Source organism: Megascapheus bottae, chromosome 13 (assembly GCF_031878675.1).
Source record: "Megascapheus bottae isolate mThoBot1 chromosome 13, mThoBot2.hap1, whole genome shotgun sequence".
Classification (NCBI taxonomy): Eukaryota; Metazoa; Chordata; class Mammalia; order Rodentia; family Geomyidae; genus Megascapheus; species Megascapheus bottae.
In genome coordinates this window covers 7,487,489-7,559,577 of record NC_143521.1, presented here as the reverse complement: position 1 = coordinate 7,559,577, position 72,089 = coordinate 7,487,489, and the positions used below count along the sequence as shown (strand labels likewise).

Here is a 72,089-nt window from a genome sequence, read left to right as displayed (position 1 = left end):
ATGGAATGTTTTTATTGTTCCCTCAGTTTTGAATGAGAGTTTAGCAGGTTACAGTATTCTTGATTGGTAGTTATTTATCTTAAGGGCATGACATATATCCTTCTAATCTCTTCTTGCTTGCATGGTCTCTGCTGAGAAATCTGTAGTTATTCTGAATGGTTTCCTTTGTAGGTGATTGTTCTCTTCTCCCTGGCTGCCTTTAGGGTCCTTTCTTTGGTCTCTATTGATCCTGTTCGGATTATAATGTAGCAGTGGGATGTTCTTTTCTGGTCAGGTCCTTTCAACATTCTTATCCCCCCCCCAACTCACTCCTCCCATATCTCTCTTGATTTTTTAGGGTGTATATTGAATTTTTTGCCATTTAACAAAGCTACTTATGTATACAACACATCTTTTGTTAATTTTGATTTCCTTTTGAGTTGATAATTTTTTATTTTTTCCTTTATTATAATGGTGATGAGACAGGGAGATTATAATTGCCAAATTAAGGTAATAAGTATAGTTATTTTTGGTCAGTCTTGGGGCTTGAAGTCTGGGCCTGAGCACTGTCCCTGAGCTTTTCAGCTCAAGGCTAGGGCTCTACCCATTGAGCCACATCACCACTTCTGGTTTTCTGGTGGTTAGTTGCAGATAAGAGTCTCATAGAGACTTTTGTGCCTAGGTTGGCCTTGAACTGCAGTCCTCATACATCAGCCTTCTGAGTAGCTAGGATTAGAGGTGTGAGTCACCAGCACCTGGCTGACCAGCTGAGTACATTTCTTTTTAAACACTGTTTCCCTCTCTCTCATTTTCTCCTGTTTACCCCTCCTTTTCCTTCCCACCCAAGTTGTATAGTTCATTTACAACATAGTGTCAAGTTAATATCATTGGTGCACTAGTTCCTCTTTTGTCCTGCTGTTTCATCTACTGAGGAGCATCTGGGTTAGTTCTATATCTTAGCTATGATACATAATGCTGCAATGAACATGGCTGTGCTGGTAGCGTTAGTATGGCCTTGTGTGTGATCGTTTGGGTAAATCCTCAGAAGTAGCATTGCTGGGTCATAGGGGTCATAGTCTTTTGAGGAACCACCATACCGCTTCCAGAGTGGTTGAACAAGTTTGTTCTACTACCAACAGCATAATAGATTCTCTTTTGGCCACATCTGCCAGCATCTGTTGTTATTAATTTTTCTTGAAAATGGCTGTTCTAACTCGTGTAGAGTGAAATGCCAATGTTCTGATTTTCATTTCTTTTATGGCCAGCAATGTTGAGCATTTCTTCATGTATCTATTTGCCATTCTTCTTTCCTCTTCAGAAAAGCTCTCTCTTTAAGTCTTTAGGCCATTTCTTAATGGAGTGGATGTTTCTTTGGGGATTTGTTTTGGGGGGATGTAAGTTTTTGTGCTCTAAGTATATATGAGGCCCTTGTCTGTTGTATGCTTAGTGAAGATCTTCTCCCCATCAGGGGGCTTTTTATTTATCTTGCTAGCTATATCCTTTGCATTGCAGAAGCTCTGCAGTCTAATGTAATTCCCATTTATCCAACTTTTCTTTGACTTATACAGCACATCTTGATCTGTCATTCCTTCAACGTTGTCATCATTCTTTGACCTACTGGGCCAATAGAGAGACACATCCTACCAAAATGTCATCTGTCTAGTCAACTGTGACTTTTTACAATTAAAAATCAACAGAATTGAAAGCATCTTCATAAATAATAGGAAATTCTGGTTGCCAGTTGATCCATTTGTATAGCAGTCAGTGGCACCAGGCCAGACTCTGTCTCCCAACGCCCAACATCATTATGAAGAATATAGAACAGCTTATTTTAACAAAACTTTAAAGGATTTGAATGTCTATGAAATCAGGACTCTGATTTAAAGCCACAAAATTATTGTTTATGCTCCAAATAAATATTTGACTACAATGATTATTTTATTTGATCCTCATTGTTGTACTAATTATTACTTAGTTTTTAGTTGTAATCAAAATGGAATTGTAATCAAATGGATAAAATTAGTAGACATTCAAGTGAAATATTTATCTTCATATAGAGAACATTTTACTCCTCAAAATTCATCTTATAAGGTTGTTATGTTTCTTGAGTGCCCTTAACAGCTGCTTATAGTTTAGTACTGGTGGCTCATACCTATAATCCTAATTACTTATGATGCTGAGGTTGAAGGATAAAGGTTCGAAGCCAATCCAAGCCAGAAAGTCCATGAAACTCTTATCTTCAATTAACCATCAAAAGCCAGGAAGCAGAGCTGTGGCTCAATGGCAGAGCACCAACCATGAGCAAAAAAAACAAGTAAGAGCACAAGGCCCTGAGTTCAATTCCCAACTCCAGCATAGACACACAAAAGAAGCAGTTTCTATGAGACTCTTTAGGAAAGGTTCAAGTAACAAAATTTGGAAGTGAGCAAGAGATTTTTTAGTAAAACAAAGAAGACACAAAACCCAGTGATCACCAACAATGAAGAGAGTTTCAGATCACTGTGAAACAGAATGACCAAGGGAAACAGAAGAGCAAACATACTAGCAGCAGATATTAGTGGATTCCCACAGTCTATGTTCTGTGACCCTCTCTCCATGAACATGGAACTGGACAGCTGATACACAGCTTCTGTACTTCCTGAACTCATTTAAATTCTGAAAGACTTTAAATAATAAGAATAATCATCTGGAGAGATCCCATAGCCTACAATAAATAGCAATAATACTCTTTCCTAAGTGTAGGCCCTGTCTTCTGTATGGTCTGTGTCTCCCCCAGTGAAGGAAGCAGTGAGTACCTATAGGAAGCCTGTGTCATTGTAGCTTAGAAAGGAAATGTTGACTATAGCAAAGGCCACCCACAGATGACGTCACAAACATTTCTCCTGATTGGGAGGCCATGGTGAGGCTGTGGGACCAGTCTTTTACCTGGTAGAATGCTCAACTGCACCCTTGCCTCTTCCCATGAGAAACCAGCAGCAACTTCTCAGTTGTGAGGATCAAAAATGTTTTCAGACTTTGCTCGTTGCCAAATCATTCTACATGAAAACAGAAATCGTTGGATGATATTGGTAAGCCATCTTTAACACTTTAGTTCATGCTCAACCCACAAAACTACCCATACATGAGTTGATGTATCTGTGCTTTTGGAAACTGCAACTAGACAGAATTAAGAAATAAGTTTGAATGCTTTTATAGAGACCACATGGGTATTTTACACAGACTGGAGACCATTTAATATCAATTAGGATTTATGACAAGATCAGGTAAAGCAACCTACATGAAATAATTTTATCAATGGTTAAAAAACAAAAGAAAATTGGGAGCTGAATCTTTTTTTCCCTCCTTGGTCAAAAGGTGAACTGTCCTTCCTTTTTTTCTCCTCAGTAAAATAAAGACATAGCTTGAAAACACACCTGCCCATTTGGCTCAATAATTAAGTCTTGTCTGGCTGTCCTGTAAAAATAGGTATTCTGTCTGACCACGAAAATAGCACTTCCCTAAAAAAAGCCAAAAGTCTCAGAGTTGCAAAAGATGTTTACTTTCGCAGAAAAGCCTTTTCCTGGAGAGTTTATTTTAGGATTGAGTAGGTGTTGAAAGCAAGGTAAGCAGGTATATAAGGCTCAGAGACAAGCCTGTGAGAACACACTTCCTGCTGGGAGAGCCTGGTGAGAGCCACAACTTCCTGAGAATATACAAATATACTATACACTGCTGTCCTGTGCAAAAGTTATGCTCACACTGAAATTATAATCATGAACATAGCTATTGACCAATCTATAGAATACTTTATATTCAGTAATAATATCAGTGATATTATTGCTCTTCAATTAATTATACATGACAGGCACTGGTGACAAGAAACATGCACAAAAACATCTCTACTCTTGTGGAAAATTTTTTCAGATAAGTTATAGGTATAATTTTTCATATAAGAAAATACATTTTAAGTAAGATTTAGATAGATACAGATATGTATAGATATATATATAGATATGTGTATAGATATATGTATATAGATATAGATAGGTAGGTAGAGATAGGTCAAGTGATGTTTGCAAATGAATAAATTGGACATGTTGAATTGAAACCTTTTGTATGACTATGTAAATCATTTAGGATAACAAAGTTTTTAAATGAAGCAATTAATACTAAACAGGACAATACTGGAACTTTTTCTGTAATGGGCCACCTACAAAATATTTTAGACTTTGTGAGCCTTATTGCTTGGCAACTCTGCCACTTTTGAGTCAGAGCAGCTATATTGAAGACATTTTAATTTTTTATTCAATATTAGGGTTTGAACTTCCTTGCTTACAGCTAGTGCTCGACAGCTTGAGTCAAATCTCCAGCTTGGCTTTTTGCTAGCCTGGGACTGTTAGTCCCAGATTAAGAGGATGGGATCCTCCTGATTAGCCTTCTTAATAGATAGAATTTCAGGGAAGAGGGCCAGAAACATGACCTAGTGGCAGAGTGTTTGCCTAGCATGGGTTCGGTTCCTGGGTATCACATAAACAGAAAAAGCCAGAAGCGGTACTGTGGCTCAAGTGGTAGAGTGCTAGCCTTGATAAAGCCCAAAGACAGTGCCCAGGCCCAGTTCAAGCCCCAGTACGGGCAAAAAGAAAAAAAGAATTTCATGAAAGAGCTACCACCACAAGCATGAAAGCATTCTTTAAAAAAAAAATGAGTGTGCCAGTAAAACTCTCTTTACAAAAGTAGGTGTTTCAAAGCCAAATTTTATAGCTCCTGACAGAAAGTAAAAGGAAGCAGGAGTTCAAGTAAATCATCATTTTTTTGTGTGTGTGTACCAGTCCTAGGACTTGAACTCAGGGCCTGGCCACATTCTCTGGACTTCTTTTGCTCAAGACTAGTGTTGTACCTCTTGCACCAATGGTTCTACTTCTGGCTTGTTTGGTGGCAATAAGAGTCTCGTGGACTTTTCTGAGCACAGTGGCTTTGAAACACAGTCCTCAGATCTCAGCCTCCTGAGTAGTTCAGATTACAAGCACGGACCACTAGTGCCTGGCTGTAAATTACCTCTTTTAAATAGGACTATGAAGATGAACCTCACTGAGAAAACTATAATAAAAAACCAGAAGGAGGTCAATGACATAGAGGAAGCACATTCTATGTAGAGAAGCAATGAGTGAAACGGTGCTGTGGTATATATCTGATGTGTTTTGAAGCAAGAGAAGGAGCCTGGACTGTCTGAGACAGAAGGGAGTGAGTAATTCTACTTAAAACCATTCCCAGCTGATGTTTCCCTTTCACTTTCCACTTTCTTCCTTTGTACTCTCTTAGGGAACAAATTGTAATGCTACTATACTCAGTAAGCACTCAGAAGTGGGTGAAGTCATCCGTATGTTTTGTTCTAACTCCATTAAGGCCTGTGTTTAAACTTAACTTCCATGAACATAGATGACAAATGAGAACAAGAATGCCTAACCACACTGCTGCCCCCTAGTGGTTGTTTCCAACACATTCTAACCTTCTGCAGAGCTCCTAGCAGGAAGGGTATGGTCAGAAGGTAATTCTGTCCTGTGCATAAGGCATCTCAATGAAATCTGTTGAACAGTAGGGCTTCTAGGAATGGCAACAGAGAAAGCACTAGGGTTATTCTGAGTAAGATATTATGAAATAATATTTGAAATATTATGAAATACCTTAATACAGTTAATGCACATGAAAAAAGGAAAGGAATGAAAGTTAAATAAGCAGCTTCTGATTGGAGGGGAGAGGGTGTCAACTAGAAGGGAAAGGGGTGAATTAAAAGGGGAAATAGGGGGCTGGGAGTTTGGCCTAGTGGTTAAAGTGCTTGCCTAGCATGCACAAAGACCCGGGTTCGATTCCTTGGTACCACATACATACAAAAAAGCCGGAAGTGGTGCTGAGGCTCAAGTGGTAGAGCTCTAGCCTTGAGAAAGTCCAAGGACAGTGCTCAGGACCTGAGCTCAAGCCCAGGACTGGCAAAATAAATAAATAAAAGGGTAAATAGGGTAAATATAATCAACATAGTTTGAATATATATGAAAAATTAGAACAATAAAACCAGCTACTGATGGCTCATGCCTGTAATCCTATCTACTCAGAAGGTTGATGAGATCTGAGGATTAGTTTGAAACCAGTCTAGGAAGACAAGTCTGTGAGACTCTTCTCTAAGAAACCACCAAAACTCCAGAAGTGGTGATGTAGCTCAAGTAATAGAGCTCTAGCCTTGCATTAAAAAATCTAAGGGGCAGTGCTCAGGCCCTGAGTTCAGGCCCTAGTACTGGCACAAAACATTACAATAATAATAATAATAATAATTATTATTATTATTATTGAATTTAGTTAAAAAATAAAAGTCAGTGGAAGCAAAGTTCTAGCACACAAAGTAATCAATAGTCAAACTCTGTTTTAAAAGGAGAGTATTTAGTGAAATTATAGATATCAACCTCATGTTGATATAATACTAGGTTTTAGACAGCTATTTCTTAAGTCACCCTCCATACAGTTGGCAAGTTAGCACTCACTATAAATAATTCAAACAAGGGGATGATGAACTGTTTTCTTAGGGTTCTGGATTAATGCAATGGTAATATAATGATGCAGATACAGAGGGACAGAGATGTCATCTCCTTCAGGCTCTTCTCCAAACACCTGTGCATAGCAATGGCTGAGGGCCATTCTCTGTACACACAGAAACCATTTTCACTCTTGGACAGCCAACAGAGGAGTAGGATGACTTCATGACCTTTGTTGGTGCTGGAGGGGATGAATCTTTCATCCACTCATCTGTGATAGATGACCTGCAGCGTTCATACTCCCCTCTTGTGGCCACTTTCAAGCACATTGGCCTGCAGAGAGGAGAAGAGGAAGGCACATGAGAAGCCAAGGGCCTAAAGTCAAGTAGCCTGGGAACCATTTATTCTGCAACTCCAGAACTTTTTTTTTTTTTTTTTTTGCCAGTCCTGGGCTTGAGCTCAGGGCCTGAGCACTGTCCTTGGACTTTCTCAAGGCTAGAGCTCTACCACTTGAGCATCACCACCACTTCCGGCTTTTTTTCCCTATGTATGTGGTACTGAGGAATCGAACCCGGGTCTTCATGCATGCTAGGCAAGCACTCTACCACTAGGCCAAACTCCCAGCCAACTCCAGAACTTTTTAATACAAAAAAGAATGGTAAAAAAAATGATTGGTGAGATTGGTGGAAGATGGCGGCAGAGGAGAAAGGCAGAAAACCGGCGCAAGAAGACCGTGTGAAGCAGCACTAGCTGCTCAGAGCCGCCACGTAGCCAAAGCCTCCCTCTGGCACCTGAGCAGACAGCGCTTCTCAGCAGCGCAGAGCTGCCGGCTCCAGACAGAGCCACACAGAGCCTGTGCGAGCCCAGAGCCATCACCAGCCATGCACGGACCTACCAGATTCACGGAACCAGAGTACCTCCATGGAGAAGTTTCCACTTCTGCTCCCTCCCAGAACGGCATTGGGAAGGAATCCCCTCCCCCATAGCCGAGAGCAGTGCCATCTTGACTGCTGGCAAAGACCCTGCCAAACCAACTGGAGCCTGAGAAGTGGTGCTGGCAGCGCCATTCTTCAAAAGGGCGAAGGTGTTGGGAGCCAGAGTGGAATCAAACTGTACCTTGATTTGCATCAGACAATGGCTTTATTGTCTTATTGTTTTCTGGCCTTATTCTGTTTAAATGACCTGAGATTTACCATATGAATGTAACAGCTGGAAGTTCCCTGGTTTCAAGAAGGGATATAAGCCTGGAGTTGAGAATAAAGGGGGCTGCAGTTTTTACCTGGGCTGCAGACCTCCTGAACCCGATGTGTTTGTCTCTCTTCTATTTTTTCCAGTCCCTGCCCCCTATTTCAGGAACCCCAATTTGCTGCCGGTAGGCCCCAGCAAGTGGCGCCCGAACAGGGACCCTGAAAATCTGGGACAAAGGTGGAGGACCCCGCTGTGGTGAGTGACGCATCGTAGGACTATTAGGAGAGGATTTTAAGAGAGTGAGAGAGCGGGAGGCTGTATTGTTGGGAGTAAAAATTATGGGTCAAGTTAATGGCCGCAGGCTATATGTACCGGTCCTAAGAGGCATACTTGAAGCCCACGGAACATGGGTGGGACAAGGGCAGCTTGAGAGCTTCCTACAGTTTGTCAAGGAGGCATGGCCCGTGGTTTCCAGAGGAGGGATCCCTAAATTTAGAAACCTGGCTGAGGATAGGGAAAGGAATTCAAGATTATTCTAGTGTATATGGCCCTGAAAAGACCCCAGCAGAGGCTATTACTTTATGGAATTTAGTAGATGAATGCTTAGATCTTCAAAATGAGAATGTTGAACTTAATCTTGAATTAAAGAACCCTTCTGAGAAACCTGAGGCTGAGCCGTATGCTGCAGCCCGAGAGAATCTAAGTGAGATTTTGAGAAGGGAACAGCCAGCAGATATCGAGTATAAGAGTTCAGGTTTGGATAACAGGAAGGAAAGGTATGATGATTACCGGCTGGCTACGGTGGAGAAGAAGTTAGAAGAAATCCTCCATCTACTATCTAAGACGGGATAGTGCAGAGATCCCCCCCAGAAGTAGGAAATAGATATGAACCCCCGGCCACAATCTCGGTGGAATCTAATCCTTACCCCCTATTGCCACCGACTCCAGCTGCAGCCTTGCAGCCCCAACCCCCTCCTCAACTTTTATGCATGTCTAAAGGTCCTAGCAACAAGTGCCTCCTAACAGGCACTACAACCAGGCACAGTGCATCCCAACTAAACTTAGCTCAGGCTGCTAAAAGGAGGGAAGATATTTCAGGGCCTCGATGCTTCCCCATTTTAGTTGATCATGATGAACAAGTGTACCATCGACTTGTTCCTTTTAAACTATTATGGGACTTAAAGAGTGCCTGTTCCCAATATTGACCAACTGCCCCTTTTACTCAAGTAGCATTGGAGGCCACGTGTGCTGACATTTTATGCCCAAATGACTGGAAGCAGCTTGCCAGAGCATGCCTTAGTGGGGGAGAGTACTTATTATGGGAAACAGAGTTCACTGCACAGTGTCGAGCTAAAATTGAAGCAAATAGGGCTGAGAACCTGCCTTACAGTCTTGATCAGTTGCTAGGAGAGGGAACCTATAAAAACACTAAAGATCAATTGGGCTATGCAATGGAAGCCTATATACAAATAAATGCAGCAGCAAAAGAGGCTTGGAAAAAATTACCAAATTCTAACCGTACTAAAAATCTAGTTGAAATTAGACAGGGACCTGATGAACCTTATCAAGAATTTTTGTCTCGATTGATGGAGACTGCAGACCTCCTAGTACAAGATGAGAATGCAAGGAAGATTATAGCTAGACAAATGGCCTATGAAAATGCCAACCCCGCCTGTCAGGCGGCTATCAGACCCCATAGGAATAAGGGAGGAATTACAGACTATGTTACACTGTGTGCTGATATTGGACCCTCCTATGTACAAGGCCTCACTTTAGCCTCCGCTCCTCAAGGAAAGACTGTTACTAAATTTATAAAATATAGAGGCCAGTGGCATTCTCGGGCTGCTAGACCCCCAGGGCGTTGCTTCTCTTGTGGACAAATAGGACATTGGATGGCACAATGCCCACGCCAGGCCAAGTTAGAGAAAGAAACATCACCTGGTACATGTCCACGCTGTGGTAAAGGGAAGCACTGGGCTAAAGATTGCAAGTCAGCAATAAATCGCAATGGCTGCCCGTTTTCGGGAAACTGGAGAAGGGGCCAGCCCCTGGCCCCACAAAACTATGGGGCAGTCCCTCCCTCTTTTCAGCCACAAGTACATCTTCTAACAACCTCCCAAAATTAGTCTCCGGCCTCTTCCGTGCCACCCCAGGCAGCGCAGGATTGGACCTCTGTTCCTCTACCTGCTCAGTATTGACCCCAGAGATGGGGACACAAGCTCTCCCCATGGGGGTCTTCGGCCCCCTTCCCCCAAGAGTGGCTGGATTGCTGGTAGGGCGAAGTAGCTCAGCCCTTAAAGGGATACAAATTACACCTGGCATAATTGACCAGGATTTTACTGAAGAAATTAAGGTTATGGCCTCTGCCCCAAGACATGTAATATCGATCCCAGCAGGACAAAAAAATAGCACAGCTAGTGCTTGTGCCTTTACCTCCCGGGGAGACTGCTAATTCCCCACATGGACAGAGAGGATTTAGATCTTCTGATATCTATTGGGTACAAAGCATAAAACAAGAGAGGCCTGAGATGACTTTATTTATACAAGAAAAGCCCTTTAAAGGAATATTAGACACCGGAGCAGATGTGTCTGTGATATCTAAAAAGCATTGGCCAGCCCAATGGCCCCTGACAACCTCTATGACTTCCCTACAGGGGGTTGGGTATGCAACTGACCCACAGCAGAGCAGTGCGATTCTTGCTTGGAGAGATGAGGAAGGGCACTCTGGTCATTTTCAGCCATTTGTCCTGGATCATCTGCCAATTAATTTATGGGGTCGTGATATCATGGGAAAAATGGGAGTGTATATGTTTAGTCCTAGTGCTGAAGTTACTAAGCAGCTGCTTGATCAAGGCCTCCTCCCTTCTGGGGGACTAGGCCGAGCAGCATAGGGAGGGCCAGAGCCACTCCAACCCGTCTCGCTCACAGAGACAAGGATTAGGGTAATGTGGAGCGTGCTAATTGATTACTAAAACATCACATTTTTAAGATAAAGAAAGGGGAATTGTATCCTGCTACCCCTGTGAATATACTTAATCATGCTTTATTTGTTTTAAATTTTTTGAATTTGGACTTAATTTATCCGCTGCTCAGCGATTCTGGGAAAAAAGAGAGCAGCGTGCTTTTGCCTTAGTAAAATGGAAGGATCCCCTAACTGGTGCTTGGCACGGACCCGATCCCGTTCTAACCTGGGGTCGAGGGCATGTATGTGTTTTTTCACAAGGAGAAAATGAAGCCCGCTGGCTGCCTGAACGCTGCGTTCGGATCGTGGAGAGTGACAGTGGCCATCCAAGCAGTGACTCACTGGGCCTACACCCCCAACCCTCCAGTGGTGCATCCTGCGACGTGGGAAGGACCTGAGTTATTTGTGCATGTCAATTGGGACTGCTACTGATCCACTTGTTCAACACGTTTCTATGAGCTGTGTTTCTCCTCCTTTTACTATTATGTAGGGACCTTTTAATATCTTCATTGACTCTATACAATTTAATATGTGACAATTGTTTTTTTTTTTTTTTTTTACAAATTGTATGCTATTGAGATAAAGGATTGTTCTTTTTATTTTGTCTTTATCATCCCTCTTCTTAATAACCTTTTTTGTAAAAGATGCCCAGGTGAAAAGCAAAGGCCTCCAGAGGTAAGTAGAAGTCGGCTGACCCCCTGTATGTCTGTGTTTTGTTTTATTTTTTTTATTTTATTTTATTTTTTTTTAAAAGGTGCACTGTGGGCCTAAAATAGAGGCCTGCCTGGGTGGTCAAGGGACGCCTTGACCCCCCCCCTCCCCTTCTGAGTTTCTTGTCAATAACAAGGCTTACCTGAGAGTCCCACCAGCAAGACATATCTAAATCTAAAAATAACTGTTTGGTGAAAACATTCATCTGAGCTCATGTTTTTTGTGTTAAGTGTATCTGATTGAGTCCAATTTTCTTGTTATATGTCAATGTCTGATTATTTAAAAGTCTCCACTTCTCTGTCTTGTTCGTGTTACATATTTTTCCTTGTCCAGTTTTGTCTTTAAAATTGGTACCATTTCTAAGTATGGATCCTTATGGTTTTTCTGTGTGTACTCAAGCACACATCCTTGTTATTTATTTGAACGTTTCTGGGCCTAGTATGGCCTGCAAGAGTAAAATTGGCAAAGCTCTCTTGACAGAAACTTCTGGAAAATGAACAGCCGATATTAATTTTGCGCACTTTATGATCTTTGAGTATGAATGTGTGTGAATGAGTGAGTGAACATGTTCAAGGTTAAATTATCAGCATGCTGTATAAAACAATGGATAAATATATACTTAAACACAAGGGCAATTGGGTAAATCTAAGCTTAAAACTTCAAGAAAAGTATTAGGTTTGAATGTTTTACAATGTCTCAAAGGATTATTACGTTGTGTTAAAGAGAAATTGGTAAAAAGTATTTTTCTAAAGAGCCTGAAATCTGCATTTTAAAAATCTGGTATTGCAATGCATACAGCTGTTTACATTGTAAACATTGTATCCTGTTTAGCCCAGAGGTATTAGGGAATTTGGGATTTATTACCTTTAAAGTTTGGAGACATGTATTAGAAATTTAAATGTAAAATTGTTCATTAATGTCAGAAACTTTGCCTATCTGTCTTTTCTTGCAGACTGACACTGGAAGTCTGATGATAACTTTTGGTGCACTGATGTTTGTAATTCTTGCATTAGGGAAAAACTGTTATTTCAGTTTAAACTGTTGATGGAGTTCTAGGCAGTAATAATCTAAACTGCAGAATAAAACAAAAAGCCTCTTCTAAAGGCAAAGGGAGTGACCTGGGCCCTAGGGGGCCTGGAGGCAAAGGGAATTCCTTTAGCCTTAAAGGTTTTTCAAATGCAAATAAAGACCAAAGTGTTAAGAGTTTAAGTTAAAAAGTGTAAAAGTTTTAAAAAAAGGAGAAATGGTTTCTGAACAAAATTTAAAAGTAAAGTTGTCCTAAAGTTTTGTTTCTAAAAAAGAAACAAGGAAAATTAGGACTATCAAAATGGTTGCTTAATTGCTATTTCAGCTTACTCTTGTAAGTTACTTTATAGCAATCTGCAGCAGGCCCATGGAGAAGGACAGCAGATCCTCATTCAGATGTAAGTTTGGCCCTCACCAAGTTCCAGGTAAGATCATGCTTAGAGACTATTTCTGAGTTGACCACCTTGTTGCTTCTAATTGGAGTAAAGTGGCCTTTTGTAGGACTCATTGATCTGAAAGCCACAGCTTTGAGCCTGCCCGGGCAAAGCAAAGTCCCTGTGAGACTGTGGTGTCTAATCTGCCAGCAGGATGCTGGGACAGAGTTGCTTTGGAGCTCGAAGTGGCAGAGTGCTAGCTCTGAGCTGAAAAGCTGGGGGGAAGCACTCAAGCACCAAGCTCGGGATTCACAGTGGCAGGGTGCTAGCCTTGAGCTGGAGAGCTGAGAGACAGCGCCCAGACCCTGAGTTCAAATCCAGCAACCAACAAAGTGAAATGCCAATGGGATGTTTATCCCTGTGTGGAGAGACACTACTGGGACACAAAAGCCTCTGCTTGGATGGCAGAGATGGTGTCAGATCTTAGAGTCACTTGTGCTTGGCCATTCAAATTAATCAGAGCCGGGAGGTCATAGAATAGTTTGTAAGCATGCCTTACTAATGCCCGTGCCTTTCATAACTGGGCAGGAACTTGTCAATCTTCTGTGATAGCGGGTAGTTTAAAGTCCTAATTGAGTGAATTTTTTATTTGACACCAGCCACAAATTCAGGAAAGTTTGTGGATCTGGGGCTTGTGTCTCTATTAATCTGTTTAGATCTGACAACTGAAGCATTGTTAAGGTTGCAGAGATTTAGTTCCCCAGACAATCAAGAAAAAGCCTTTGCAAATGGGTGCTAAGTAAGCTACACTACTGTAGCCAAAGATGGTTTGTGCAGTTGTTAAATGTTAAATGTGATCTCTAGTTTGGAGTAAATTATTGTTCCTAATATCTAATCCTTGCAACCCCTTGATAAAACAGGCTAGGCTTCTTAAGGTCCCTGGTCAAGCACAGAGACAACGCCCCTGAGTCAGCTTGAAGAAGTCACAGAAGCTGAATCTCCGCCCATCAATCCCCTTTATATGAAGGGACCAGAGTCAATTTTGGAAAATGAGACAGGATAAATTAGAGGTATAGGAAACCATTCTTCAAAAGGGCGAAGGTTTTCCCAGAGGCAGCTTAGCCGGAAGTCCTCTCCGAGTGTTAGTGGAAGTTCCTCCTCCTGGGTGGGGCCACGCTCCTGGTAAACAAAGCTGCTCACAGCTGCACTGGCTATTTTTTTTCTGTCCAATCAAGCAAACTGATCAGAAAAACCACAAAGCCAAATCGCAGGAGAAAAAGACTTTTTGAAGTATTTGGATCCCAAAGTTAGTGGCGACACAAGTTTCATAACCGGTCACACACACACACACACACACACACACACACACACACACACAAAATGAAGAATACCCCCCTTTTTTTTTCCTACCTTTTTCATTTTCTTTTTCTTTTCTTTTTTTTTTTTTTTTGCCATTCCTGGGCTTGAGCTCAGGGCCTGAACACTGTTCTTGGACTTTGTCAAGGCTAGAGCTATACAACTTGAGCCTCAACACCACTTCTGGCTTTTTTCTATGCATGTGGTACCGAGGAATCGAACCCAGGTCTTCATGAATGCTAGGCACTCTACCACTAGGCCAGACTCCCAGCCCTTCATTTGCATTTTTATGTGTTCTTTTTTTTTTGCCACTTGACCTCCACCCTTTTTTTATGTTATGATTCTTTCCATTTTTAAAATCATTGATCTCTCCTATATATACCTTCCTCCTTTCTTTATATATTCTTCTTATTACTCTTCTTATTTTCATAAGTTTTATTTTATTTTTTTCTGAATTTTGTAGTCAACTATTTTACCTTTCTATCACCTTAGGTCAGTTATCTTTACACTATCCCTTTTCTTCATTACTATTAATCTTACACTCCTGCATTACTCTTTTCTTACCTCCCCTGTTGTCTTTCATACTATTTTTCCTTCTCTGGCCCTCTGTTCATCCTTCAACTTTTATAATGCATAGATCTACAGTTGATGGTTGTTGAGCAATACTGTATATCTAGGTGTTCAATTATACTGTAGGTCCAGAGGGACTTAAATATCATAGAAATTTGGTTGTGGGCTCTTTTTTTTTTGGTCATAAAATGGTGACCGGTGGTGGTATTAGATTTGTCTGTAAGTGCACAGAGAGAGAGAGAGAGAGAGAGAGAGAGAGAGAGAGAGAGAGAGAGAGAGAGAGAGAGAAAGAGAGAGAGAGAGAGAGATAATACAAATCTAAAATGTGAACATCTATTGTTTGGCCAGCTAAAGAGCTCTAGGTTGGTTATATCTTAAAAATTGTAATCTTGTTTAGTATTAATCTTGCTCCCATTTTCAAATTGGCAGAACAAGAAACTCAAGAAAAATGACAAATCAAGAAATAGCTTCTCCCACCCAATATAAACAGGCAATGGAGTAGTCAATGGCAAAACTAGAGTAGAGTCCTCTAAATGCTATACAAATGCAGTTGATAAATATGATTAATGAAAAGTTTGAAAACATACAGAAAGAGATACGTGAAGAATTCAAATCTAAACGAGATGAAACCGTAAAGAAGGTGATTCATGAATGTGAGGAAACCATAAAGGAGTCCATACTTAAGGATTTATGTGAACATGAGGAGGCTAGAGAAGGAAAAATGGTCGAATTCATAGAATCCACAAACAAAAAGCTGACCGAACTCCAACAAATGTTCAATGAGAGTAAAGCTGCCAAGTTAACCACTCAAATGGAAATCAAGGAGTTAAAGGAGTCCATACATGATCTAAAACAAGAGATGCAAGGCATTGAAAATGAGCAATTGGAAGGTAGGGAGAGGAAGAATAAAATAGAAAGTATTGATAATAGGTTAGACAATGCAGAAGAAAGAATGTCCAGGGTTGAAGATAATCTAGGAAGAACAGAAAATGAGTAAAACCAAATCTATGGGAGAACACTTCAGGAGGTTCAACATACAATTAAGGAACCTAATTTAAGGCTAATTGGAATTGAAGAAGGCCTGGAGAAAGCAGTCAATGGTATTGGAAATATACTTCAGGGAATCATCTCAGAGAACTTCCCAAATATCCAGAAGAGCAGGCCCATCCAGATACAAGAAGCTTTTAGAACCCCAAACAGACCTGACCAGAAAAGGACATCCCACCACCACATTATAATCCGAACAGGATCAATAGAGACCAAAGCAAGGATCCTACAAGCAGCCAGGGAGAAGAGAACAATCACCTACAAAAGAAAACCAATCAGAATAATCACAGTCTGATTGCAGACTCCATGCAAGCAAGAAGAGATTAGAAGGATATATGTCATGCCCTTAATATAAATAACTACCAACCAAGAATATTGTACCCAGCTAAGCTCTCATTCATGACTGAGGGAACAATAAAAACTTCCATTCCAAGGAAAAGTTGCAACATTACGTAGCAACCAAACCAGCATTACAGAAAATTTTCGAAGATGTTCTACACATTGAAAACCAACACAAACGTGGTACTGACAAAGAAATGACACCTAAAAACAATACGAGCTAAGTACCTCAAGAACTGTCAAGCCACAGGTCCTAATGAAAGCTTCTAAAAGTCACAGAGACTAGTAAGTATATTTCAATCCTAACCCTCAATATCAATGGACTTAACTCTCCATTTAAGTGGCACAAACTGTCTAATTAGATCAAAAAGCAAGATCCATCGTTCTGCTATCTTCAAGAGACACATCTTGCAAAAAAAACAAACAAACATGTTTTGAAAGTGAGAGGTTGGAATAAAGTATATCAAGCTAACGGCCCCATAAACAGGCTGGAGTTGCCATCCTCATATCAGATAAAATAGACTTCAAACTAAAATTAGTGAGAAAAGATAAAGAAGTTTATTACATACTAATAAAGGGATTTCTCCTCCAGGAGGACATAAATGTCCTAAATATCTACACACCTAATCCCAGAGTACTGAACTTCATCAAGCAAACTTTGCTTTCACTAAAACCGCACATAGATTGAAACACAGTGATTGTTGGTGACTTTAACACACCACTCTCCCCTATGGACAGAACAATCAGGCAAAAACTTAACAGAGAAGCCTCAGAATGGAGCAAATATATAGACCATCTAGATCTAACAGACATCTGCAGATTATTTCACCCAGCAACAACAAAATATACGTTTTTTTTCAGCAGCACATGGAACACTTTCCAAAAGAGACCACATTTTATGCCATAAAACAAACCTGTGCAGATTCAGAAACACTGAAATTATTCCCTGCACTCTCTCAGACCACGTGGGCATCAAATTGGAACTGAACACCAATCTCTACCAACGAAAACCCTGTAACTCATGGAGCTTGAACAACACATAGTTGAATCACCAGTGGGTCATCAAGATCAGAACAGAAATTCAACAGTGTATGAAATTTAACAAAAAGGAGCACACAAAATACCCGCTTCTTGGGACACAGCAAAGGCAGTACTCAGAGGAAAATTTATAGCTCTGAGTGCTTACATTACAAATTGGAAAAAACGCAAACCAACAATTTAATGTCGTACCTTAAGCTTTTGGAAAAAAAGAGCATCAAACCAACCTTATTCCAAGCAAAAGGAAGCAAATTATTAAAAATCAAAGCAGAATTAAATGAATTGGAGTTCAAAAAAAAACTATAGAAATTATCAACAAAACAAGGAGTTGGTTCTTTGAAAAAATTAATAAAATTGCAGACCCTTATGAAATCTTACCAAAAAAAGAAGGGAACACACTCAAATAAACAAAATCACATATGAGAATGGTAATGTCCCAACAGAAATTAGCAAGATCATGAGGGAATACTTTTCAAACCATTATGCCAACAAATTTGAGAATCTAGAAGAAATGGATGAATTTCTAGCCAATATTACCATATCCACACTGAACCAAGAAGACCTAATCCAACTAAACAGACCTATTTCAAGCACTGAAATGGAAAGGGAAGTAAGAGACCTTCCACCCAGGAAAAGCCCAGGGTCAGATGGATTCACAGCTGAATTCTATAAGGTCTTCAAAGCAGAGCCCACGCCAATACTCCTCAAGCTCTTCAATGAAATTGAAAACGAAGGCTCTTTGCCAAACTCATTCTAGGAAGCCACTATAACCCTCATCCCAAAATCAGATAGAGATTCATCAAAGAAAGAGAACTATAGACCAATTTCTTTGATGCAAAATATTGATGCAAAATTTCTCAACAAAATAGTGGCCAACCGTCTACAACAACTCATCAAAAAAAATTATACACTATGATCAAACAGGATTCATTACAGGGATACAAAGCTGGTTCAACTTATGAAAATCAATAAATAAAATTCAACACATCAACAGGAGCAAGGACAAAAATCACATGATTGTCTCAATAGATGCATAAAAGGCATTTGACAAAATTTAACACACCTTTATGCTAAAAGCTCAGGAAAAACTAGGAATCCATGGAACATTCCTTAGTATAATAAAGGCTGTGTATGAAAAACCCACAGCTAGCATTCTACTTAATGGCAAAAAGCTAAAGCCGTTTCATCTAAAATCAAGAACGAGACAAGGATACCCACTCTTTCCACTCCCCATTAACATACTATTAGAATTCCTAGCCAGAGCAATAAGGCAAGAAGCAAGCATAAAGGGGATCCAAATAGGGAAAGAGGAAGTAAAACTTTCCCTTTTTGCAGATGACATGATTCTGTATTTAAAGAACCCTATAGACTCCACTCCCAAGCTCCTTGAGCTGATTCAAAACTTTGGCAATGTAGCAGGGTATAAAATTAACCCTCAAAAATCAACTGCCTTCCTATATGCCTGTTGGGGCCTGACCTCCATCTCTGAGGCCTGATTCTGGCTCAGCGGCAATTAAAAGGCTTTGGCCAGGCATTCGGTCCTTTGCATACCTCTCTTAAGGCATTTCTGTGTACATGACTCGACTGAGCCCCCCACAGCTTCACGGGTCTGGCCACAGTGCAGGTCTTGCGGGCTTTCTTGCATTTGTCCCGCCCAGTACTTGAAAGTCACCCCCAGACCCTTAGTGGTAGCAAGGTGGCCCTCTTCCTATTGGCTAGCTTCCCAGTTCCCACCTTCTCTTACCCCAACAGTATATAACTAATTGTCTGATGCAATAAAGAGAACAGCAGATCAGATCAGATCAGCAGAGATCAGCGGAGAGATCTGATGCACTTTCACGGTTAACACTGCTCCTGACTCAGTGTGGTTTTTTCTTCCCTGGTAATTGGGGGAGGGCTGGGTCATCCATACTTACCATCTCGCTCGGCTCCGGGGGACCTCAGGCTGGCCCTGTGTGTCCCTCCCCGTTCCTGAGTTGCTCCCCAGAGAAGCAACATATGCCAACAGTGAGAGGAATGAAGCAACAATCAAGAAAACAACTTCTTATGCAATAGCCTCAAAGAAAATAGAGTACCTAGGAATTAACTAAGAATGTAAAAGAACTTTTTGATGAAAACATTAAAACCATGAAAAAGGAAATTAAAGCAGAACTGAGGAAATGTAAAAGCCTCCCATGCTCCTGGATTGAATAATCAACATCGTGAAAATGACAATCTTGCCAAGGGCTATCTACAAATTCAACGCAATACCCATCAATATCCCAATGCCATTCTTTAAAGAAATAGAACAGGCAATCCAAAATTTCATATGGAATAATAAAAGACCTCATATAGCAAAAACACTTCTCAGCAGAAAGAACAGCGCAGGAGGAATTTCAATACCAAACTTTAGACTCTATTACAGAGCTATAATTATCAAAACAGCTTGGTACTGGCACAAGAACAGGCCTGAAGAGCAATGGAATAGAACTGAGGACCCAGATATTAAACCACAGACTTATGGCCACCTAATCTTTGATAAGGGAGCCAAAAAAAATAGAATGGAAGAAAGAAAGCCTCTTCAACAAGTGGTGCTGGCAGAACTGGTTAAGCACCTGCAGAAAACTAAACCTGGGTCCTTCTTTTTAACCCTGCACCAGGATTAACTCCAAATGGATAAAGTCCTCGAAGTAAAAGCAAATACACTGAAAACTATACAAGAAGGAATAGGAGATACACTAGGTCTCCTTGGCACAAGTTGAAACTTTCTCAATAAGAACCAAGAAACACAACAAATCAGAGAGTCTGGATAAGTGGGACTGCATTAAACTGCTGAGCTTCTGTACCACAAAGGACATAGATAGCAAATTAACTAGAAAGCCTACAGAGTGGGAGAAGATCTTCACTAACCATACAACAGTAAATGCCTCATATCTAAAATATATCAACAGCTCAAAAAATTGAATCAGTGTAAAAGTAATCTCCAAAGAAACAACCATCCCATTAAAAGATGGGCCAAAGACTTAAAGAGAGTCTTCTCTGAAGAAATAAGAATGGTCTATAGACACATGATGAAATGCTCGACATCTCTGGCCATAAAAGAAATGCAAATCAAAACAACTCTAAGATTCCACCTCACTCCAGTTAGAATGGCCAGGATCAAGAAATCTAATAACAACAGATGCTGGAGGGGATGTGGCCAGGAGGGATCACTACTACACTGTTGGTGGGAGTGCAAACTCATTCAACCACTATGGAATGCAGTATGTTAGTTCCTCAAAAGACTAAACATAGAGCTCCCCTAAAACCCAGCAATTCCACTACTTGGCATTTACCCAATCGTCCAGACAAGGACGTACTAAATCCACTAGCACCACGATGTTCATTGCAGCACTATTTACCATAGCAAAGATATGGAACCAACCCAGATGCCCCTCAGTTGATAAGTGGATCAACAAGATGTGGTATTTATACACAGTGGAATTCTATGCTGCTGTCGGAAAGAATGACATCGCCCCATTTGTTAGGAAATGGAAAGACTTAGAAAAAAATCATATTAAGTGAAGTAAGCCAGAGTCAAAGGAACATAGGTCAATGGTTTCCCTCATTTGTCATAATCAGTAGAAACCTTGGGCTCTCCTAGCAGAGATTTACAATAGAACAAAACCTAGATACATAAGGCCATATAGTATGACACTAAATGAAAGGACCTCCAGGATATAGAAACAAAAGCCATATAATGAGTGATTGTTGTCCTTAATATACTATGTTATCTCTCATCTCTTCTGCTGTCCCTTGATTATCCTGTTACTCCACTATTTCACTTTGTTATCTGATATATTGTGTATATGATTAATTGGTTATTTGAAATCAGATCGAGAAGAAGGGCAAAGAAGATTAGGGGAAGGTGTCGGGTGAGGGAAATGGGGACCAAAACATGAGAAAGTGTATCAATGTTTGTGAAGTAATGCACCTTCTATCTGGTTGATATAATGAAACCCTTCTATTAATTACAATAAAAATATATGGAAGAAATATAAGAAAAATGATTGGTAGATTGATGACAGAATATTAAAACAAGGTTTGTGGACTTGGTATTACATTTTCCATGTAGAAAAATGTTGGAAAAGATTGATAAGCAAGCCAAACCAGGAAAGGGGATTGGTTAAAATGTATGAGAAATCTGATTTTTATTTTTTTTGGGGGGGTGTTGCTTGTTTGCTTGCACCTGTACTTGAACCAAAGCTCAGAGTCTAGAACTCTCACTTTATGTATTTATTTTTGCTCAAATGTAGTGCTAACATTTCAGCTACAGCTCAACTTTCAGCTTTGTGCTGGCTAATTGAAGATAAGAATTTCTTAGATATGATAGGATGAGACTAAATGAAATGAACTCTAGAATATGGAAGCAAGAGGTTCATCTTTATGATTGTTGTTCATAATGTACTATGTTGATCTCATGTGGTTACTGTATCTGACTTTGTTACCTGGTATATTGTATATCCGTTTAGTTGTTTGTATGAAATAAGGAAGGGAAGGGGGGGAAACAAGATGATTGAGAGTGGAAGTGGGGAGGGAAATGGGGACAATAACAGAGACGGGGTGTGAAGTAATCAATGAACCTACAACCTGACGAATGTAACTGTAATCCTTCTATACATTATCCCGACAATAAAATAAGGTAGATTTTTTTTAAAGTTTCTCAGATGCCTACCCGAGTTTACTTTGAACCTCAGTCTCTAGATCTCAGTCTTCTGGGCCTCCTCTCAGTGCCTGGTTATCTGTTTTTTTGAAAATGTATTACTTGTTAAACATTTTCCTTAACTCCGTTTGCCTTCCCTCTACTTTTCTTCAAGTAATAGGACAGTAGATTGGAGATTCGGGGAATTTATGGGAGGGAATAAGCAGAGGACAATGCAATCAACAGAGTTGACTAAACACTTTCCAGTGTGGAAAAAATGAAAATTATATAAGGAATGATCTACACTTGAACATATTCCCTGGGAGAGAAGAGAGGACCTCCACACAGCTACGTCCATTACACAGTGTGAAGTGAAAACACCCGAGAAGCATTAAGAAGCTGGCATGGCAGGGCACATCTCAATCCTGACTGCTGAGAGTATCATGCCAGCCAGGCAGAAACTAGGCATAGTGATGTACACTGGTCCTCACAGCTAAGACAAGAGGGCCTCCAGTAGGTAAATTCCACTGAGGCTGGAATCGTAATACCTCACATGGACTGCATACCTATAGGGGAGAGGGAAGCAGGAAAACAAAGTTCAAAAAGCATTTTCTACAAAAGACATTGAAAAAATATTGGACAATATAAACTGGTAAGAACAAGCTTTACACAAATTATTTTTATCTCTAAGTTGCCACTCAGTTAAATGTCGAGAGGGATGTCAAACCATCCCAAAGTGGCTCACCTAGCATGTTCTGGAGAGCAAACCTTAGTTGTATTGGTGATATATACACGAAATCTCAACAAATCCATTGCTTTGGCACAACTGGCATATCAGGAAAATATAAAACCCTTGCTCCAAAGCAAAAAACACCACCAGCTAGGATTGCTTCAATCCATTACCAACAGCTTGAAACATCTTGCTCTGAGAATCCAGTACCACGGCCAAATATCATCAGATGGCTTTGAAAGGGCAGCTTTGATACATCACGGCCAAATGACCTCACCCACGAGAAACTGCATATAAACTTCCATCCCAGTGCCTGAGACACATCCTCTGAATGCAGTACACGGGAATAGAAAGAAGTCCAGCTATCATATCCCCATTTAGACAGATCTGAACCCCAGGTGCTCTGATAAATCACGCCATATCTCCTCCAAGGTGAATAACAGAGTCATCATTCAGCTTACTGCTGCTAGTATACACTCAGCCCCATTCCCCACAAGTTAATGAGGTTGTCTGGGAAAAGACAACCACAATGGGCTCTGGGGAATCTTTGTGAGCAGCAGCTGCCTTTGCACAGCTGGATCAAAAGGCATGGTTTCACCCCTCTGCAGTTCATGGCAAAAGAGGAGGTATTCTATAACCTAACAGGGTCCCTCAGTGATTCCTTTGGGTATTAGGCAAAACATTATGCAACCATCATTTCTTTTCCTCACAATGTAGCCTCCACCTGTCCCTCCCCCCCCACCTCAAAGTAGTTGTTTTTCTGTGCCTCTTTTGGCAGATGAAGGCATTGAGACACTGAAAGGTTAGGTAACTTGCCCAAGATTGCACAGCTAGAAAGCATCGGAACTGAAATTCGAATTCATTTCAGATCCACCAATCGTCTGCTACACTTGCACTGGAGAGAACAATGTTAAACCTGACCTCCATTTTCAGAGAAGTTGGTAGCTATAGTTTAACTAGAGAGATAACAGAAATTAACTGCAGGTATGTTCAATGGCCTCAGTGATTAGAAAGAGCCTTTTGAAAATGTTGATTGATGTGCAGGCCCCTGATAGGGAAACAGCTGGGGAAAACTGAAGGTCGAGAAAACAGCAGTCATAGGTGGACTTCAGTGCTAAATGTCCTCAAGATGTGAACTTCCCAGTTCTGAAGCAAAGCCCGAAGACTGTATGCCTTTGTGCAAACACAGGTGTCTGGCATCTTGGCTGTGGATTTGACAGTCTGTGTTGGCAGCCAAATACCATGAGTGAAGTTCTTTTGGAGCCTTTTAACAGTCCTTCAAACTTCTCAGGAGACAGAAACACCAATAGCACCACCAACAAAACTCCCAAAGTTTTTTGCTAGGATAACGAAGAGCCTCAGGAAACAGGCTTTGCATTGAGACAATGCTCACACACAGGTGTGAACACACAATATAGCTGCAGACTTTGAGGAGTCAAAGAATAATCTTACATAGTTCTACAAGAGAATAACAACATCTGTTTCCTATTTCCTTCCTCAGCTCCTATGACTTTACTTCTGTGTCTTTTAATTTTAGGCCTTTAAAATTCAGCCCTCTCCCTCAGAGTTACCCCCAACCTTTCTTTTCTGAATAACCTCCCATGACATCTGTTAAACAATCTGGCTGCAGGCCCTTTGGGGATATCTTCTTCCTGGGAAATTGCAGATCAGACCCACTACTGGACCAGCCTCTCACCTGCCAAGCTCCCTTAGGTTTTTCAGATCTAGTGGGCACCTTTGTCATGGCTGGAAACTACTGACAATCCTGAGATGCTCTGCCTCTGTCCGGCTCTGTCACTACCAGCATTGAGCATCTGCATGGAGCATGGTGACAAGGATGCAGTGGCTTTGGGTATTCTGGCATCATCTGTATATCAGAAACTGTTTTTGTGTCCCATCAAGTCATGTGAATGTAGAAACAGAGCTGCATGTGCCCCTGGGTTTTCAAAGAGTTTCACTTTCTCCTGGATATAGTTTTATTCCTTGAGAGTCAACCGTGGTCGCCTCTGAGAGAAATAAGTGAATCTCATACTCCAGCAGCTTAGTTACAAGATGAATCTTGTCTGGCTAGCTTCCTGTTCACTTAGGATGTGTTTCCCATGACGTTTTCTCCTAATAGATTCACCCTACTTGTTCTTCAGTCCAAATTTATGCAGCAATGCAAAAAGTCAGGCTCAAGCCAAACACAGAGAACAGAGTCACAATGTACATATAAATGGAAAGAATGGAGTTCTGTTCCTGTCAGCATGGAAAAAGATAAACCAAGTGGTCACAGATAGTTCCTTTGCTGAAATTTGGCTTTAGTCTTGTTTCATTTTCTATCCATTTAAAGTTGTAAGATTTGGGTAGGAAATAGGAAAACCACATATAATGTTGTAAGAATCTGTGAGGTAACCACATGCCGTTTTACATAACACATGTATGTTGTTTCCAGAAATTTGTTTATATTATGAATCATGCATTCTACCCTTAGTCATATTTTCCTAATATTTTGTTCAACCAAAACTTTAAAGTCCAATCAGCAAGCCATTATGTAGTGGGCTACATTGAGTCCCAATTAGAATCTACAAATGTGACCTTGTTTAGAGATGAGGTCTTTGCACACATGGTTCAGTGTAAGATGAGGCCATAGTGGAGTAGGATAGTCCTAAATCCAATAGCTGATAGCATTATAAGAAATTAAGGAAACCAAAGTAGTGGTAGACACCTGTAATCCCAGCATCTCAGGAAGCGGAGGGAAAGGAACCCCAATTGAAGGTCAACTCAGGCTATATAGTGAGAGTGTATCTCAAAAGATTAACAAAAACAGGCAAGAAAGTATAGAGGAAAGGAAAGAAAGAAGGAAGGAAGGAAGGGAGGAAGGGAGGGAAGAAGGAGAAGGGAGAAGGAAGAACAAAAGGGAAGGGAGGAGAGGGAGGAGGGAAGAAGAGAAGGAAGGAAGAAGGAAGAAAGGGAGGAGAGGAAGGGAAGAAGGAAGGAAGGAAGGAGAGAAGGAAGGAAGGAAGGAAGGAAGGAAGGAAGGTAGAAAGGGTAGAGGAAGGAAGGGAGGGAGAGAGAGAAGAGTAGAGGGAGAAAGTGAAGAAGGGGAAAGAGAGATTAAGACAACAGAGATTGAGGTGAGGAAGGAGAATATGTGAAGATGAAAATCAAGATTGGAGAGATGTAGCTCAAGCAAGGAACATCACATTTTGTTGGATGCTATGAGAAGTTTAATTAGGCTTAGGAGCTTAAACTAAAACTCTGGGATCTTTTACAAAGAGCCTGGTCTTCCCTTTTATGCTTCAGGCTTGGAAAAATTAAATTTCACATGTTTTTGAGCCATCTAGTGTGTGGTGATTGGTTGTGGGAAACCCTTCAGAATGAATATAGATTTAGGTATTGAGACTGGAAACACTATCAGAAATTTTGAAAAAAATTAAAATATGTTTAGAATTAGACAGCAGTAATAATTAAAATACTTTTGAAATACATACTAGAAAAGGTTGAAATCGCCATGAAGAAGCTGTTAGTAGAAATATGGACATTAATAGAAATCTTTGGTAGGGACTGGGGATGTTCATCCATGGATGTCAATTAGGCTGATTCATATTTAGCTTTTGTGGGAAGTGGTGAGATAAACATGGAAGGGTAGGTATCTTTTTTTTTACACACTGATCCCATTGGATGTGGTAGGATTGCTGGATCATATGATACTTGTTAAGTTTTTGAGACAGATCTATATTATTTTCTAAAATGGTGTCGCTGATTTACATTCTCATCCACAGTGTATCAGTTTCTTCTTTCACACATTCACATTGGCATATATTGTCTTTTAGCTTTTTCCACAATGGCCATTTCACAATGGTTTGGATTTTAGATGTCCATTTACACACACACACACACACACACACACACACACACACACACACACACACAGAGACCAAGTTATTGAAGGTTGAGTCCACAACTGGTGACACTGTTGCAAGGTGGTAGAAGTTTGGAAAGCAGTGCCTCATGGAAGGAAGGCACATTGTTGGGGCCAGGCCTTTAAGGGATAAACTGGAACCCCAGCTTCTTCCATACTTTCTCTGCTTCTTCTCATCCTGAGGTGAGCAGGCTTCCTCCACCATGTATTTTAGACGTGATGGTCTGTGTTACCACACACTCAGAATGCAAGGCCACATGATGGCCAGAGACACAAACCTCTAAAGCCGAAGCTACAATGAAGATTTCCTCCTTTTAATTTGATTTTCCTGCATATTTTGTCACAGCAACTGAAAGCTAACTGATACACACTTCTGGCTGAAATGAGGTGACATTTCATTGTGACTTTTATTCACACTTTCATAATGATTACTGAAATTGAGCGGATCTCACATTAATGTTTGCCATCTATAGTTTCTATTAAAAAATGGGTCTATTTAGTACCTGGGCTGGCTTTGAACAACAATCCTCAGATCTCAGTCTCCTGAGTAGCTAGGATTATAGGCATGAGCCACTTGTCCTTTCTTTCTTTAAGAGCGATATCTTCTCTGATTGCCTAATGTACAAGAGGTCATCACTTATTCTTCTCTCTCAGTAACATTCAACACTCCACTCATCAAGATGGCTTGCTTATTCTCTTTTCTCTCAGTATTTGCTCAGTTCCCCCAGAGTCTTCTCAGTCCTATAACGTTGGTGACTAGCACATGACCAGTGTCCAATCATTATTTGTTGAATAAAGAATTTATAATGGAGACAAAAAGAAAATTGGGTCTATTGGGCCAGGTGCCAGCCAGTGGCTCACACCTATAATCCAAGCTACTCAGGAGGCTGTGACTTGAGGATTGTGGTTCAAAACCAACCCATGTAGAAAAGTCCTCCTAAGACTCTTATCTTCAATTAACCACTCAAAGAGTGGGAGTAGCACTGCGGCTTAAAATGGTAGGGCACTATTCTTGAGCAAAAGAGCTCAGGGATAACTCCCAGGCCCTGAGTTCAAGCCCGAGGACCAACCCACCAAAATGTCAATTGAAGTCTTTTGTCTGTTTTTAAATTGTTATTTGGTTTTGCTTTTGCTATTGAGTTTCTTATATATTTTGGATATTGACCCATTACATTTCTATTATCTTAGTTCTTCCATTTACTAATTTGTTTCTTTTATAGAGTTTGCTCTTTTTCTCCCTACTTTCTGCTTCTTCCTCTTCTATCTTCTCTGCCACCTACTTTGTAAAATTTTCCTTTTGAGCTAGGCATCAGTGACTCATACAGGTGATCCTAGCCATTTAGAAGACTGAGATCTGAAGACCATGGTTTGAAGCTAGCCAGGACTTTCACAGGAAAGTCTGTGAAACTCTTATCTCCACTAAATTAACAACAATAACAAAGGCCAGACTTGTGGCTCAAGTGATAAGTGCTAGCCTTGAGAAAAAGAAGCTCACAGATAACACCCAGGCCTGAGTTCAAGCCCCAGGATGGGCACTAAAATATTTTTTTTTCCTTTTGCCTCTCCTCTATTATTTTTCCCCTTTCCTGGTGCTTGATTTCAACAAAGTGCTGTATGCTTCCATTTCTGCCTAAGAACTATTTTCTAGTTCACTTGTTTGGCATCATTCCAGAAGCAGTAAGAACCTAGTGTAATGTTCCTTTTTTTTTTTTTTTGTCAGTCACGGGCTTGAACTGGTGTCCCTGAGCTCTTCAGCTCAAGGCTAGTGTTCTGCCACTTTGAGATACAGCATCACTTCCATTTATCTGATGGTTAATTAGAGATAAGAGTCTCACAGATTTTACTGCCCAGGCTGGCTTTGAACCATGATCCTCAGATCTCAGCCTCCTGAGTAGCTAAGATTACAGACCTGAGCCACCACCTCCCAGCAGTGTGCCTTATTTTTTTTTTCTGGGCTCAAAAGTGAGGTTATGTATCAGAATTATGTAAGATCTTGGCATAAGAAGATAGCATGAATAAAACAACATAGCATCATGACTGTTTGTTCTTGTAGTTCCCTGAAATTTTATTTTATGTGTTACCTCAACATAATGTTTCCTTGTAAATACTTCCTATCAACAGAAAAACCTTCCAGAGCTCCCTTTACCTAATACACAAACACCAAATTTCTTATCTGTCATCCAAATATACCTAATTCTAAGTTGCCTTTCTCTGTTTTCACTACTCATTTATTTTACTTTGATGGTTATTACTAGAACCCTAGCTAATTACATTAGGTATATTCTACTTAGCAAAATATTGTACACATTTTTCTACTGTCTTTCTTGCTCCTGTGCACCAAAGTTCTACCTAATGGAGGGTTTGTTAGTCTCATGAAAGAACTGGGCTAGAAGAAGATGGTTGGAATAAACTGCTATAAGAACCTATACCCCAAAATTTAACCGGAGGATTGAATACTAAGCTGAGAGATGTGAACTGGTTTGATGCTAGGGTAAGAAGATGGTGGCACATATAGGCACAGCAGTAATTAAGCCACAGTTCAAACCTGAGTAGCAGCAAGACCTACAGAGACCTAAACATAGAGACCTAAATGTCACCATGGGGTAAAATAAAATGAACTGTTTCTCCCCCAACTTTCATATTGGAAGCTTTAACCCAAATAGTACTTACTGTCTACAGACTTTAAAGAGATAGTTATAGTTATATGCTCATAAGACTCAAGCCCTAATTCATGAGGACTTGTGTCTTTGTAACAAGAGGTAGAGACACTAGGCCCATACATACACAAGGGGACAATCAATCATGTGACACAGTGGGGAGGTGGCCATCTGCCAGCTGAGAGAAGCCTCAGGAGGCATGGAACCTGCCAATACCTTGTTGTAGGGCACCAGTTTCCAGAACTGTCCTTTAAATACCAGTTTGTAGTATGTTAATATGGGAGTCCTAGCACACTAACACATTGCATAGTCAAGGAAGGTAGTCTTACAGGCCATGTCCAGCTGAAGTTGTTACACAACACTGTTTCCCTAGAGCCTTCCCTTGCCCCCTCCTATCTGGACATCCACTACTTCTGCCCCAAGGCGACCACACTGTGACCATCAGTATGTCCCGTCTTAGACTCCAGAAAGGCCTAACTGTGATGGTTTTCTCCTGTCCCTCAGACCCTGTGCTGTCTATACCAAGGAAGCTCATCCTGTGCTCAAGGATTGACTGCAGTCACAAAGAATTAGTTGCCAGACCCCCATCAATACCAACAAGCTGCCTGCTCGCCTCTCATAGAAAATGGTACAATAGTTTCCTTTAATCAACCCACATCTTATTGTAAACTTTACACCATTTCTGACTTACTCATTATATCTAATTAAATGTAAATGCTGTGTTGACCGTTATTACACAGTTTTGCTTAGGGAATCATGACACAAATATCTCTACTAATGAAATATGTGTAATGTTTTTGATCAATGGGTAGTTGAACCCACAGATTCAGAAGATACAGATGTGGTGTGTTGACTGCAATATATGCTCCAATCCTTTCCCTGAAGAGGACCTTGTAACTTCGTAGAGTCTGGAGTAGGTAGGAGGCCTGGAGTAATTTCATGGTTGATGGATTTCAGATGCTGCCCCTGAACTCTCACAGGAGTCACAAGGGGAATCTCAGCACTGCCAGTTATAAAGAAGGCTCCAGCTCAGACGCTGGTATTTGAAAGACCCCTGTGCAGTGCTGAAGACATGTGGGTCAGTTCACACAGTCATGAAAGAAGCACTTTATGGAGCTCTCCATCACATTTAGAGATTGGATGAATTCTCTAAATCTGAACCACAGTTCCATCTGTTAGGTGGGTATTGTTGTAGGCCTATTGTTCTCAGCTTTATGAGCTATAAACTATTTTAGAAATGACAGCAGCTTTACAAACAATAAGCGGTTGGCTATCTGCCAATGCACAATCCTAAAATAAAGACACACTTCAAAGACATTGTGAATTCAAAGTTCTTTCACATTTATTTTTGGTCAGGGTTCTCTGTTATTTAGTTATAAGTTTGCATTTATATGAAATCTCAGTGTTCTGCTTTTAAAAACAAGATTAAAATGAATTATAGAGTATTAAAACAGGGTCTGTTGGGGAATTGGAAACACATAGAGGAGAGAGGATCAGTGGATAGAGGGGTAAATGTGAACGTGGTCTAAAGGATTGCACATACATTAGTGTAAATAGAACAAAAACACCAGTCAAAATTGTGGCACGAGGGAGGAGAGTAGAAGAAAAGTGACAAAAGAGGATGGATTTGCAAGCATATATAGGAATATCCCAATGAAATTCATTTGTTTAACACATAAATGTGAAGTAAAAATATGTAAATGAAGAAATCGCAGTATTCTGAATTTCTTATAACTAAGCAGTTTAGTTTTTGCAATCAGGTCATAGACTAACAAATCTTTCCATAAAACTGATCAAAAATTCTCAAGCTTCAAAACCTACAAATGAACTGTCTAACTGCATATTTACATTTAAGATATGAAATCTGTTGGCCGTAAGCAAATTATCTTTATGTTCGGGAGTCTGAGATCAAGAGGATCAGAGTTTGAAGCCAGTCCAGGCAAACTGTCCATAAGGCTCCATGTGAAGAGGAAAGGCTGGATATAATGACATATACCTGTCATTCCTGCTATAGTAGACAGCGTAACAGGTGGATCACGATCCAGGTCAGCCCAGGCAAATGGTAAAAGACCCAACCTCAGAAACACACTAAAGAAGAAAGGGCTGGGGATGGGGGTGAAGTGGGGAAATCTCCTGCCTACCATGTGTGAGGCTCTGACTTCAATCTTCAGTACTACCGAAAGAGATTGTTTTTATATTAACTTAACCTTCAATAAGACATTTTATTTTGATGATTTCGTAGAAATATATCCATTTTTAACATTCAAGGAAAGTATCTGACTTTCATATTTTCCCCTTTTAATTTTGTCTGCATTATCCTTGGATGGATGTCTTTGCCTGAAATCAACCTCAAAGCTACCTCACAAAACAATTAGGGAATGCTAGTTGAAATAAGAATTTATTAAATTGGGGTTCCTACAAAAATCTTTTAGCCAACAAAGGAAAATCCTTGGAAATGTTTTTCCTCTATCTTCTGGGATGGTTTCACTATTCCCCCGTCCCCCAGGACATCTCTGAAGTACTGGGGCCTTTACACTCCATGTTTCTATGGCCAGATGTACACATAAGCTGAGGACAAGCAAAACCAACAGAGCCCACTCTTTCCTCTTCCTCAGAGACTTCTGACACTGGCTAAGGAAAACAGTCCATTGTCTAAGGCCCAAGGACATCCTAGCCTTTCATCCTGTTTCTGGAAAGGCATTTTGGAGCCAGTAATCCCGTCCTGAGACTGAGATGGTCTCCAGCTGCACTGCGATTTGCTTTTGGTTTCTAGGCACATTGCCCAGTTTCCTCCACTCCCAGATGTCTCCACCTGCAAAACAGAGATAATTCTTGATACCTTTCTCTTGTAATGTTCTGAAAATAAATAAAGGTTTTCAAAATGCTTTGAGAGATTTGGATGAAGGCATATTTACCCAGCATTATAGCTCAGGGTTTTGCTTATATTTATTTTATTTTGCTTTGTTTTTATTAGGTTGTTTTTGAGGGTTGGGGGGTTGTTTTTCTTTGGGCTGGACTTTGATATCTATTCAGATATTTTCACTTAAGTTAAATTACAACTATTAATCTCATGTTTGCTAGAGCATTTCCAGAATGCAAAGAAAGTGTATCTCCTATGTACTATTAAAAATAGAGAAGACACATACCTTTGACCCCAAAGAACTTGCCAGCTTGCTCAGAAAGAGATGTTAAATCAATTAACCAAAGTCATTTGGAATTCCACTTTACTAATTAGTTTGATTTGGAATTCCACTTTATGATTACAGTTAGAGACCCTAATCACCTAATCAAGTCTCTTGCATAAACTATAGTAACTAACATTTATTGAGTGTTTGGTACAAGTGATAGGCAACGTCCTATATGATTTTCTTGTACTGGGTTACTTAAAATTCAGAACTTTACTTGAGATATATTGTTATCAGTTCCATGTGTAGCTCCATCATATAGATAAAGATGCTGAATCTTAGAGAGGTTAGAAAACACATTCCTGGTCTTGCAGTTAAGAGAGGGGGGAGGGAGGAGAAAGAGAGAGGGGAAGAGAGACAGATGGACAGACAGACGGATACACAGAGGCAGAGAAAGAAAAGCTAGGCACCAGTGACTCATACCTATAATCCTACCTACTCAGGCAGCTTAAATGTGAAAATCATGGTTCAAAGCCAGCTGGTGCAGGAAAATCTTATCTCTAATTAACCACCAACAAATCAGAAGCGGCTTGTAGCTTAAGCTGTAGAGCACCAACCTAGAGTAAACAAGCTAAAGGACAGCTTGCAAGCGCTGACTTTATGCTCCAGTACCACTAACACAAAATAATATAGGCTAATATATAAATCCAAGTTGCCTGGCATCAAATCCTGTACATGTATCCATTATTCTACACTACCCACCAAATGAGAACATAGTTAAACTTACTTCTTATAGTCTTGTGAGAGTCAACTGATGACAATGCATAAAAAGCTGTTGAGCTGGGTACAGTGGCACACACCTGTAATCCTAGCTACTCAAGAGGCTGAGATCTAAGGATCAGGGTTCAAAGTCAGCCTGGGCACAAAAGGACCTGAGTCTCTTATTTCCAGTTAACCTCTAAAAACTGGAAAGAGGGCTTGGCTCAAGGGTAGGGCCGTGGCCTTGAGCTGAAGAGCTCAGGGGCAGCACCCAGGCTGAGTTCAAGCCCCATGACCCACAAAAAAAAAGAAAAAGAAAAGTTTTTGACACAGTATCTGACAACAAATATACAATAAATGTTAATCATGAATTAGCAATAGAAGAGATGCATAAATCACAGAATGCCAGGTCAAAAATAAGCACACATGCCCAGCTGGCAGACACCTTCCTAGAGAACAAACCTTACAAGCACAGGGTTAGAGAAGGAAGGATTCTATAAATGCCATATCTCTGAATCAGCATACTAGTAGGTTATAATACAAGGGGCAACGGCTCAGAGAAACCTAAATTTCCAAAGCGCACTCAAAGAAATGTCGCAGTTGCTGAAGCGGCCTGCCATTAACATTCAGACTGCATTCATGAGAACCATTTCCAATCAAGCCATGGAAAAAAAGCATCTGCTACAATTTTTCTTCTCTTCTTTAACCCCTACTCCTCATGTGTTCTTAGGGAGAAACACTGGCATGAAGTTTCGTTTCCAAATCTTAAAATAAAACTCCCCCCAAAGAAATCTTGCTTTTAAAATCTTGGAGTTGTCTGAGAAAAAAAAAAGCAAAAGAAAAAACAAGCACAAAAAGCCAAGTGCTTATATTCTGGCCAAGTTATGAGCCTATGAGAACAAGAGCTTGGGGGGTGGGGAGGGCTATTAACTCCATGCATGCCCTTCTGGGTTTTCATTGCCTGCAAAGCTCATCTTGCCCTCAGAAGAAGAGGCCAGCCTGCTACAGAGATCCGGGAATCTCCCTTGCTGCTAGCTTCCACATTCTCTGTCACTTCAGACCCTGACTAGTTGACAGAGCAGCAGAATTTCAATCCCAATAGACTTGAATGTGTTTCTGAGCAGAGAAGCAGAGCTAAAAAAGGGAAAGAGTTGAAAGAACTTCCCTTGGGTATTTGTCAAACTTTTCTTTCCTGTCTGGAAGCAAAGAGGAGATTGAACTTCAACTTCAGTTTTCTACCAGAACTCTGGGTCCAGCCACCTATTTGAAGGTAAATTTCAGTATAGTTACCGCATTACTAATTGCTTTTGTTAAATTGATTTGTGTTATAATCTAATATATCTGTTTAATATGTTTGCTTAAGTAATGCAAAGCCATTCATTTTACAAGTTCTCTATATATGATGTATAGGAAAGCTTCTTTATAAGGAATTTTCCCATCTGTATTCATGTTTTCCTTTTCCCTACAAGATTAAATTGCAAGCTCTAGCAAATGATGGTTTTATAAGGACCAAGAGCAGAGATGAAAAAGAGTTGTTAGCATGAATAACATTCAGATCTTGGTAAAGCTTAAATCTTGAAATATCTTTTGTAGAAATACTTTCCTAAACATGAAATAAGCCATAGGGAAAATTCTTTTCTAAAGGAAATGATCATTTATAAGCTGAAACAATTTGTTTTCCATGTTTAAATTATCTCGTTACTCAACCACCAGCAGTCTGTGCTTAACAGCCACAGTAGAATTAGAATATTTGGCTTTTCTAAGAGGTAGGAAAACATCTCTAATCATATAATTCCTATTGGCTCATTTTTGTGTTATTTTTAAGTTATCTCATCCTGATTCTTTTTACTGCTTTACAATGGATATTTTAATGCCTTTTCCTGTCATTTGTTAAGATTCATATTACACATGTATCTCTACTTTCTAATGTTGTCTTATTTAGAAAAAGCAAATGAAGGAAAGAGAACTCAAAAGCTAAAGATATTCTGATATCTCTTGTGTTATAAGATGGTATTATTCTCAGCTCTGTCTTCTTCAATGCACCAGTAAATACCTCTGATGCTTACTCATTCCTCCAGATATTAAAGGTCACCCTGCAGAAACCATGCTTTCAACTACAGATCAAAAGTGCACAAACACTGCAGCATGAAGTACTGCAGGACTGTCTCATTTCCTTTGCCATCCTTCTGCAGAGGCTCAATCTGTCACCGTGCTATTGTATCTGCTTCCCTGGCCATGAGCCTCAGCACGCTGAATAGAAATAGTCACTCAATATAACTCAGTAAAATCTTTATTTTTATTCTCTTCTTTCTTTTACACCTTAGCTTCTTTAGCTGACAGCTGACTCAGCTCTCGATGGTTAGGGCTATGGCTTTTTCTTAAAAGATTGTTCAGGAAGATTAAAAATTCTATTTTTTTCCATCCAGTAAGACCTATCCAAACAGAGAAGTCTATTTCATCTGTTTTAACATTCAATCAACTCACATTGCCTTTTGTATTTTGGAAAAGAATATGTATGTATTCTTTGTGGATCATACCTGTCATTTCCCAGAGAATTTTTCGTGTGGTCATTGAGCACAATGAGAAAGCTGGAGACAAGTTTCCTTCTCCTTTTGAGATTTGATCCCCAATACCCTTTCCTGGCACCATTTCATGTATCACCTAAGCAAAAATAATAAATAGTCATGACAGAAATGAAGCGCATAGTGGTTTGTCTGGATAAATCCATAATATATATTCATCTTACTTCCTCTTCACTGTTATTTTTACTCAGTTGACTTGTAGAAATACTGAAACGTTGATATTCTAGTTAAATTTAGCATGTATTGGGAACATTTTTTAATCAAGAAGAATATCAACAATTTTTATTAAAACTTGGAGTGTGCTTTTCTTTGATCACTTATCGCTTTTCAGTGCAAGAACTTGTCCTGGTCTTATGGCAAACGGGACCCTCATAAGGCCAAGAGAATTTCCCTGCTAGGTCAAGCTGTCTGAGAGATAGATAGCCAGCTAGGGCACAGTATGGTTCTTACAAGTCTCACAGGAGCATCTCCTGCCAAAGGCTGTGTTTGTGATGCATTACCACCTAGAACCAGCGTGGCTTTCATCATCAGCATCCATAAATGGACGCAATGTGTATTCCTCACCAACTGCTCCAAAGGCAGAAACACAGTCTAGTCATTTCAGTAACACCAGGAGTTCTGCTTAGGCATTGTTATGGAGTCTGGATCAGCTAATAATGAGACCACTCGAGTCGAGAAATGGCTGATGCATCAGGATGACACCAGAATCTCAGAATGCCATGCAAGGCTGTCTCTGTGGGCTCCTTTTAACCCTGAAAACTACAGGAATTTCCCCTACTGCCTAATTAGAGTGTCTTGCTTATTTCTTGGAAACCTGGCAAACAAGGCAGGAAACAGGTTAGAAACCCCTTTGGTAGCACAGTAGGAGTTGCCTGGGGGTCAGGGGGCTTCAGGTGTGAGCAGGAAAGAACAAATTCAGCCACTGCAATCACTACAGGCCAGGCTGCATGAAATCATAGAACAGTAGAACAATACAGTCCTTTTCTGATAAAGGATATGACTCATTACCTTTTGAGAAATACCTAGTCATATGTAGCCAGCATCTTACAAGTGTGGATCATACAGAGCAAAACAGATTGAGAAGAAGTGCCAGTTGAAACCAAATTTAACAAGTATGGCTATAGAGCTTTTTGGTAGGGGCTAGCTGGAAAACTTTTATTAGTGTTAATCAATAGAATAATATTGGTATTACAAATAATACTACAATTCTAAAAATTGGAACAGATTAAAACAATAACTTGCTTACCCCATTTCAACAGATTTGGCATATGATATTAAAACACATGAGCTTGATTTGTATCTAGACTTTTCCACTAAATAAATCCAGGATTTGGGACACATAACCATCTTTTTGTGAGTTTCTTCATTTGTGAAATAGGAACACAAAATTAAATGCTGAAGAAATCTGATGTGAAAATGCAGTGGGAAAAAAACAGCAATGTTTGGTACATAAAAAATAATCCACTAACCATAGCAAATAAACAAGTATTGGCCTAGCTAGAGTTGCTGTTGAAAAACTGCGGAGAAAGGGATGGGTTCTAGCTTTTTCTTTATTTCTTCCTTGTGTGCATTCTGCTCATCACATAAATGCCAGGTTTAGCTGTGAGTCAGAACGGCAGTGGACAGAACATGGATTTCTGAGTCTGTATACCTAGGTTTGAACCCCTGGCTCTGTCTCCTACTAAGCATCTACTTCATACTTTCTGCACTCAGTTTATCATTGTAGTCAACCAAAAAATGAAACAGTCTTTGACCCTTAACTCAATCTCCATGAGTTCTATGTGTCAAGTCCAGCCACTAGCCCCCATATGACAAATAGACATCAAGGTGAAGGGCAAAGAGAGGTGATTCATTATGCAGCAGCCTTGGGAAGACATGTTCAACCTTCATCAGCAACTTTCAAAGGCACAGACATTTGCCTTAGGTTAAATAGAGAATGCAAATAGAGAGAAAGTATGCATAGTTATAAAAGATCGAATCACAGGCAGGTTCAGAAGGCTTCCCGTGTCTGACAGTCATCTCAGGATGACTCTGGGAAATATGGTTAGGTGAGCTGGTATTTCCTGGATTCCAAGATAACTACAAAGTGACTGTAGGGGAGGATGGCTTGGGGCAAAAGACGTAGGGGGAAAATGGAAAACTCTGGAATGTTTATCCTGTTCCAAGTGTCCTTTATCCAAGTAAGTTGTCAATGTTTCTCAAAAAAAAAAATAAAATAAAAAGGTAAGATTTAAATCATCTCTAACAATAATCAATAATCACAATTTTAATATAAAGATCAAATGCAATATTTACTACCTACCAGGTATAGCACCTGACAGAAAAATTAACACATAGGAAATTTTACTAGCAATCTTGTTCACATGCAATCTTCTATAATAGAACAGTGGGGTTATCTGTCCTGTGCCTAAGATGGTGTTTCTAATTGTAAAATTGGAGATTAAAAAGAACATATTCTTTGAGTTGTCTTGGTTCTTTTTTCAATTCAAAGACATGGAAAGACATCTGACATTCTCCCTGGGAGATCCTAACATGAGCTATTTGTTACTGTGAGTCTTTCTGCTTTACCAATTGGCAGCTGTTTAATGGCCCAGTCAAGTGAAACCAAGGAGCAATTTCGGTTGCAGCCTGCCTTGGGCAAAGTGAGGAGACAGGCCGCTTTGCAGTCAGTCCTGCTTTATTACCCTACTTGGACAGATGGGAAGGCCCCCCACATTTTTCCTTTCAGATATTTTCTAAACACAAGAATAGGGCTTTTGACTTGCCCTGGCAGTATTTTTTTTTCCTTCTCTCACTGACATTCAAATGAAAAGGGTTTCTTTTTGTTACTGCATTTTGTTTTAGTTTTGGTCTTTGTCACCCTCTCTTCTTCATTGAGCTGTCAGCTGCTTTTCCTGGCTGTGGGAAGCAGGACTTACTGTTGTCATGACGATGAAAGGGTACAGAGAAACTCCCAAGTCATGACCCACTGTGTGGACAGCTCTTAGTTGCTTTTAAAAACCCTTCTTTGGAAATGAAGGCTCCAGTCCTGGCACATTTCCTTCCTATTATGCAACAACTTATACACAGCAGTTGCAGTAGCTAAATGTTTCCTTTATAGATTCAGTGAACAGGAGGTATTAAGAAAATGAACAAGAAAGCTACTTCAACAGTGGCTGGTCTGCTATGAGGTGCCAGGGAGAAACAACTCAGAAAAAAAAGAAAAGGTCTCTCAGACAGAAATGGTCTCTTTTGATATCAAACATAACACACTCCACAAGCCATTTCTATTTTCCAAGCCACCCCCTCTCACCTTCATGTGCTGTTCTTTGGGGGCAATCTCCACTTGAATCTTGACACTCATTCTTTCCCAGTCCTTTTTTTTTTTAATGTCCATTGTGGGGCTTGAACTCAGGGCTAGGCACTGTCCCTGAGCTCTTTTGCTCAAGACTAGTGCTCTACCACTTTGAGCCACAGCTCTACTTCTGGGTTTCTAGGTGGTTACTTGGAGATAAGAGTTTCAAGGACTTTCCTGCCCAAGCTGGCTTTGAGCTGTGATCCTCAGATCTCAGCTTTCTGAGTAGCCAGGATCACAGATGTGAGCCACCACCACCATCACCACTACCTCCTCCCCCCTTTACCTCCTCTTCCTCCTCCTTCTACGAGGTTACTGGTCCTGAACCCTCTACATAGCCCAGGCTGTCCTAGAATTTCCATCCTCTTGCCCTATTTCTTAATTACTACTTTTTCAATCTTGTCCCCTCTGTGCCTCTATCTTCTCATCCATGAAATAGACACAATAATAGTCAAAAAGCAGTTATGATAATTTAACAAAATAATGTATTAAGAAATTTACTATAGTATCAAACTCATGGTAAAGACTGGCAGCTGTCTAAAGAAACCCTATTTCTCTTATAATTAAGAGCTCATTCATATGATCCTTGAAGGATTAATTAAGATAATTTACATGAATGCTTAGTATGGAGTAGTTGTAATTTATTTCTTCATGATCACGTCTAATTGTTAGGAATGGGCTTTTTAAGTGGAATGATCGAGTGAATAAATTGTAAAACAGTAGCCTCAGAAATATGATTTTACAAATGTGAACCCATGAATTTGTGAATGCAAATTTCTGGATTCCTAAAATACTTTACAAGTGTAAAGAAAACTGTAATCATCTTGATTCATACTGGGGTAACCTCACTCAGGTGAAAATATTTTTGAAGATAGGTGTCAGTGACTCACACCTGTAATGCTAGCTATTCAGGAGCCTGAGATTTGAGGATATTCAGTTAACCCCAGCAGGAAAGTCCATGAGACTCATCATCTCCAAATAACCACAATGAAGCCAGAGTAGAGGTATGGCTCAAACAGCCACAGCCTTGAAAAAAAAACTAAGGAAAAGCAACACACGCACACATTGGGTTTTTTTTGTCTTTGTTTTTAGTTTCTGTAGTGTTTTCTAGGTCACACACTTGAGTAAATAAGCAATGCTTTTATGTGGTGCCTTAAACAACTGATGTTTCCAGTCTTCTTCCTGTGCGACATCAGAGGTGTAATAAGGAGTCAAACCAGAGAAGGGTTGTGCTCTATGAAACTATGGCGCCCTTGGGGACACAGCCATCAATCAAAGCATTCCATTACTGAAAATGGCACGTGCCTAAGTATGAGATGACCTTGAGTACAAAGCCATCTTCAGTTTTCTAATGAAAAGATTTGACCCAATTTAACTATATAAATGCATTCCAATTTATTTAGGAGATTTAATCTATTTTATCTTTCAAAATTGTTTCATTTTGAACATTTTAATATGTATAAAAGGGACTTTAGATGCCTGCTCAGGGAGGTTTTTGTTAAATCTTCAGTGGCTATGTGCAGTGGATCCACTCGGTAATTATCTAATACTGAACATATCATCAATTCTGCAGATTGCTTGTAGCTCTCACTTAAAAAAAAAATCTGCTGATACTGCAGATCATCTTCAGGCATAGTGATGTGTGCAACATTTTAATTGCTTACCATATTGCTTCGTGCAGTGCTCTTTAAAGGGCTTATATAAAATCACTTGGATCTGCAAGTGTGGTTTCCTAAAACAGCATAATTCTAACACTTCACTAGTGAAGTCATACCTCAAGAATAATGACTACATCTGCTTTATCCTCTCTTCTGTCAAGGTGACCTTCCAAAGAACAAAAACAAGTGTTGCTTGAGATCATTTCACATTGTTCTCCTGAATGGCCCTTGTGCTGCCCCAAATCAAGAAGTTGAGACAGTGGCCTTGAATGTGAGAAGTTGCAACAGCACTGGCATATCCATCCCTCTTTTTCTTTACATCATGATTGGGAGGGGGTGACAAATGGCACTGTGTTTGCACATACACTGCATACAATTATATGCTTGAGTGAGAAGCATGTGGCAAAGCATATTTATTCTAAGAGTGTATGTAAGGAGCCTCCCCCCCTCCACCCAAGGTCAGCGATTGGCTTCCGCGGGCTCAGAGCAGGTTAACTCTGTGGAACTGAGTGGTTAGGAGGAGTGATTACTGGCCACCGAACCCCAGGGGCACAAGCATCTTGTGGCAAAGAGCGAGCGGGAACTCTGATTTGGGTTGAATGTATCTTAATACCTCTATGAAGTTCTAGCTGGACTCAAGGCCCCAGTGAGTGTGAAATGGGTGGTACACACATGGTAAATCCGGTTAGGAAGGTAACAGGCAGATGAATGTCAAGGTCCTGCATCGCTGGGTGTGAGTGTGTCCTGTGTACTGCGAGAACAAGGCCCACCTTGATGTCAGGTGGTGACTCAGCAGAGAACTCAAAATAGCAGTGTTTGTTGTCATCTTTCAGCTGACTTTAATGTCAAACCATAGCACTCACCCCAGAGACTCTTTATTACTTTAAAGCCCTTAAGCATCAGGGTTACCTGTAGATCAGGTAACAGCATGCATAATCGGACAGAGTGACTTGCTCTCTGAAAACAAGGTCTTCGAGTCTCATGTAAAGACAAGGAGAATGTTCTGTTTGAGTCTGATGATGAAAGACTTAGAGTAATCATTTTGTTTACTACCTTTCCCAAAAAGGACAGTTTCCCAGTTATAACCACTAAAACTATCAACCTACAGAACATACATGGCCCTGTTGGCGAATGTGTATGTACATAGTCCACGGTGGAAAAATGACAATCAGAAGGAGAAAAACAAAAGGACAGAGAAATCAGTCAAGGCAAACTTCTTTTTTTTTTTTCCTAAGGTATTTGGTATGCCTTTCTCTGGTTATTTAACTTTAGGCAAAAAGAGATTAAATAAACCAAATAGGCACCACCTGCCTTGAAAAATCAAAAACATTGGGCTGGAGATGTAGCCTAGTAGTAAAGTGCTTGCCTAGCACACATCAATCCCTGGGTTTGATTCCTTAGTAGCACATAAACAGAAAGGCCAGCGTGGTGCTGTGGCTCAAGTGGTAGAATGTTAGCCTTGAGCACACAGAAGCTCAGGGACAGAGCCCAGGCCCTGAGTTCAAGCCCCAGGACCAGCAATAATAATAATAATAATAATAATAATAATAATAATAATAATAATATAAATAAACATTGACTCCAGGGAAAGAAGACTCTGGAATTTAGCAGAGAATGCCGGCTGAAGCCAGCAACTAGACATTGCAGCAGGCCAAACTTAATTACAAAGATTCAAAGCAAAAAAAAAAAAAAAATACCCAGCACTAAAACTGTCAACAACCGTTGGCCAATAGAAATGAAGAATCGTTTTGGAGGTAGGGATGGCTGAGTTGACACCCCAGTTCCCTGATTATGCAGCATGTGAATGCTCAGCAGAATGAGAGCCAACGACAGTATGAGAACGGAGGGGAACAGTTGGTGCTCAGAGGAGGCAGATGGTTATGTGAAGTAGGTTTAAGTGGCAAAACACTCTGAAGAACTTCCAAAAAACCCTTTTTCCTTAATTTAAATTAATTTTCCAAACTGATAAAGATCAATTTAGATTCTAAAAGCTAAAGAAGAAGCCAGCCAATGCAATACCATACTCTCGCCTCACCTTACCCTTCAGACTTCTAGAAAGTACTATACCTTTGGAAATGAATGTAAGTACAGAATAGAACATGGACTTGTTATATGGAGAGAACATATAAGCCACATTTTGAGACATCAGATTGGGAGAAACAATACCAACAAACCAGATCAGCTCCAATGGAGAGTGACTAGACAAGAGTCAGGAGGCAGGAGGCAGGACATGAACTCAGAGATATGTGGCATGGCATCATGGCACCTGAGCTGATCTGGCCCTAAATAGGGTAGGTCAGAGGGTAGGATGCCAGGGAGTTTGAGAGTTTACTACCCAAGACTGGTAGGTCCAGCAACTATTATCCAAGCCTGTTCCCTTGCCTTTAGGGATTCAGGCAGGCCAGTCACATGGGAAGAAGGATATCACTGGGCCTAAACAACAAGATGCCTCTTCCTATCCACTTTGAGTCTAGCGGACATGGCTTAGCTACAATTCAAAGGATGGCTTGTCTCACTTGTAGGCCTTGGAAGCTGGGTAAACAGCCCCCTTCACCTGGGAAGGCATCCAGATGGCTGTGGAAAACAGTGACTTACTTACAACTCTCTTTCCCTTTCTTCAGAATGAACCACAGGACCCAGAGTGGATGTTTAAAAAGTTCACTATTCAGTCTAGATAGAAGATGATGTTTTAGGAGACAGTCATTTCAAGAGAAAGAGCAAAGATGAATTGGAAGGCTTCCTTCAGAGGAATGTTCTGTTTCCTACCAAATACAAGGTCACACACAGCCTCCCTGTCACCCTGCAGCTAGTGGATCACGCACTTGTTCTTTAGAGGCCAAAGCTGGCCTTGCCCTCTGAGATGTTAGGTAGCTGACCCAAGCCTGTTCCATTCCACTGCACCTATCACGCCTGTGTGTGCAGGCATGGCTGTGCTGCAGTTCCAGCAGAAGAAAGGATGTTCAGTTCCCTTCCTGTGCTTTTCCACAAACAGCTTTTGGAGTTGCTGAGAAATCTAATTACTGTTTTCTTTCATGGTGAAATCCAATTACAACCTCTCCCTTGGTGAAAGCCAATCCCTTTAATAAAAATTTGAAAGAAAAAAAAAACTAAACAAAGGGGCTTCAAGCTGGGAGTGTCTGTTCTCTGGGACAATTCTACAGAAAGGTTGCGGTGACCTTGGCCTACCTTGCTTGGGAGCAATGACCATCGTCTATTATTGCCCTTTTCCCATATAAAGAAAACTAATTTTGATTACGATGTCAAGAATTTGGGCATTGTTTCCAAAATCCTGTAGACAAAGCAAATCCTGATCCAACATCTGCTCTCTGCACAATTTTTTTTTAATGTAACAAGATGACTTTTCTTATTAAAGTTGGAAAGCCATGTTAAATTTAAAAGGAGTGTTATTTCATTCAATAGATCCCTAGACTCTACTTCTGATTTTTTTTTTTTTTTTTTGTCAAGCCTGGCTTGAACTTAGGGCCTGAGCACTGTCCTTGGAATTTTTTTTGTCAAGGCTAGAGCTCTATCACTTGAGCCACAGCACCACTTCTAGCTTTTTCATAGATGCATGGGGAAGTGAGCTGGGTCCTTATGCATGCTAGGCAAACACTCAGGCCAAACTCTCGGCCTGATTTCCTTGCCACCCTTTCAGTCAAGCTTTTGAATGGAAGAAAATGAGAAGTAGCAAGGTTGCTTGGCCACTCTAAACTCAAGACGAAATACATGGAGACAAGTTCTCAAAAGAGGAATGTATGGAAATGTGTATTGGGACCAGGATATCATTGATAAAATAGTAAACTTCTCTTTTCTATTCAAATCTTCATCACTACTACACAATCACCATGCTCTCCGAACATGTATAACCTCCAGATTTGCAGATGGTAAAGGAAAAACATACGAAGATTTTAATATACATCCAAACATCTCCTGGATTTTAACCGAAAATAAATGGAGTATGCACTAGTAGATGATTATGTTTTTAGTATAATAACCTTTTATTTCACTGTGGGAGGAAACAAAACAAGTCTTTTTCTACCACTGAATGACATCTCTGGCTTGTTACAAAGATAAAGTTTACCCTAGGTTCAAATAAAAGTACAGTTTTTAAACGGGGGCGGTAGCTCATGCCAAGAACCCTAGCTACTCAGGAGGCTGAGATCTGAGAATCAAGATTCAAATCCAGCCCGGGCACAAAAGAACCTGAGACTCTTATCTCCAGTTAATCTCTAGAAAACTGCAAAGTAGGGCTTGGTTCAAGGGTAGGGTGGTAGCCTTGAGCTGAAAAGCTCAGGGAGAGCGCCCAGGCTGAGTTCAAGGCCCATGACCCACAAAAAACAAAAGAAAAAGTACAATTTTGCCCACAGAGCTAATGAATTTACCATTCACAAAGACACTCAAGTGACTCTAAAAGCAAAATATTTTCTGCTATATTCAATTCAACCTGAGTTACCTCACCACTGATATAGTAGGACAGGAATTCAGTGGAAGGAAGCCTGAGAACTACAATAAAAAGAGTTCCCCTTATTTATGTCAATGAGAACTTGTCACTGATGTCAAGATGCCACAATGAATGAATTTCCATGCTCTCTTTCCACAGTGAGGTCATTTTAAACTCTCTGAAGCCAGTAATTAGTTCAGTGCCTTCCCTCGGCATTTTATTAGAGCCCAGATAAATTTGGGTTAACTCATTCTAAATCAATGCAACATTCTGTTTGGAATTCAGAAGAAATTAAAGCCACTGCTATCCAGTGTTTTTTGTTTTTCCTCTTCTGATTCCCAATTCCAGCATACAAGACTCTGAGGACCTCATAGAGGAACATGGATTAATCACTTCCCAGAATAGCTTTTTGATGATTTCCTATAATATGAGGGATGGAAAAATCTTACAAACTTTTGTTTTAAATTAGGGAAGCTTCTGATGTAACTCCAGTCAACTTGAATTCAAGCTTGGAGAAATATGATGGAAGGACAGGAAAGCACCAATGCATGAATCAAAGACATCTAACTGACATCTACCCAGGACCTGGGAATAATTTAAAGTGATTGATTTCAAAAGCAAAAGCTTGCTTATGATTTAAGAAATACTGTCAGCATGTATATGATAATCCCTGAAATCTGTATGTTATTAATTTCCTTTCATCTTACAGAGTTGCATACAAAAGCCCACCAGGGCTACATTATGAGTGGTTCTTTGCTGCACTTTTAACCCCAAAACCTATGTGTTGGAATAGTAGCGACAGTAAGGTCTGAGCCCATAGAGATGGTAAGGCAGCTGACTTACCTCTCTTTATTCCCTAGTATCTTCATCATAGGGCTAATAGACCTCTCATCCATAGGCCAGTTACTGAGTCATTAATAATAAGTATTATTCAAAACACAACAATAAAGTCCCTTGTACAATATAACTCATCTAAAATACAACGTTGCTTCAATTGGTCTCCAATTAATATCAGATTTGAAAGCAATGTTTAACATGTTAAGTTAGACTAAGCTAGTACAATAGAGGTCCTTTTCTTTGAAAAATGACTTGAATGAAAAGAATAAGAGTAAACAGGATAGACACTGGTGGTTTATGCCCTTAATCCGAACCACGCAGGAGGCTGAGATCCAAGTATCAACATGCAAAATCAGCCCTAACAAATCTAAGAGATGCTTATCTCCAACTAACCAGCAAAAGTCTGAAAGTAGAAGCAAGGCTCAAGTGGTAGAGCACAAGCCTTGACAAAAAAGGAACGTGAGGCCTTGAGTTCAAGCTCCAGCACAGAGGTGTGCACATGTGCACACGTGAGCTAGCGCGCGCACACACAAGGAGGAAACAAAATGGTCTAGTCCAGATAACTTCAGAAAACTTATAACAGGGCATTCTGACACTAGGAAGTAACTTCATTGACAGAAGATCTGAAGATATTCAAGCTAACAAATCCTGAGTTTTGATCAAGGGTTCTATAGGTCAAAAACCCAGTAAAGAAACCATCAATGGAAGACAAAAACTCAAGTTTGGGAACTTGGAAAGAGTGTAATTTAGGAATTACTTATCAAAGTTGGTAAGACATGTAGAAGTCATAGAAGCTTGTAACGCAGGCTACAAAGAAGCTCATACAGAAGCGAAGAGAGATTTTATGAACCCAGGCAAGAAATTCTTTATGAGAAGGTCACCCAGGGAATGTCTGAGGTAAAGGGCTAGAACAGTTAAAGGAAGGGGTTATTGAAATGGAACTGGCCAGTCATATTCTCCTCTTTCCCCCAAGTCTCTTGCCAGGTCTCCCTACTGGCTGAAGACAATTTGTTGATACTATTCATACTGAACCCAGAAAGATGGAGAAATGGAGAGTGAATGTGGATGAACAAGTAGAAGACTTATCCAGGGGGTACTTGGTCTCTTTCCAGGGAAGGAAAGGAAGAATGAACAGTATAGGCCATATGGAGCTCTGTCTTTTTCTTGCTTGAAGAAATCTTAGAGCTTTCTCTCAAAAGCCATGAATGAGCTACAGTTTTATTACTTTATTTTCAAACAATTCTTCTAACAGAGACCATGAATTCCACTGGAATATATTATCTCTACTTCTTTCACAGAAGGCAGGTAATGAGCAATGTTATATCACTGGGCAAGCAATTATTTCCCCTAACCAAAGTATATGAGAGGCTTCTACCAAGGGCCAAATTTTAGAGAGGGACTTTTCTAGGAGGGAGGACTTGCATTTGCTGTTCAGACAAGAAAGTACACCATTATTTATTTCCCAGTGGGCTCTAATACCATGAGAATGAGGCTACTTGGAACTGTTTTTAGGTATTAATTGCTGCTTTTCTTAAATCCTGGAAGAGGAGAACTCCCCCAAATGAATAATTCTTGTCCATTTAACAAGAGTTGAAAGCCCTTGAAATTGCTCTCTCCCAGCTAGCAGAACTTAACAACTGAATTACTGCATTAACAAAGTAGAGACTATTTCCACTGACTCCCAAGAAGCTTAATTTATACTGGTAGAGTTGAACTAAGAAGAGAAGTGCAAACAAAAGCAAGCAGAGAAGAAGCCAAGAACTTGGTGCTCAGGGGTAGCAGAAAAAGAAAAGGATTGAGCTATCTGGTAACTGTAGGGCCTAGATTGCAGAAAGGGAATTACCAAGCTAGTAATAACATGAAACATTGTATTCAAATATCAAGTCCCACAACATCAAAAATGTCACAGGCATTTAGATCAGCCATCCTGAAATGATAAATATAGTGCTTGTAACACAGGTGTTTATAGATAGACAGACAAATGATAGGTAGGTTTGTAGGTAGGTAGGTAGATACAGTGTCTCTGTGTGTACATATTTATGTGTGTGTGCGTTTGTGTATGTGTATGTGATGATCATGTACAGGACTTTGTGTAGAGCCTATACAAGTAAGGGCCCTGAAATCAGAACTAATTTATGCTGTGATACAGTGCATCCATCTTGGCCATACCCACATATCTGTACCCAAAAGTTATGCACAATTAGTGGGGGAAGATTCCTGACTGTAAATATTTATTCAAAGAAAAAAAGGAAATTGAAAGGTAGATACTATCATAGGATTTCAGGAAGAATAATAAATACAGATAAAATACTTTTCCCAGCTCTACTTGGGGGCAAGGAGCAATACAACTGCCTGAAGAGAAACCAGACAATGGCCTACAGGAATCCATACCTGATGGTATTTTGGAAAAAGACAATGAAATTAGTGAGTGGTATAATAAAATGAGGAGCTCTGAAAGGAATGATGAAGGGGTGGGGAAAGGTGGTTATTTCACAGTCTTGCCTATGAGAAGGCTTTGGCATTCTCCAAATATAATTATGGTAATCTCTCAATTACGTGTCATGGAAAAGGGGGAAGGTGCACATTTCTTCTGAGCAAGGAAGAGATCTCTGAGAATGTCCCTGAAAAGCCACACAGTGAGTTTACTTTGATTGCCATGACTGGGCTGGGTGCAGGAGCAAAACTTGCCCCACTGGAAAAGTGAGATGTTCAGGAACTTCTCTTTGGATGTTTTTTTTTTTTGACATGAAGTAGGGGTGTGGTCACAAGTGAAACCCCCACACCAAATGTGCTTTCCACAATACTGACCTGGCATATAGGTTTAGCTACTATTAAAGTCAGTGCTTTTTCAATAAAATAATATTTAGGTGCTTCTACGTGATTGTAGACTTGGTGAATGTACGTGAGTGGTATTCCATTTAAAATACTGTTTATTTTATTTATCTACTGTCATGTGCAATTTAGTGACATAGAGAATTGCCATTTTATACTGTCTGAGGATTTTTAAAGTTGGTGGCTTGAAGGAAGTTTTATAATGGTATATAGGTAATTCGATGTGTTTTTTTCTTATGTATTAATCTAGTGTCAAGGGCTAACGAGGAACGTCCCTGTGACAGGGGCTGAAACTGCTGCAGTTTAGTGTTACACCATTTGTAACCCTTTTTCCAAGGTCAGCTCATGATCCTGGATGGCTGATCTAACTTAACTAAGTTTAGAAATAAGAAAGAAAAGACGAATGACAGATTTTGGGAATCAAGAGTGTGGGCAGGAGACTTGATACTCTGCTGTCAGATAACTGGTCCAGAGTATCCTAGATGGTTCATCTCCCGTGTCCTGCATCTTCTCAAGGACATATAGAAAGTCAAGGACTATAAAAAATGATATTTTCTGTGGTATGTTACTTTCTTATAATTGGCTCAAGTTTTTCCCAAACAAGTATTCTAAGGGGTCCAGATCAAAACTTCAAAGCCCTATTGATCTGACCTCAGAAGTTGGAGAGCATCATTCTCCCTCCATCACTTGCTCAAATAAATCACCAGCTGTTCAGATTTAAGGGAAAGAGAAGCAAATTCCATGTCTCAGTGAGAGAAATAGCAAAGAATTGGCAGCCATCTTTACCACAGTATTTGAATATATTAAATCAGAAAAGAAAGAAATTATCCTAAGGCAGCAACCCAATATGAGTTAGAACAGAGTTAAGACATCTGTTGAGAGTTTGGTTCTCAGTGGGAGACTCATTCCTGCCACAGCAAATTTGTTGAATGACATGGTGGCCAGCCAGTGGAAGAACTCTAAATATTTGAAGTTATTTACCCTAGAAGGGTCTTGCCCAAGGCAGCCTGACTGTCTTTTAGTTTCAGCTGAAGTTCTTCTGGATGTTTAGTTGTAAGACATGCATGCTGCATCTGTAAATCTTATAATCATTCTTCATATCCAAAAGTTTTTCTCATTCCTACATTTTTATTTGGTTTTATTTCTTCCTTCTGCAAAATAGCAGTCTGCATTTTATAAAGACAGTCCACCAAACATGAACATCTCAAAATAAAAAATATCATTTATCCAAGACTAAATGATATTTACCATGCTAAACAAGGACATCATGATTCTTTCTCATTTTCAAAGTACTTTGCAAGCATCAGCAAATTCAGCCTTCCAGACTCTTTAGTATAACAGCTATTTTCAAAATATCTCTCATTTCCCAGTAAAGTCCTCCACTTTGTCCTGTTTATGCAAATCATCGCATTTGTTCCATCCTTCAAATAAGAGTCAGAAGACCTTGAAATTATTTTGATGTATGGCAACTACGGTGAGCATGACAAGATGGCGTGACCAGTGACTTTGTCTAAAGGACAAAATAGAGCATAATAGAAGTTCTGGATATTGAATTGTACTACAAGATTCTGTCGCTATAAATTAATTTTACTCATTCATCAGAAAGAATGATATTACATCATGCAAAGAAATAAATGGACCTGGGGCTGAGAGTTAGACCTACTGGTATTGTACTTGCCTAGCATACATGAAAACCCAGGTTCGTTTCCACATACATAGGAAAAAGCCAGAACTGATGCTGTAACTCAAGTGGTAGAGCTCTAGCCTTGAGAAAGCCCAAGGACAGTACTCAGGCCGTGAGTATTTTTGCTCAGGACTAGCAAAGCAAAAAAAAAAAAATAGATGGACTTATGCCAGGTGTGGTGACGCACACCTGTAATCCTAGCCACTCAGAGGCAGAGATCTGAAGATCATGGTTCAAAGCTGGCTCAGGCACTAACATCCGTGAGAGAAGTAGCATTATGGCTCAAGAGGAAGAGCTTAGGGACAGAGGCCAGGCCCAGAGTTCAGGCCCCATAACCAACAAAAAAAGGAGAAAAGAAATAGATGGACCTGTAGAAATATAAGTTGTAAGGCAGGCCCAGAGAGACACAGGATATATTTTCTCTCATATGTAGACGTTAGATCTAATTTATAAATATATGTAAACATATATAGGGCCATGTGTATCTGTTCACAAACCAATTAGCTGTAGCAAGGTATATGCAGAGGAGAATTCCAGCGGTATAACTTCTTTGCACAACTAACTTATAGTAAAACCAAATGACACTAGGAATCATGTACATGAGGTGTGTGGGGAAGAGTCAAAGGGAGGGAGATAGGTGAAGGAAGAGAGGAGGGTGAGAATACAGTGATAATAGTCAAGGTACACATGTGAAAATGAAACTGGGAAAATTGAAGGGAAGAATGGAACTGGGAGGAGGAGCAATGAAAGGGATGACATTGCTCCAGACGCCTTATGCTCATCACTTGACCTGTGGATCTTCAATCCCTTTGTACAATGAAAGGGATGACATTGCTCCAGATGCCTTATGCTCATCACTTGACGTGTGGATCTTCAACCCCTTTGCACAATTACCGAGAGACCATAGAAGGTGTAATTTTTTAAAAGAAATTCAATATAGATATCTCCATTATAATTGAAATCTGGGGTGGTTTCCTGCTTTAATCATTCTAAATGATGCCACTATATTGGCTTTAAATTCTGTTTTTGATTTCAAGAAAGGAAACAGGAGATTCCTAAAACAGTGCTACCAGGCTAGGGCACAGTAAACAGTCAGGGCCCACGCAGGCGACCATGGGCCCTCCACGAAAGACCCACTCAGTTGTCTTGTGTTTGTTGTTGTTTTGTTCTGGACCTGGGATTCAAACACAGTGACTGGGCTGTCCTTGAGCTTCTTTTGCTCAAAGCCAGTGCTCTTCCACTCGAGGCAGAGCAACTCTTCTGGCTTTTTCTCAATAGTTTATTGGCAATAAGATTCTCATGGATGTTGCCACCTTGGTTAGCTTTGAACCACAATCCTCAGATGTCAGCCTCTTGAGTAGCTAGGCAACCCTGCAGCTGTGGAATGGTTGCCAAGAATCTCAGCATTCTAGTAGCTTCTTTGAGTTAAAACTAATAGCATTCACCTGAAAATAGACATAGCAATCCAGGAATAGTCTTACATCCTAAGTATGCATGGAGAAACTATGAAGCAAATATGTAAAATGTAAGACAAGAAAAAGTTCTTTTCTTTTTAAAATTATTATTCAGTAGCTATACAAAGAGGTTACCTTCTGTAGGTCTGGTTAGAGTATAAAACTAGTTTATTTTTCATGAATGAAACAAGAGCAAAGATATTCCAGAACTAGAGCCACTTGAAACCACTTAGGGGAAATGGAGTGGAAAGGAAGAAGAAGAAGGAGAAGAAAGAGAAGAAGAAGAAGAAGAAGAAGAAGAAGAAGAAGAAGAAGAAGAAGAAGAAGAAGAACAAGAAGAAGAAGAAGAAGAAGAAGAACAAGAAGAAGAAGAAAAGAAGGAGAAGGAGAAAAAGAAGGAGAAGGAGAAAAAGAAGAAGAGGAAAGTTCTTTCTCCTTATGTTCCACTTAAAGACATAGTTGTTGTCCTATGTCAAACTTAGTACTAACATATATGGCTATTGATACTGATATTGAGAGGCAGCAGGCAGGGCAGAGGAAGTAATGATTGCATGACTATTGGGGATCATACATCTCACCTTACAGTCTACTCACATATACAGCAACCTTCGGCAGACAGGAATTACTGTTCCTACTCCATAGATGAGGTCTAGAATGCACTAAATGGTAAAGCTCTGCCCAAAGCACCATAATCACATAAGGAAGGCACATGAAACTCACGTCAATGAATCTATATTCTTGGGGCACTGAATCAATATAACCATAAAGTTGTGTTTTTTGCCTCTTTTTCTTAAAAAAGGAAGACTCAGGATACTGTAATCCTAGCTACTCAGGAAGTTGAGACCTGAGAATTATAGTTCAGAGGTTGCCCACGTAGACAAACATGTGATATTCTTTTTCCCAATTAACCAGCAAAGAGTCAGAGTGGAGTTTTGGCTTAGTTCCTACATTAGCTTCGGATTGTTTACTGATAGAGCACAAGCCTAGAGCAGAAAACATGAGGGAAAGCTGAGGCCCTAAAGTCACACACACACACACACACACACACACACACGGTCTCTTTAGAGCTGTTTTTTCCTTGTGCTTCAACACTAGAGAAGAAATTAAGGATTTGTAGAAGTTGCATCTTTACTTAAATCTTCACATCATTTCGTTTTTTTGTTTTTCTTGTTTTGGTACTGGGGATTGAACCCAGGATGTTGCACTTGCTAGGCAAGTGCTTTGCCACTGAGCTACATCCCAGCCCCTTCACATCATTTCGAATGTTAAATTTTTGGAAACAGCAGGAAATAAACTGCACTTTTTTTTTTGTCGGTCATAGAGCTTGAACTCTGGAACTGGGCGCCGTCCCTGAGCGCTTCAGCTCAAGGCTACCACCCTACCCCTGAGCCACCACTTCCCGTTTTCCGGGCGTTAACTGGAGATGAGAGTCTCATGGACTTCAGTGCCTGGGCTGACTTTGAACCAGGATCTTCAGATCTCAGCCTCCTGAGTAGCTAGGATTATAGGTGTGAGCCACTGCGTCCAGTGAAACTGCATTTTTCACTACTACCTGGTTACAGTTAGCATTCACCAAGAGAACAACACACTTTAAATTATCAAAAATACAGAAAGTAGATCCTGTGTGTTTACGCTATGCATTTAATGTTATATATAACACATTCGATTTTGATACAATAATCAGAGAATATAGTTTAGAGAGTACAGTGATGGTAAAAGAAGGTAGCATCTGAAGGTTCATGAAATTTATAGATTATTTCAGGTCCATCTCCCTAAAACTTTATAGCTAAAGGATCACTTATATCACCCCTCATCGCTCATCACATAAGCAAACTATGTCTAAGAAGAAGTAAGTTACTTGTTCAAGGTCACATGGACAGTTAGGAACCCTGCTGATGCTAGAATGTTTCCAGGAAGTTTCTGCTTTCTTTCTTTAGAAAGGAGCCATTTTCACAAGGACACAATCAGGTAAGAATTCCCATTTAACTTCCTTTCAGAAGTTAGTTCACTAAGACAATGACTACTTAATTAAATTCAAAGGACAGTCTCAAACTCAGTATTTGCTGAGATTGCCACTTAATCTCCCCTAAGGAAATTGTCCCCATCACTGAAATTATCTTTTTAATTTACAGGTATAGAAAGCATGAAGACAGTGGTGGTTTTCCTCTATATCTTGGGAACTACAGCTGCAATTCCGGTAACGTCTATTCTCTTTCTTCATACCTCCCTCCTTTAGTTTAGGATTTTTCCATTAAACCAAAAAAAGAAACTGGGCACCACTGGCTCACACTTGTAACTCTAGCTACTGAGAAGGCTGAGATCTCAGGATGGCAGTTCAAAGCCAGGTTCCTGGGCAGGAATACCATGAGACTCTTATCTTCAATTAACCACTAGAAAAATGGAAGTGGCACTGTGGCTCAAAGTGGTAAAGTAGTAGCCTTGAGCAAAAATGCTCAAGGTCAGCACCCAGGCCCAGAATTCAAGCCCTATGACCAATAAACTAGAACAACATTCTTGCCAGGAGCTGGTGGTTCATGTCTGTAATTTTACTTACTTGAGAAGCTGAGATCTGAGGATTGTGGTTCAAAGCCAGCCAGAAAAGCCCATGAGTCTCTTATCTTCAGTAAACTACTCAGAATAAGCCAGAAGAAGAGCTGAGGTTCAACTGGAAGAATGCTAGCTTTGAGCAGAAAAAGCTCAGGGACAGCACCCAAACCCTGAATTCAAACCCCAGGACTGGCATCAAGAAAAGATGTATTAGTATTTCTTAGTGTGTGTGTGTGTGTGTGTGTGTGTGTGTGTGTGTGTGTGTGTGTGTGTCTGTGTCTGTGTCTGTGTCTGTGTGTCTGTGTCTGTCTGTCTGTCTGTCTGTCTGTCCTGGGGCTTGAACTCAAGGCTTGGGCACTGTCTGTGAGCTTGTGTCCATAGCTAGCACTCTACCACTCAAGCCACAGCTCTACTTTCTGCTTTTGTGGTTAAATGAAGATAAGAGCCACAGGAACTAAAACACAATTCGACTTGTAATTTCATTTTACATTGTATTCTGGATGTTCACCTCTATTCTCAGAAATTCTAGAAAATACCTTTTTATTGAAATTATGAATAAAGCATATTGATAACAAGAGCAACTAGCAATTTTAAATAGGCATCTAGTTATGAATAACAAAACGTGTTTTTATTTTTTCAGACAACAGCAAGGTTTTTATCTGACCATTCCAAACCAACTGCTGAAATATTGGTGACTCCTGACAGTACTGCAATCCCCACTGTCAGAGTTGAAGCTGCAGAGAATGAAAAGGCAGCTGGAGTATCCACAGAAATCACTCCCAATCTTAAGGTAAAGACAATATTGTGGCATTAATATCACATCTTATTTCTTTAAAGGATGCAATATCAAGGCATGATCAAAGAGATTACCTCATTTGATTCTGTTTAATTTCTTTAAATATGTTTATAATCACATGAATCTGTTAAACAATAAAAGTCATAAGAACTAACATAACTACATGTATGTATGAATATACATATATATACATAATATATATTATAATATATAGTTCTGGAGCGGATTATTTGGTCTTTTTGTTTGTTTTTGTGCCTACACTAGGCTTGAACTTAGGGTCTGGCACTGTTCTTTAGCTTTTTCACTCAAAGCTGACACTCTTACTCTTTAAGCCACACCTCTACTTCTAGAATTTTGGTAGTTAATTGGAGATAAGCGTCTCATGGCCTTTCCTGCCCAGGCTGGCTTTGAGACATGATCCTCAGATCCCAGCCTCCTGAGTAGCCACCAATTGCCTTCTATATAGTTGTTTTAACTTATGAAATTCAAATTCAAGTTGAATCTCTGGCTACAAATACCATTATATAGTCACATGTATATGGTGACAAATAGTTTTACAAAGTCATGCAGTCACACATTTACTTGTGATTACAAATACATTTTCCTAGTAATGTTTAAAGTAAAAGGAAGGAATTATAAGTATGATTACATTGTCATTTGTTTCAAGAACTAACTTTTGTTCTTTTCAAGGCTGAAAAGTCTTCAATACAAAGATCAGAAGAGGAAAACCCTGATCAGTCTGCAGAACAGGAAAAGACTTACAGCCAAGAGCTAGGGCTGAAAGACCAAGAAGACAGTGATGGTGATGTAAGTGTGAATTTGGAATACTTTCCAACCGAAGGGACCTTAGACTCAAAAGAAGATTTAAGTGAGATGCCAAAGAAACACTTGCCTGAGGATGCTGATTCCCCAGCTGCTGCTTTCAGTTCCAACGCGGAATCTCACCAAGAGAACATTGCAAAAGGAGAGGAAAATGCAGACCAACCTATACATGAGTCATACGAGTTGAACAAGAACAGTTCACGTAGTGAAGCCCTAGTGGATGAAAGAAACAAAGAGCAAGATCCAAATATTCCCAACGGAGATGGAGAAGAGGGCGAAAAAGAGCCAGACGAAGACGATGTCTTCCACAGTGACCAAGAAAACAAAAAAGTAGTTTCCGAGGAGCATTCTAACAGCAAGCAGGAGGAAGATGGCGACCAATCTGAGGACATTTTGGAAGATCCCAATCCACCAACACAAGCAAGTGAGATGCAAGATGAATCTGAGCACGGCCACCAAGATGAGGGAGACAACTCTAATGCAGAGATGGAAGAGAACCGCGCATCCGACAGCACTAAGCAAAGGGAAGAAAGAAAAACACACCCTGAAGTTACTGAAAGCCAGGAGGGCACCGATGTAAAAACCACCGTTCCCACAGAATCTACTGGTGATGGTGACATTCTGTCAAAAAGTCATGGAGGTGAAGGTGATGGGAATAATGACCCTAAACATGAAGAAAGTGATGACTTCTTGATGCCGAGTGAAGACAGTTTAGAGGCTGAAAAAGGTCAATCCATTTCCCCTTACCTCAAGTATGAGCAGGAAAGATCTCCTGAGGATGAGAATGGAGATATCCGTGAGGCTGGGGGCTACCAAGAGGTGAGATTATTTATATCAGTAGTTGTCTAATAATGTTAGTTATCAATAAATAGTAGTGACTTTTTTCTGTGTTCCTGTATGTATTTTGATCAGCACAATACTAAACTCTACTATAGGGTCAATGTCCCTTATCTGAAATGATTAGAACGAGAAGTGTTTCGAATTTTTTGTTTTTTTCCTATTTTGGAATATGTGTATATGTATGTATACACACACATAAACATACATACATATGCACATGCATATGTATACACATGTATACATACATAGGTATAACGAGATGCCTTAGAAATGTAACATGTTAAACATTAAATCCACTTATTATTCCTATTATACACACTCCGTACATAGCCTAAAGGTAATTTTATCTAATAGTTTCAATATGTTTGCATTTTGAGATCAGATGAGAATTTTCAGCCTGTGGTGTCATATTCCCCACATGGATCTTTGAAGGATTTAAGACTTCAAATTTTCAGACTTGTAATGTTACCTTTCTGTCCATCTTCATATTTAGAATTAAAAAAATATCTGCTTTATTTGAGCTGCTTTGTTTGACCAGTTCAATATGAATGGAACCTTGGCTTGAGTCAGAGTTAGTTGAAAGGGATTAACCTTTGCGGAGGAATTGACATGGCCTTGGTTGAAAAGTAATCTGCTTCCCTTCTGAGGAATTGTTGAGTGTTTTGATTTTTAACCTCTTGGTGATTGCTGATGAACTCCTGTCTTCACTATAGAATCACAAGATGTTACCACACCACTAATAAATATATTCTCAAAGCCATAACTCACAGTGGGCTCCCGCTCTGAATTCAACAGTGGAGACTATAAAGGGTGCTGTCTTCCCTGGTTTACTGTCTCCCTCCATAGTCGCAGCTTGTTTTCTGGGTGAATTCTGACAATATTTACACTTAAACAACTGTGGAGGCATGTCATGGTTCTTCTCCTAATAGAACCTAACTTTTGCTCTTGTTTCTTTTCAAAGGCTAAGAAAGCTGAGAGCGCATCACATGATGATGAACCATCAAGTGGAGACAATTCAAGACTTCACAATGCTGGTGAGCAGGCGCTAAGCAGCTGTCTATAACACGGAAGGAAGAAAATGGAATCTATATCCTGGGACTTGCCCCTCCCTCTGCTTTTTTTTTTTTTTTTTCCCTGGTGTGAGCACTGGTGATCCAGCTAAGAGCCTGGGCACTATCCCTTTGCTTTCTGTCAAGGCTAGTTCTACTACTTGAGCCACTTCTCCATATCTGGCTTTCTGCTGGTTAACTGGAGATGAGTCATTGTGACCTTTCCTGCCCGTCCAGGTTGGCTTCAGATCCTGATCTTCACATCTAGACCTCCTCAATAGCTAGGATTAGAGGAGTGATCCACTGGTGTGGTTCCCAACTTTTCCCTTCCTTTGTGATGAAATTTCCCTCTCCCAGGTCTCCCCCCAAAATAACCCGGAAATTGTGATAGTTCTTGGGCATATTTGATAAACTATGAATGAGTGTATTTACAAACTGGAAGTTTGGTTTTAATTTTAGGAACAGGCTAGGCTCTTTCCAGCTATATCTTTTGGCTTCTGAGAAGAGTTAATTCTGCCTTATTTATTCTCAAATCTAGAAATTATTAATGGATTTAAATCCCATATTCAACACAAAATCTCATGCCTTATTTAAGTACTGAGCAATTTTCACAACATCTCCTGAGTAATTTTTACAACATCTCCCTAGGTTTTTTTCAGACTCTGTCTGTCTCGGGCAGACCAACAGGAACTGTTGCTTCTTTTTAGATCTCTACTACAAACGATTTCAAGAGAAATCTAAATTCTCCTGCAAAAGTCTGGGGCCTAGCCAGCTGCGGTGGCTCACACCTATAATCCTAGCCACTCAGGAGGCTGAGATTTGAAGATGAAGGTTCAAAGCCGGCCCAAGCACTACAAAGCCATGAGACTCTTTTCTCCAATTAATCTCTAGGAAATGGGAAGTGGCACTGTGGCTCAAGGATAGGGTGGTAGCCTTGAGCTGAAGAGCTCAGGGACAGCACCCAGGCCCAGAGGTAGGACTGTAGCTTTGAGCTGAAGAGCTCAGGGACAGCACCTAGGCCAAGAGTTCAAGGCTCATGATTGACCCCCCCCCAAAAAAAAGTCTGAGGCCAGAAGATTCTATTTAAAAATTAGTTCACCAATGAAAGTAGTTTATATTATTTTCCCCTTTTTAAGTTTTTCATATTTGCAACATTCTAACTTTCTCTCATATTAATGAAAATGAAGCTACTTGTCAGATGACTTTGCTTTCACTTTGTGTTCCCTTTCCAAACTTTTCCCTTAGACTCCTGTATAAACTTCCCATGTAAAAGAGGGCACATTTGCAAGGCAGAGCCACAGGGAAAAGCGCACTGTGTGTGCCAAGATCCAGCAACTTGTCCTCCAGCCAAACTCCTGGACCAAGTAAGTATTCCACCAAGCAATCCTTCAGCTATACCACAAAGCCAGGGATTTGATGAGATCCATGTGTTGGTGGAATGGGCCATGGGTGGGATTTAGATGAACATGCTAGCTTGCATTTGCATTTTCAATTTATCAGAACTAGGACTTAACCAAGGGCCTGTCACTTGCTCAGCTTGCTTGCTCACAGCTGGCACTCTACCAACTGAGTCATGCCTCCAGCCCGGATTTTTGCTAGTTAGAGAAGGAATTCCCCATCTTTTTGCTTAGGCTACCTTCAAACTATGATCTCGAGGTCTCAGAGTAGTTAGGATTACAAGCGAGAGCCACTGTTGCTCAGCTGAAAGTTGCTATTTCTGAAGTACATTTCTAGATTATTTATTAATTAATGTAATATTGATCTAGCCTAATCAAAGTATTTTTTACTGTGCTACAGAATATAACACTGATAGGTGGGTTATAGAACTCACTTTAAAATTCATTCTGCTCTCCATTCTCCTGAACTTATCGGGGGTTAAATTGTCATCACCTTTGATATAAATTGATTTTTGTGCCAAACCAAATGATTACATTTTAATAATCTCATCTGTCTGACTACATCTTTGACATTCTATAGGCTTTCATGAACAGATCACTGATCATGAAGTTTTGGCTCTATCAGCTTTTTCTCATGTCTTCTAGGCTTGTGGCACTGACAACCAGACCTATCCAAGTTCCTGTCACCTGTTTGCTACTAAATGCAGACTTGAAGGGACCAAAAAGGGACACCAACTGCAGCTGGATTATTTTGGAGCCTGCAAATGTATGACCCCCTCACTTCCACCAGCCACCACTTCTGGGAGGGTTTGGGGAAAATCTCCTGTATATGCAAATAAGAAAACACTGATGGAGTTATGAACTCAAGCTGCCCACTCAAATCAACTGGAAAGACAAAGCATAAAAGCAAATCCCAGGCCTCAGTCATGGGAGACTGTGATTTATTTGGACTGGGTTGGAACACTAGGGTTTTTTTTGGTTGTTTTTTTACATTTGTTTTTCAAGTAACCTAGACAATTCTAACATGGCTCAGAAACACCATGATAATGTGATTCACTTAGTAGACATGAAATGCTGGGATTTTACTAAATTATTGTCTCTCTCCCCAATTAAAGTCTTTGCCAAAAAGTTTTATTCTTCCAGAAGTTTTATTTTTTTTTAAGTTGTCTTTCTTCCCCTGGATGCTCTCAATTGTGTTTGGCTCTTGTGGAAAATAACTGATTCTCCATATTAGCAGCACTCAGTGGGCACTGAGTCTGCACTGTCAGTCTCCAGAGGTTGCTAAGTTCCTAGTATGAGGATTTGCCATAGGACAGAAGTAAAGCCCACAGATCACAATGTACTTTCTGCTTATTACAGCTATTCCTGCTTGCACGGATTTTGAAGTGGCTCAGTTTCCCCTACGGATGAGAGACTGGCTCAAGAATATTCTCGTGCAGCTTTATGAACCAAATCCTAAACATGCAGGACATCTAAATGAGAAGCAGAGAAATAAAGTAAGTTATTCATGGATATACTTTACCTGGGGAAAAAGAAGGGTGCACAGCGGCAGGGACCCACACCTGATCAGCCTACACAGATTAGCACTGGAATGATGGTTACCATTCATGCCACAAGACTGGGGACACTGCCAAACTCCCCATCCCGTCCAAGGGGCTGTTTCATTCATACACAGAGCAAGCTGCAATTGAGCAATGTTAACCTACACTCAGCATTTATATTGCCAGGCCCTGCGCAGGTTAGGCTTCCATTACCATGACAACTACCTAGACTAATGCAACTTAAAAAGAAGAAAGGCTTATGTTAGCACAGAGTTTTGAAGATAATTGATTGATTGGCTCCATTCTTTTGGGACTTGTGTAGAGGCCACATATCTTGAAGTACATGATGAGGCAAGCTGGGGTGAAACAAAAGAAAAAAGAGGAGGGGCCAAAATATGCCCCCACTTGAGTCAAAGACTTTCAGTAGGGCCCTATCTCCTGAAAGATCCACTGCTTCCCTATAGTGCCAAGGGCTAAGGATTCCAAACACATAATCTTTGGGGGCCATTAGATCCAAACTCTAGCAGGCCCATACTCACAGGCCAGACAGAGAGGAATGATGAATGATACAAGGAAATGAATGAATGATGAATGAAGGAATGATACAAGGCCAAGCCTTGATTCCTAATGTCAGTAATACATTACATTTTTAAGCACAAAATATTGATTGCAGAAAAAAATTCATTCATTTGATAGTTATTGAGTACACATTAGATGCCAGGAATTTCTTTAAGTTTTGAAGATTTCGCTAAGACACAAACAATACATCTGCCTTTACAAGTTTACACTCAAGGCAGCGAGACATATAAGTACATGTTTGGGTATAAAGACAAAATTTTTTTCATAGAGCATGCCAAGTACTGTAAAATATTCTATGGAGAAAAGAGAAGGAAGGGTTGAGAGCTGGTGTTGAGTAGTAGAGGATTTGTCTGATAATCGTGAGGAGGAAGAGAGGAAAGGAAGAAGGGAGAGATAGAAGAGAAGTGGAATGGATATTAACAATGATTTCACATGTAGTCATCATAGATGATAGTTGACCTTGACAGGTGGGTGTAACAGTAGGGTGGGTTTGAGGGAAGGAGGTTGGTGTAGATAGGGTTCAAGAAGTCCTAGCATCGTGGTACACATTGTAATACTAGCACTCAGGAGACTCATGAGTATGAAACCAGACTTGCCTACAGAGAGAAACTGTCAGAAATAGAGAAGAAAGAAAAGGAGGAAAGAGAAGCAGCAGTATAGAGAGTACTTTTGAGGAGTAAAGGGAAACGGAATAGGCACTAGAGAAGAAAGTTTTGGAGTCCAGACTACCTAAAGATAATAAAAAAAATATTTTCTTGAAAAAAGAAGAGACAGAGATTATAGTTAACTGCTATAGATTTTTACTGAGTAGGTGTTCCAGCTAGATGAAAGGGCTTGGATTAGTAGCACCGACAGTACATTGTTGATAACAGGGAGAGAAGTTGGTAGACTCGGTCGTGGCAACAGCTCTGTCTGTCCCCAAAGGCTCAGTGAAATAGGTGACACAACAACCTCAGAGCTCATATAAGTGGTTCATGAATGCTTCCTATTCTTCCTCCTTACCACAATGTCACAGGCAGCGCTGAGATCCCTAGGGAGGAAAGAGGAGAGTTTCTACAGGGGAGCAGGGGACAGCCAAGCAGCAATTAGAACTAAGCTGAGACTCAGCAAGGACTGCATGAGAACAGAGAGAATTTAAAATGGAGTCTGCTAGTAGGAAAGGAATAGACTTTTCACTAAACAATAAAAGAAATTTACCTAAATCAGTTCATGTTTTTAAAAAAATATATATAGCCTTCTCCCAGTTTTAAGGAATGTAGAGCCGATTTTCTTTTGTATTTTTTAAATTTTATATTTCTGTCAGGATGATGTATGGAGGGGTTACAGTTACATTTATAAGGTAGTGAGTACATTACTTCTTGCACATTTTTTGAAAAAAGGATTAAAAGGCAAGTTTTTGAAAGCTGTAAGTTGTAGCTGTTACTTTAAAAACCATCACACACACACACACACACACACACACACACACACACAATTATAAAAACAAAACAGGTAAAAAGCTACGATCCAGCTGCTAGTGGCTTATGCCTATAAAACTAACTATTCAAGAGGCTCAGATATGAGGATCATAATTCAAAGGTATCCCTGATGGGAAACTCCATGGGACTCTTATCTCTATTTAACCAGCAAAGGGCAGGGGGGTGGGTGGGCGGGAACAATTCTAAGTGTAGTTAAAATACTAGAGCACTAGATTTGAGCAGAAAAAGCCAAGAGCTCAAGTCTTGAGTTCCAAGGCCAATAACAGCACCAAAGGGAAAAGAAAGATAGAGAAAAAGAGAGAGACAGAGAGAGAGAGAGAGAGAGACAGAGAATGAGAGAGGAAGAAAGGAGAGAAAGAAAGGAAAGAAGAGAGAAAGAAAGAAAGAAAGAAAGAAAGAAAGAAAGACAGAAAGAAAAGAAAGAGGAAGAAAGAAAGAAAAAAGAGGGAGGGAGGGAGGGAAGAAGGAAGGAAGGAAGGAAGGAAGGAAGGAAGGAAGGAAGGAAGGAAGGAAGGGAGAAAAGAAAAACTATAGTATTAATTAGAAGGCATTATTTTTGTGCTGGGCATGGTTTCCTCTGTATTATTGTTAACCTTCAAGTACATGTTAATAAATGACAATTTCATTACCCTTGTCTGATACTGTGATCGTGTTCTTCCTTTTAATCGTAGGTCAAGAAAATTTACCTGGATGAAAAGAGACTCTTGGCTGGGGACCACCCCATTGAACTTCTCCTAAGGGACTTCAAGAAGAACTACCACATGTATGTGTATCCTGTGCACTGGCAGTTTAATGAGCTTGACCAGCATCCCAAGGACAGGTAAAAACTCTATGTCCCTACTTCTTGGTCACTCACTCACTTAATGATATCTATGCAAAACAGAAATTAAGATAGAATCCAGAAATTTCCAAGTTCCATTTAGGAACAATAAGATGATCAAGAATCATGGTTAAGAGTCTAAGCATAGAACTGCCTTCAAAACAACAGAATTCAAGGCCAAGTATGGTGACAGATTTCTATCATTCCAGCTCTGCGGGAGGACAAATTGGGGAAAATATCAGTTCAAGGACAATCTGGATACAACATTAATAAGGAAGACAAACATTGGTGGCTATTGCCTATAATCCTAGCTACTTGAATGGATGAGACCTGCAGAATCATGATTTAAAGCCAGTCCAAGAAGCAAAGTCTATGAGATGTCATCTCCAATTAACTAACAAAATTCTAAACTTGGAGATGTGGCTCAAGTGATAGAATGCCTTCTGTGAACAAGAAAGCTGACTGAGTGTGAGGGCCTGAGTTTAAGCCATGGTACTGTGTGTACACCCCCCCACACACACACACACTAATGGAAAAAAACTAACTAGGCAAGGTAATTCACACCTATAATTCCAGATGTTCAGGGGACAGAGATAGGAGAATTGAAATCCAAAGTTGACATAGATGAACGTACACAATCCTATTTGAAAAATAAACTAAAGCAAAGGGGGCTTAGGGCATGGTGAAAATATTAGAGTGCTTGGATAGTGCTCTGAATTCCAATCCCATAGTTCAAACTTTGGTATTGCTAAGAAAAAAGAACAGAATATGACTACATTTCAAGCTCCCAAGTTTACAGATGAAAGTCTGACTTCCTATACTTGGCCTTTCTCGTTCTTGAGCCTATGTTCTCAAGCCAATCTGATTGGCTCAACTTGGGTCAAGTGCCTACATCTGGAACAACCTAGTACAGTTACTGGACTGTGTAAGCGTTATTGCTGTGTGTACATCTATACATTGAGGGGGGCATTGAGTTCTCTCACAGATTTTTACCTGTATACTCTTTATGTGGTCACTACAGCAATCCAGAGGAAGGCTAATGTCCCTAGAGATTCTGAAACTTCAATCTGCATACATAGACTGCTCATTAACATGCTGCCATTTCTCTCTTGCAGAGTCCTGACGCATTCCGAGCTGGCTCCTCTGCGGGCATCACTGGTACCCCTGGAGCACTGTATCACCCGCTTCTTTGAGGAGTGTGACCCCAACAAGGATAAACACATCACTTTGAAGGAATGGGGCCACTGCTTTGGAATTAAAGAAGGTAAATTCAAAGATCAGCTCAAGCAGGGTATTGTCTTCTACCACAGCAACTCTGAGCCCTGCAGGCCTGGGAGAGACATTTGGTGGTAGTGTTTCGATTCTGACAGCCCCATGCAAGGATCGTCGCAGGGTCATTATTTTGACAGGTTTTCACCAGCATATAATAGCTGCACAAGGCAGGATTTCATTATGACATTTCAATAGACGCCTAGAATGCATCCTGATTGAATTGACCCCTCCATTACTCTCCCTTATCTCTCCTGCCTTCTTCTTAAAACAGTGTCATTTCATTGTGCTGTTTCCCTGGTAGTCCTGGGGGTTTGGATTCGTGCCCTTGTACTTGATAGGCTAGCATTCTACCACTTGAATAATTCCTCAAGCCCTGCTTTTTTTTTTTTTTTTTGCCAGTCCTGGGCTTGAGCTCAGGGCCTGAGCCCTGTTCTTGGACTTTCTCAAGGGTAGAGCTCTACCACTTGAGCCTCAGCACCACTTCCATCTTTTTTCTATGCATGTGGTACTGAGGAATTGAACCCAGGTCTTTGTGCATGCTAGGCAAGCACTCTACCACTAGGCCAAACTCCCGGCCCCCATTGCTCTGTTTTCATACACATATATAAATATACTTCAACCATAGTCACTCTCATTCACTCCCCTCTTCAATATAGTTTACCCACCACCCTATAGTCTGACTTCCCTGCCATTCTTTTTTCCCCTATTTCTTACCTATGTTAATTTTGTAAAGGAGTCTTACCACAGTGATTCAAGCTATGTATCATTAACTCACATTATCCTCATCTGTTTCTCCTTTCCCATCCTTTGTCCCTGCTACTTAATTCTCACTACATTTCTTTATGCTGTCTTCATACATTGAAGCCATGTATTTTGTGATTTGACTCATCCAGCATTCTCCTTTCATCTCCCCAGGGATGAGGTTTGTAAGGTTTGGCATTCAGACAGTCTGGTTTGGGAGGATAGCAGGCATGAGTATGTATTGAGGTCTCAGCTGCTGGTTGAGCCTGTCAATGCAATGTGAATTCAGAGAGTTGTGCCAAGTTTCAGAAATCTTTATACTTGACTTTTACATCCTTCCTTAACCTTGCTTATATGAGGAATGAAACCACAAATCTGTTTCGTACAATGGGAGGTATCAGAAGACACCCGAGATTCATTGCCAGCTCACTGACAACTGCATCTTGCACCATAGATTGTGCCCATATACTCTTCTTGATTCCAAAATGACCCAATAATGCATTCTAATGGGGTAAAAGGATAAATCAATTCTTTTTCTATTCTTTCAATAGAGGAATTTAAATATAACCATTGTTAGGGCAGGTTATGTCTTAATCTATTTCATTATCTTTTCCTGGCTAATAGTTGCCTTTCATGAGATAACATGTTTTCAGTCCTCATACTCTGAAATATGTCCACAAACTAAATATTGAAACTGCTCACAGAAGGTAACTCAATAGTGAATGTGAAAATCTTAAGGGAGAGGCTTTATGGATGGAAATTCACAAGCCAGCATCCTGTGAGAACATACACATAGGATGAATGTTGTACCCAATCTGTGAAGAAAAGCTAGGTCATCAGAATTTCCAAAACAAAGGTCATCTGCACAAGCCTTGCTGTAAAAACTATTCTTCATACCACTGTATAAATGGCTTAAAATTAGAGAGCAAGAACTGAGAGTGTCCTGGGTACCAGTTGCTCATACCTATCAGCCCAGTTACTTAGGAGACTGAGATTTGAAGATCACAGTTCAAAGCCAGCCCAGGAAGGAATGTTCATGAAATTCTAATGAACCACAAAAAGCCAGAAGTGAAGAGGTAGAGCTCTTCCTTGAGCAAAAAAGCTAATACACATGCCTAGGCCCCACGTTCATGCCCTCATAGCAGCTCAAGAGAATGAACTGAGAGTACGCAGAGGTCATTTCTTCATAACTTCAGCAGCAGAAAGGGTTTGTCCTATTCCTCTACAATATTCGTGTGTGAGTGATACAAATAGTGAACAAACACATTATTTTGTCAGTATCTGTTCTTATTCTGTGTATTCACTGTCTCTGCTATATAACAGATTGTCCTGAATTTAGCATTTCAAAACTCAGTTTTCAAGGTCAGAAATCTGGAAGTAGCTTAGTGGTTCTGAGTTAGAATCAAGTCTCAGCATGTCTCAGCAAGGGATGAAGAATCTGCTTTGACTTACTCATCTGGCTATTTGCAGGAGGCATTTCTTCATAGATAGTGGAGAGAAAGGGGACAGAGAAAGAGAGAGAGAGACAGAGACAGAGAGAGGGAAGAGAGAGAGAGAGGCAGAGATACGGAGACAGAGGGGGGGGGGAAACACTACAACTGTGTATATTCTGTTCATCACATTGGACAAGGCTGCAACATTATGGGAAAAGACCACAGACTATGAAGAATGAAGGACCCTTGGCAATTACCTTGGAAACTGGACTATTTTAGCACTGATATGAAATTAGTAAGCTATTAAGGCCTAGACTGAAAAAAATTGTGTATTTCCTTTCTAACTATTCAACAAGCAGAGTACTTACATAAACGCATTCATGTGCCTGGAAATAGGTCACTGCTGTGTTTTCTAACTTCCCTGATGAAATACACCCAAATGCAGTTCCCCCCACCCTGCTCACACCATCATTATCAGGCGGGGAAAACTTGGCCAGGATAGGACAGCTTTCTGAATGACCTTTTATGGGACATGTGGTTTCAAAGGCCTGATAAAAAAGACAAACTGGAATAGTGGCCATCCATTAAGGAAAATAGCTGGGCTTTCGTAAAGCTCCTGGAAGCTCTTCAGCACACCAGCTTGCCTGGCCTTGTACTGGGAGGTCGTCTAGGAGGAGCAGAAAAGGCTTACAAAGTCCAGTGACTTGCCAAGCTTCTAATGATCTTGTTTATGCACTGTGGCTTGGTTATTATGTTATTTTGAAAGGGAAAAAATTATCACATCAAAATACCACTGAAATAGATATTACTGAGTGAGAATAAGTAAACAAGTTGCAGATTTAGGGTATAGTAGAGAATGTTAACACACACACACACACACACACACACACACACGCACACTCACACACATTTATTTATAAGTGTATCCTTCCTTTCCTCAAGGCTGAGAAATTCACAAGAAAACCTAATTATTAGTCAATGGTTTTTTTGGATGTATCTATTTATGATAAGCACTAGATGGGATCAAATATTCAAATAGCCTAGCTCTGTCATCCAGTGGCTATGCGCTTTATGTGTACCACTTATCCTCAGTGAGTCTCATTTTCTTTATCTATGTAAGTGGGGTTCAATTAAGTGGTAGAGGAATCTTCATGTACCATGTATGACATCTCTCCATGTTAAGCTTTTGGAAATCCTTCCAGAATTTACCTAACAAGCTAAATTAGTTCATGCAGGTCCTACTAAATCAATTAAAGACTAAGTCAATTAAAAAAGTGCTTGGGAATTACCCAACAACACAGTGATTTCTCAGGGTTTGAATTCAACAAAGAGTCCTCTGGCTACATTATGAGGAAGTCAGAGAACAGCTGAGAAGATGGGATAAATCCAGACAAGTTGATGTGAACTGGACCAAAAAAGGAAATTGTGGGGAAAGAGAGAAGTGATACATTCAAGAGGAAAATAGAAGTCTTGAGACAGAGGAAATCTTGAGCACAGGTAAAGGAATTTGCTTTAAAGTCAATAGAGACAAGCACTAGTGGCTTGCCTGTAATTCTAGCTACTCAGAAGGCGGAGCTATGGGGATTGTGACACAAGCCAGTCTGGGCAGGAAAAGTCCTGAGATACTTATCTAAGTACCAAAAAAGCCAGAAGTGGAGCTGCAGTTCAAGTAGCAGAGTGCTAGCCTTGAGTAAAAAAGCTCAAGGACAGTGACCAGGTCTTGAATTCAAACCTCAGAACCAGCAATCCCCTACACACACACACACACACACACACACACACACACACACACACACACACACACACACACGGCAACAGAATGACTTTTCTAGCCTGAACAACAGAAAAAAATAGACAAAAAGTATGCCTGTAAATATAAATTTGTAAGTAATGAAATTAGTATCTTCTTTTTACAAGTGAAGCAAGTATTCAAAGAAATATATTGAAGCCTCTCTTTCTCTCTCTATATATACATTTTCTCTAGTATATATATATATATATATATATATATATGCTTTCTGGGCTAAAGACTTATTATATCTGAACAGGAAAATTATCTTGTAAGTCAGACAGGCTACTAGTTTAGAGTGTTTCAAATTAATCTGCTGTAGGCAGGTGCTTTATGAAGACTGCAAAAATACACCCAAGTACTGCTGGGTGGCCCTTGGCAGAGGAGTGGTGTTTTATGCATTTCAGGATGCAGTCATCTCTTCATGTGGAAACAAGTTCTTCTACAAGCTACGCAGTTGGAGGCCTGTTTGAGCTGCCATTATATGTTACATTTCCATGAGAATATTTGGCACTATTGACTGGGCTCCCCTCCCCTGAGTCTCCCCTTTCTCTATCAGTAATTCTCAACTATGTGTACAGTTGCCTATTTGTTACAAATAGGGCCTAAGCCCAGAGGCAAGGGTCTAGGTCACTGATGCTCAAGGAAGCGAGCTATATGAATGATTATGAAGATGAAAAGTTAAAGCATTTTAGAGTAAAGTGACTTTCTGGAAGATGGCAGATTAACAAAGGACAGATTATGTAATCCAGAGCAAGAGATGAAGGGCAACAGGAATCATGAAAGAGGTTACAGAAACAGAAGAGTAGTAAATTATGGCAACAGCCCACAGCTTTAATACTGATTCTCTGTCAAGAGTGAAGGAGACTAAAACCACAGCCACCGTGCAAGCCAGGAAGCCCTGATGACAACCCATTGGCTTTCCTAGCCATAGCATAAGCCCATGTCTCTCATGAGGCTTAAGTCTAGTGTGGGGATTCAATGGGCTAATGACTCCTCCTTTGCGAAGGCCACCCATGATGAAGAAATCCTTTACATAGCTTCCCTGAAGTACTATAGCCAGTATCTTCTTGAGAGGGGCTCATTGTTTGAGACTGAGTACTCTGGAGACCTGAAGACAAGGGATGTCACTACCGTGGGGACACTGCCAGGAGTCTGGATAGAAGATGCCACAAGAAGCAGCCATGGCAAGTGGGAGTGTCAGGTGTAGACTCTTGAGAAGTTTAAGCTGAGGCTGTGGAGGGTACAGTGGCCCGCTCCGTGGCAGGAGTGAACTCTATCACTGAGGATCTATCACTAGGGAGTGAGCTTTGAGTCAGAGCCTGTGGCCAGCAGATCACTCAGCCTATCTCTCTGCTGCACATGTTTGCTTGCAGGGCTGGACTGAGCACTGAGCGCAGTCTAGAAGATAGCTTGGTTTCCCCAGCCTCTGCCCTCCCAGAGGGTGGTGTACTGCTGGGTGGGAGTTGAAGTCCTGAAGCCAGTGGATAAAGTGGCAGGTGCCTCAGTTCTCCCCTGGCACACATATCAGTTTTTGTATGTTTCCCATCCTCTTCAATGCACTCTGAAGATATGCCATGGTCGGGATGCTCGCCATTCCTGGACACACAAACTAGGGGAAAGCCAGGGGTGGAGCCATGTGGCTCAAGTGGTAGAGTTCCAGCCTTGAGCAAAAAAGCTAAGGGGCAGCACCCAGGCCCTGAGTTCAAGCCCCAGTGCCAGCACACACACACACACACACACACACACACACACACACACACATACACACACACGCAGTACATTACAATACATATGTATGAAAATGTCACCATCAAAGCCCTTTATACAATTAGTTTAGACAAATTTTATATATGTACGTGTGTGGCATATATGCACAATGGGATTTTTATTTAGCCTCAAAGAAGAACAAAATAATCTCATTTTCAGGACTATGGATAGAACTGGGGAATCTAAGCAAAAATAAGTCAAAGTTAGAAAAAGAAGCATTCCATCTTTTGTTTCATATGTGTAATCTTTACAAAAAAAAAGACATGGAAGTAGTAGGGAGACTATGGGGGAAAAGAAAAGGGAACCTGTGATTGATATGGAGAAGGAAACGGGGTAAGTATAATAAAAGCACATTATACATGCATGAATATGTCATAATGGAACCCATTGTTTTCTACAATATGTGATCATAAAAGAGGAAAAATATGAGCAAAAGCACATGAGAGAAATACATTTTCAAAGCTCCCTAGGTGATGTGGATGCTATATTGGGACTGAAGATCATGTTTTTAGGCATTTCCTCAGATCCTAGATAGGACGCTGGCTGTTACTTCTCTAACAACTTTGTAAATGTTTTTTTGTTTTGTTTTGTTTTTGTTTTTACAGAAGACATAGATGAAAACCTCTTGTTTTGAATTCAGATTTGGAAGAATTCAAGCTTTCCAACATCCTCCTGTCTTTTCAGCACCTCTGAAATACATGCAGCTAGACTAGTAGATGTATCTTTAGCAAAATGTTTGCATGTAAGAGAAGAAAATGAGAGCAATTGCTTGCCAATGAAATATATGCACCGAGCATGCAATATTACCTTAAGAAATACAAACATGAAATGAAGTAAAGCCAATATATGTAGAAGAAATGCACACTATTTTAGATCAAGAGTTTGAGTCACAGTAATTTCACTTGCTGCATTAACTTTTAAAGTAATTACTAATTATAACCTTGAAAAACATTATGTGTTCATGTCGCCCATAATATCAGATATACTTCAAGAAAACAGAACATGGTGTTTTACGATTAACATGTATCACATTCAATATCTTAATAACATAATAAAAGAGTCTGTAAAATTCCAAAGGCTTATTCAAGTTTTTTATAACCAGATGTCTAAGCCCAACCCAAAGATTACACTTCATAGTTAATTATAATTGTGTATCCTAGACCTTTCTACTTGATAAATAAAGTGACTGAAATTGAACAAAAAGTACATGCCAGGTGCCAGTGGCTCAGCTCTTGAAATCCCAGTTTCTGAAGAGGCTGAGATATGAAGTCAGCCCAGGAAAACAAAGCCAAAGACTCTTATCTCCAATTACCTAGCAAAAAGCCAGAAATGAAGGTATGGCTCAAGTGGTAAAGCACTAAACATGGAAAAATTAAACAAGAATGCCAAGGCCCTGAATTCAAGCCCCAGTACTAGCATTAAAAAAAGTAGTAGACGGGGCCGGGATTTTGGCCTAGTGGTAGAGTGC

At 40.2% G+C, this 72,089-nt stretch overlaps 1 protein-coding gene across 1 annotated transcript; it reads left to right on the top strand.

The window, feature by feature from the left end:
- The first annotated feature begins 33,882 nt into the window (after positions 1-33,882).
- Sparcl1 (SPARC like 1) lies at positions 33,883-71,697 on the top strand. Its single transcript, XM_090343230.1, has 11 exons — positions 33,883-34,195; positions 53,880-53,944; positions 54,935-55,084; positions 55,781-56,731; positions 57,714-57,786; positions 59,047-59,165; positions 59,844-59,964; positions 60,558-60,694; positions 63,468-63,616; positions 64,732-64,880; positions 71,227-71,697. Exons 2-11 carry the CDS (start codon positions 53,891-53,893, stop codon positions 71,253-71,255), a joined length of 1,932 nt encoding a protein of 643 aa, XP_090199356.1. The 5' UTR covers positions 33,883-34,195; positions 53,880-53,890; the 3' UTR covers positions 71,256-71,697.
- Positions 71,698-72,089: the final 392 nt, after the last annotated feature.

Coding starts and splice junctions, on each gene's coding strand:
- Sparcl1 (XM_090343230.1), top strand. CDS start 53,891: ATGAAGACAGTGGTGGTTTTCCTCTATATCTTGGGAACTACAGCTGCA. Junction 59,166..59,843: donor CAGCCAAACTCCTGGACCAA/GTAAGTATTCCA, acceptor CATGTCTTCTAG/GCTTGTGGCACTGACAACCA. Junction 63,617..64,731: donor GACCAGCATCCCAAGGACAG/GTAAAAACTCTA, acceptor TCTCTCTTGCAG/AGTCCTGACGCATTCCGAGC.